Source organism: Narcine bancroftii, chromosome 5 (assembly GCF_036971445.1).
Source record: "Narcine bancroftii isolate sNarBan1 chromosome 5, sNarBan1.hap1, whole genome shotgun sequence".
Classification (NCBI taxonomy): Eukaryota; Metazoa; Chordata; class Chondrichthyes; order Torpediniformes; family Narcinidae; genus Narcine; species Narcine bancroftii.
Genome location: NC_091473.1, coordinates 45,698,583 through 45,756,591, shown reverse-complemented (window position 1 = coordinate 45,756,591; position 58,009 = coordinate 45,698,583). Strand labels below are relative to the sequence as shown.

General features: G+C 44.4%; 1 long non-coding RNA gene across 1 annotated transcript; it reads right to left on the bottom strand.

The window, feature by feature from the left end:
* Nucleotides 1–904: 904 nt before the first annotated feature.
* LOC138762670 (uncharacterized) lies at nt 905–32,429 on the bottom strand. Its single transcript, XR_011357037.1, has 4 exons — nt 32,376–32,429; nt 9,112–9,286; nt 8,795–8,934; nt 905–1,333 (listed from the first exon to the last, which is right to left on the bottom strand). It is a non-coding gene; the product is annotated as an uncharacterized lncRNA (long non-coding RNA).
* Nucleotides 32,430–58,009: the final 25,580 nt, after the last annotated feature.

Genomic DNA, 58,009 nt, shown 5'->3' with positions numbered 1-58,009 from the left:
CCCAGCAGGACCCATGGGCATTCATCCATCCATGATTTGAGAGCTGCTCTTAGATGGGGGTGAAAGTGCTCTACCAGCCTATTGGATTGGGGTTGGTAGGTGGTTGTATGGAGTAGCTGGCTGCGCAGAATATGGCTATCGTTGTCCAGAGGGAAAAAGTAAACTGGGCTCCCCGATCTGAAGTTATGTGGGAAGAGACACCAAAACAGGTGACTCACTGTGAGGTAAAGGCCCTTGCACGGGTCTCCGTGTCGCAGGCTGGCATGGCACCGCCTCTGGCCAGCATGTAAAGCAGTCAACCACAGTGAAAAGGTACCTCATCCCCTGGCTAATGGGAAGGGGCCCTACAATGTCCACATGCACGTGGTCGTACCTGTCCGCTGTGGGTGGAAAACGTTGCACTGGGCCTTTAGTATGCCGATGGACTTTGGTTCACTGGCATTGTACACAGGTATTTTCCCAAAATTAAACTTCACACAGAAGCCTGTGCCATACAAACTTGTCTGAAATGAGATGGACTGTTGACATTGAAGGATTGAAGGATGAGAGCATCCATGGATTTAACTGAATGCCCACTATCTCCAGGTTGTGGACAGGATTGGCCTGGGGTGGCCTGTAAATATATTGCACAGGAGTGTTGGGCCTCCTAGGTCCGGCTCAAACTCCTCAATTTGTAGGCTGGTGATGGCGGTGTGGTATGTCTGTGTGTTGGCATCTTCAGCCTAGTCCCTGATAAGCTGAGTTGTGTCAATGCCACCCGTTATCTCAGAGATTGTTGGCCTAGATAGTGTGTCAGCTACTTCGTTGTACTTCCCCACTATGTGGCTGATGTTTGTGGTATATTTGGAGATGTACGAAAGGTCCCGTTATTGCTTCGCCGACCAGGGCTCTGAGACTTTACCTAGCACCTGCACCAGTGGCTTGTGGTCCGTGTAGGCTGTGAATACTTGGCCTTTGAGGATGTACCGGATGTATATAGAACCTGTTTGGGGTCACCACTGTAGCACTGCTAAAGGCAGAGTTGCTGAAATAAATGCTGTCCACACCAAGCAAGAAAATCAGTAACTGCTGTTTATTCAAACCATGCACGTTCCTTTTTAGGGGAGGCGACAGGCTCACGGGAGTGATGTCATAATGCTGCTGTGACGCCTGGCTGTTCACCTGGCAACACGCTCCTGCAGTCTGGAACTTATGCGCGGTGGGGGAAAAGCTCCTATGCCCTACCGTACTGGGTGTTCGCTCCGACGATTCAGCCCATCGTGTGTAAGGTTGACCAGTCCCGCTACACCAGCTCATGTTTTTCCATTGTTTAAAAAAGGCTTCAAATGTAACCCTGGAAATTATAGACAGGTGAGCCTGTTATCAGTAGTAGGTAAGTTATTGGAAAGTGTTCTTAGGGATTGGGTTTACAAGAATTTGGTTAGCCAGGGATTGATTCGGGATAGTCAGTGTGGTTTTGTGCGTGGTAGGTCATGTTTAATCAATCTTATAGAGTTGTTCAATGAGGTTACCAGGAAAGTTGACGAAGGAAAGGCTATGGATGTTGTCTACATGGACTTTAGTACTTCAGTAAGGCCTTTGACAAGATCCCAAATGAAAAATTAGTCAGAAAGGTTCAGACACTAGGTATTCATGGAGATGTAGTCAACTAGATTCGACATTGGCTACACGGGAGAAGCCAGAGAGTGGTAGTGGATCATTGCTTCTCTTACTGGAGATCTGTGACTAGTGGTGTGCCTTAGGGATCAGTGCTGGGCCCTTGTTGTTTGTCATCTATATCAATGATCTGGATGATAATGTGATAAATTGGATCAGTAAATTTGCAGATTACACAAAGGTTGGTTGTGGAGAGCAAGGAAGGCTTTCAAAGCCTAAATATGGACCAGCTGGAAAAATGTCAAAAAATGGCAGATGGAATTTAATGCAGACAAATGCGAGGTGTTGCATTTTGGAAGGACAAACCAAGACATGACATAAATGGTAGGGCACAGAGGAGTGTGGTAGAATGGAGGGATCTGGGAGTGCAGATACATAATTCCCTGAAAGTGGTGTTAGAGGTAGATAGGGTTGTAAAGAGAGCTTTTTGCATATTGGCCTTCATAAATCAAAGTATTGAGGACTGGAGTTGGGATGTTATGGTACTATTGCATAAGGTATTGGTGATGGCAAATTTGGAGTATTGTGTGCAGTTTTGATCACTTAACTACAGGAAAGATATCAATAAGAGTGGAGAGAAGATTTACAAGGATGCTGCCTGGACTTCAGGAACTGAGTTACAGAGAAAAGTTAAACAGGTTAGGACTTTATTCCCTGGAGCGTAGGAGAATGAGGGGAGATTTGATAGAGGTATTTAAAATTATGACGTGTCTAGACGGAATAAATGTAGATAGGCTTTTTCCACTGAGGGTAGGTGAGATACAAACCAGAGGCTATGAGTTAAGGGTGAAAGGTGAAAAGTTTAGGGGGAACATGAGGGGGAACTTCTTCACACAGAGAGTGGTGGGAATGTGAAACAAGCTGCCAGCTGAAGTGGTGAATGTGGGCTCCATTTTAATTTTTAAGAAGAATTTGGACTGGTCTATGGATTGGAGGAGTATTAAGGGCTATGGATGGTGTGCAGGTCAGTGGGACAAGGGAGAATAATAGTTTGGCACAGACAAGAAGGACTGAAGGGCCTGTTTCTGTGTCATACTGTATTGTTCCATGGTTCTATGAATACATGAGAGTATATTGAACTGATTGGACCATGTTTGTGGAGAAAAGCGTGATCTGATTGTGTTTACTGTACACATTATGAAGAATGTATATTTTTGATGAACAAAATGAAGGTTTTTGTATGAATCACCATGTAAAGACTGGGTTGTAGCTGTCTGCAACATGTTCCAGTTGTTTGATCTGCTTCAATGCTTACATGAAAGTGATGAAGTCAGCTGTACTTGTTTCTGATGTGCTCGGATTCTCACACACCTCCTGTGAGGATGCCTTGTGGGAAAGATTTAGCTCTGTTCAGTAGAAAACCACAGCCTTTCCAATGAGTTTGTTTGAAGTCATTGCACACTTTTTGCAAATGTGCAATCTATCTGCAACCCTTGGAACACTCAAGCTTTTGAACAGAGTTTGGTTGGAGAGCGTAATCGCTGCCTGGTGCCTGATCTCCCCTCTGGCCAATCAGCTTCTTCATTGCCTTATGATGATTTACTGCAGGCTTTCAGGCTTGCCAAGAAAGGCAAGAGCAGAAGGTCCAGAGGAGGACACCGCTTCTGAGAACTGGTTTCAAACTTGGCCTTGTGCTAACTATGGGTCCCAAGGCTCGTGAATGGAATTTTAACTCTGGGGAAAAATTAGACAGGCTGATTCAAGATGACTCCCACGAATGTAATCAACTCCGTCTTGCCATAAAGCTGCTCAGCACAGAAGGAGGCCCTTCTGCCCATCATGTCCATGTTGTCTCTAGCACTAATGCTATTTATCTGCATTAGGTTGATAGCCTTTGAATACTTGTCCAGTTGATTCTTAATTATCATGAAAGCCTCTGCCTCATGTAATCCATTCCAGAATCCAATTTTCTGCCATGTGCAAAACAATTCACTCATTTGATCCCCTCTAAACTTCCTTCCCCTCTCACCTTATACCTACACTCAGCCAAACACAATCTGCTGGAGGAACTCCACAGTCGAGCAGCATGAGAGGGAGAAAAAGAATAGTAGTCATTTCGGGCTCAATGGCCCATTTCTATGCTAAATAGTTCCATGAGCCTCATCAAAATCAGAGACGGATCCAAGGGAACAGAAACTTGGCTGAGGGCCAAGTTGTGTTGAGCGACTTGGTGGCAATTTCTGAGCTTCAAAATTAGACCAACAAAGAATAATGACTGAGTTGGGAAAAGTTTCTACATGCTGCAGTACGTTCAAAAGGACCTTGTAATTACAGCGTTCAATCAAGGAGAGATCTAAAGAATGATACTTGAAGTATTAACAATTTGGTTCCAAACAGATAAAGTAACTTATTAAACTGCTGTGTGCCTCAAAGGATTCCTGGAATTAAACCATCAGTATTACAGTGTTCTTGGATTTAGGATAACCTATTTAAAAAAAATGTCAAAAATAAATGCTGGAATTTATTGGGTGGGTTGGTATTGTTCATGGAATGGTACAGCATTTCATGGACATGGATCAGATCTTGATAATTTCCAGTTGATTTGAGTTAAGAAAATAAAATCTGTATTTTATTTGTAGTAGTAAGGACTGATAAACTTATCTAAAACACCTTCTCCCAATTATATTGCCCTTTCGGATTTTGGTTTAAAATGCTCTTTTACAGGGAGATCCAAGATGGCGGTGAGGGCTCATAGAGTGACCCAAGAGCTCCCCAAGGAAAAGGATAGACACAAGAAGATCCCCCCCAAAAAAATACCCCAAAAAGAAGGATATGAATAGAAGAAAGAATGAGAAGGGAAAGAAAAAAAGATAGGTAAAAGAACAGAGACAGGATGGAGGAAGAGACTCTGGGTGGAGGTGGAGAGGCCGAAACTAGGGCCTAGCGGGATGTTGTCGGTAGTGGTAGCGACAACAGAGCCCCAAAGCTTCCCGAGGGAATGGGACTCACCCGAGAGAGAAAGACAGGATGGCCCCGATAAGTTTGGCTCTCGAGGGGGCTGGGGGAAGGATGTGACTGAAGCAACAAGAGTGCTCTTGGGCGTGGGAAACATGGAGGCCCGAGGTCGTGGAGGCCTAGTCGAGGATGAGCTGATGGCGATGTGGGCAACAATAGGAGCGCTGTTGGGTGCAGACGGTTTGGGGACCTGAGGTTGGGGGAATTGAACCAAGGAGAAGTGGACAGCAATGCGGGCAGCGACGGGAGTGCTGTTGGGCATGGGAGACTCAGGAACCCGAGGTTGGGGGAGTCAAGTAGAGGAGTGGACAGTGATGCGAGCAGTGATGGGAGCACTGTCGAGCACAGGAGATTCGGGGACCCAAGGATGGGGGAGCCAAGTCGAGGTGGAGTCGGCAGCGGAGAGAAAGACCCTGTGGGCTGGAAGAAAAAGCAAAGTTGAAGACAAGGATTTATCTGATAAGGCTGCTCTAACCGGCGGGTGCAAAGTAGTTGGATCCAAGGTGTTAGAGAGCATTCGAGGTGTCAGACCTGGAGGACTCCAGGAGCAGCATGGTCAGAGGGGATTTGGTGGGCCTAGAGTCGAAAAGCGAAGTGAAGGAGGAGGAAGAGGAAGAATGAGGGAGTAAAAGAAGGGCATTACAAGGAGGTGAAAGACAGATAGAGGGGGCAGGGGGCCTGATGCCTTTTTCCAGAGAGATACTGGAGGCTATTGGCCAGATAAAAAGACTTTGAAGACACTGGTGGCAGGCAAGGCCAATCAAAGAAAGGCTGGAAAACCTGACAGAAAGGGTATCTGAAACAGAAGAGAAAATTGATAGAAAGATTGGATAAGAGAGAAAATGAAATGGATGTATGGGAAAGAGTAAGGATGTGGGAGAAGATATGTATCTTAGTAAACATCAGCAGGAGGAATACAGTTAAAATTGTGGGGGTGAAGGATGGTAAAGAGGGGAGAGACATGATGGAGTTCCTGAAAAGTGGATCCCACATACATTGGAGAGGGAACAAATTGGAAGTAATCTAAAAATAGAATGGGCCCACCGGTCTCTCACCTCCCACCAGGGGGCCAAACCAATGGCCACATTCTCTCCTGTGAGGCTCCTTCACTACCAGGATAGAAAGAGAATTTTACAGGTGGCGGCAGTGGGTGTGAAGGCTTGAGGGTGGGGGCGTGTCCAGTGGAATATGAGGGGGAGAAGATTTTATTCGACCCAGACATAAGCATGGCGCTATTGAAACACAGGAGGGAATTTGATCTGGTTAAAAGGAACCTTAAACAAAAAGGAATCAAGTTTACCCTCCTTCTCCCAGCAACACTGAAGATAGCAAGGGGTCTATGTGTTTCTCTTTCATAATGTTAATGTTAAAGATGAATGTATATTAGAAGTAAGAATGAATACAGGGATCTCAAGGAAAGGGAGGGTGGTCCAAGTGATAGATGGGCGCATTGGGCACGTCTCAAAATGGTGAGCGGATTGGCACCAATAACTTGGTTTTGATGCCTGGGGTGGGGGTAAAGATAAATTGGGAGGAGGAAATGAGGAGGGGGTGAATTTATGGGTTGTTTTTTATTTTGCTTTCGAGGTAATTTAATTGATGGTACTTTCAGTTGTACGAGGGTGGGGGAGGGGTGGGGGATAAATACAGAATGTGTGTTACATGAATGTTAAAAATGATTATAATGTTTGTTTGACAAATCTATGAAAATTAAAATAAAATATTCAAAAAATGCTCTTGTACAGAGGTAGCACTTTTCACATAGTAAGACACATTTCAAGATGGTTACGTACACATATCCTTAACAGCAGGAAGTGGTACAGTTCAGGACAATGGAGGATTAATTGCTGGGCAAATTTCCAATGGTAACTGTTACTAATCTCCAAATGTGAGAAAGAGAAGTACAGGTCTTTATAGAGAGAGAATGAAGTCTTCTATTTAGCACAGCAGTTAGCGCAATGTTATTAGAGCACCAGCGGCCCGGGATCAAATTTGGCACAATCTATACAGAGTTTGAACATCTTCCCCCTGTCAGCATGGGTTTCTTCTGGGTTCTCCAGTTTTGCTCCCATCCACCAAAGACGTACAGAGTTTGTAGGTCAATTGGTATATTTGGGTGGCATATAATTGTGGGCCAGAAGGGCCTGTCATCATGCTGTACCTCGATATTAAAAATTACAGAATTACAGGGGACCTTGCATAATCAATTAATCACCACTGGGTGTGGACAGGCTCTTTATTTGTTCTCTCACATAGAATCATTATCATAAGGACAGAAAGAGGCCCTTCGACCCAACTCATCCTTGCTGACCATGGTGCCTTCCTGAGTGTTCCATTTGCCTGCATTTGGCCGGTATTGCTCTAAATCTTTCTTATCAATTTACCTGTCTAAATGCCTCTTAACTATAATTGTACCCACTTCTACCACTTCCTCTGGCAGCACTTTCCATATACCCACCACCCTCAGTGTGAAAAACCAACCTCTCAGTCCCCTTTGAAATCGCTTTTCTCTCAATTTCTCTCAAAAACATGCTGGAATAACTCAGACCTATGCCCTCTAGCTTGGACTCCCCTGGCCTGGGAAAGACATCCTCTTACCTGTGCTTCTCATAATATTCTAAACTTCATTAAGGTCACCCTGAGTGCTTTTGCTTCAAGGAAAAAAGTGACAACATACCCAGTCTCTCCTAATAACTCAAGTCTTCCAGTTTTGCTAACATCCTTGTGAATATTTTCTGCATCTTCCCTAACTTAAACACATTCTTCCAACAGCCTGGTGACTAGAACTGCACACAATATTCCAGGTGTGGTATCATCATCCTCTTGTATAGCTATTCAGTGTCCTGACAAATGAAGGTAAGTGTATTATATGCCTTCTTCACCACCATATCTGTCTGTGCTGCCATTTTAAAGGAACTATGTACTTGTACTGCTAGGGCCCTGCATTGGTTTTGCCTTCCTAAAATGCATCACTTTGAACGAAGTTTCATCTGCTGTTCCTTTCCCCAGTTTTCCAGTTGATCTAGATCCTGTCGTAAAGGTGAACAACCTTCTTCATCACATCACTAATTTTGGTGCCATCTGTAAAGTTATGCCATCTACACTTTCATCCTAGTAGTTAATATAGGTGACAAACAAAAGTGGCCAAGTACCAATCGCTTTGGCACACCACTGGTCACATGTCTCCAGTCAGTAAAACAACCCATCACTACAATCTCTAGCTCCTTCCATAATGGCAATTTTGCATCCAATTGTCCAGTTCACCTGGATGCCCTGTGATCTAACCTACTGGACCCATCTACCATGCATGCAGAACCCTGTCAAAAGTCTTCCTAAAGTCCTTGAAAACAACATTTACAATCTTGCCTTCATCAATCCTCTTGGTCACTTTTTCAAAAAAACTCATCATCTTTCGAGGCACAAAGAGATATACAGCACAGCAATTTGCTCTCTAGCACATTGTATTTGGACTGACCACCAAGTACATATTCATCCTAATACACAAACATGCTGGAATAACTCAGCAGGTCACTCAGCACCATAGGGAATACAGGGAACATGAGAGAGAGTGTGTGTGTGTGTGTGTGTGTGTGTGTGTGTGTGTGTGTGTGTGTGTGTGTGTGTGTGTGTGTGTGTGTGTGTGTGTGTGTGTGTGTGTGTGTGTGTGTGTGTGTGTGTGTGTGAGAGAGAGAGAGAGAGAGAGAGGGGAATTTTAGTGAGGAAATACTACTGCTTTGTGCCTGTTTTGTGGAAAAAGAGAATAAAAATAACCGGAGATACCAGGAATTCAAGGGGGTAGCGAGAATGGGGAATGGAAGGAAATAAAGCATTCACAAGAATATAGAATGTTCAAAGTTGAGGAGACTAACATGCAAGGTGCTGATTGATTTCCCAGAGTGAGCTTTGGAAGAATAGTGAATACTGTAATGTTCAATTTCCAATATTCTATGGATTCTGCATTTGTTCCCATGGACAGGAAATCAGTAAATGTAAGCCCAAGATTTAAGAAGGGAATGAGAAAGAGTACAGGGAATTACTGACATATTAGCCTAATGGCAGTAGAAAGGAAAATGCCAGAACCTGCAGTGTAATTCAGCAAGCAATACCAGAACCCTTTGGATAGAATGATAGGATTGAGTGGTGTCAACATGGATTTATGAAAGAAAATTCATGTTTGACTAACCTACTGGAACTCTTTAAGGAGATGGTCCTGTTCACAGTATTGACTCACAACTCCATCACCAGATCCAGCTCCAAAAGAGTCATCAAATTTGTAGATGATACAGCAGTAGTCAGCCTCATTAGCTACAATGATGAGTCGCGCTACAGAGAAGAAATGGAAAACCTGGTGAAACGGAGCAAGAGTAACAACCTGAGTCTCAGCGTGGACAAGACGAAGAAGATGATTGAGGACCTTAGGAACAACCATCTTAAACTACACATCAACAACTCTGTAGAAGAGAGTGGGAAGAGCAATAAGTTCCTTGGAGTTCACTTAACTAGTCATTGATGATGGACACCACAACATCTCCTCATTTGTCAGGAAGGCACAACAGCGATGGCACTTTCTGAGAAGACTGAAACAGGCAAGGCTACCGGGCACCTTTATGTCATCCCTCTATAGGAACTCTATTGAGAGCATCCTGGCTGGAAGCATCACAGTGTGGTACGGTTGCTGCAAAAAAAAGATTGGAGGTCAACCCACAAGACCATAAGAGAGGATCACTGGAGTCTCCCTCCCCCTCCCCATCAACATGATCTACTGGGATAGTTGTCTGAAGATGGTGAACAAAATTAGTGAGGACCCTTCCACCCTGCCCACAGCATCTTTCAGCTGCTCCCATCAGGGAAGAGATACAGGAGTATGAGAGCCAGCACCACCAGGTTGAGGAACAGCTTCATCCCACGGGCAGTAAGAATGACCAAAGGAATTGCTCACAGTAACCATCCAAGTCTAGCACATGTACAAAACAATATTTATTTATTGTATAGATGAAATATTTGTCCTGCATATGTATTGTTTGTCTGTATGTAGGTTATGTCTGGCTGTGTGGCAGCATGTTCTGCACCAATGACCAGAGAATGCTGTTTCGTTGGGTTGTAGAATCAGATGGCAATAAACTTGACTTGACTTGAGATGATTTGTAGCCCAGCTATAGAAGGGATGCAATTAATTTGGAAAGGGTGCATAAGAGGTTTGCCAGATGTTGCTGTGAAAAGAGGGCTTGAGTGATAAGGAAAGGCTGGAGAAGAATGGATTTCTCTTGTCTGCAACGTAGGAAGCTGAGGGGTGAGCTTAAAGCTTAAAGAAGCTTATAAGATCAAGAGGACCATGGTTAAGGTGAATGCTCTAAGATTTTTTTTAAAGATAGATGATGATTGAACTAGCAGACATAGGTTTAAGGTGAGAGATTTAGGAGGGACCCGAGGGGCAACCTTTTCACTCAGTGGCCTGTATCTGGAACAAACTGCCAGAGGAAATTGGAGAAGTGGTATGATTATAATGTTCAAAAGGATAGGAAAGATTTGGAAGGATATGGACAAAAATGCCTGCAAATGGGAGTAGCCCAGATTGCCAAATTAGTTTGCACAGGCAAGTTGATCCTTCGAATGCTGCATGACCTATTGAGTTCCTCCAGCACATTTGTGCATTGCCCCATTTTGTGTCCTTCACATTCCCATTAATTACCAGCACTGTTTCTCCCTCCCTCCCTCCCCCCTCTCCACTAGCCCATGAGCACCCAGAAGGCAATTTACAGCAGCCAGTTTAACCTAACCGCGTCTTTGGGGTGTGGAAGGAAACCAAAGCATCTGGAGGAAACCCTCAACATCACAGACAGAACATGCAAGCTCCACACAGACAGCAGTAGGTTCTATGATTCAATGGCAGCCATTTACATTGTTAAGAAGTTGCCATTACAGGAGATAGTATTTCTATGATCTGACCACAGGCAGATCATTTATGTATAAACTTGAGACATGCTCATTCTCGAGGAAGAGCAATAATTTAATTGTTCCAAAGGCATGTAGAGTGAGCTACCAGAGGCACTAGTAGAGGTGGATACAATTGTAATGTTTAATAGACATTCAGACAGGTACATAGATAGGGAAAGTTTAGAGGGTTATGGGATGAACGCAGACAAATTGGACAATGACAGGTCTGTTTCCATGCTGTAAAGCTATGATGTTTAAAGCGAACATTGCGGGAGCTGGGGAGAACTTCTTCATGCAGTGAGAGTGTCCAACGAGCTGCCGACTGAAGTGGTAAATGTGGGCTCAGTTCTGACATTTAATTAAACTTTGGACAGGTAGATGGATGGGAGGGTTATGGAGGACTCTGGTGTGGGCGGAGGACAATGGGACTAAGTGGAATAATAGTATAGCACAGACTAGATGAGCCGAATGGCCAGTTTCTTTGCTGTAGTGATCTATGGTTCTATGACTCTAAGTTCAAGTTCAAGTTTATTGTCATCTGACTGAACATATATGACTGGGTGAAACAATGTTTCCTCCAGACCTCGGTGCACACACAAAAGCACATACAATACACAGAACATAATCACAATTATCCATAAAAATATAATTTAAAATAAATGTATATAAATATATTGGGATGATTTACTTGGTTACAGGATACTGTTCATTAATCTCACATCCTGTGAGTAGAGGTTATTTCCAAGTCTGGCAGTCCTGATTTTGATTTTAGCAAGATAGAATGATTTTCAGCTGAGGTTTAGCAAGTACTGGCATCCCACAATTACATCTTTATTTTCTTTCCTAAAGCCATGTTTTTTTAAAAAATTCTAATCGCATTAAGCAAACAAACATCAAAAAAGTTTCTTGTTCATTTTCCTGGAAGGGAACTCCATGACCAGAGTTTTCCAGGAACGCTATCATTTCTGTAATATTTACAAAACTCCGCCTGCAGGGGATTTTTTTTTCTCTTCAGTTATTTTCACTGGTCTGTTGCCGTCATTCAAGGGAGCCACTCGTGTTGCAAACGGAGGGGTTGGCTGGGGAGATAGTGACTTCTACTGGAGGGGAGGGGAGGCAAAGTGGGAAGGACACTGAGGCACATTGCAGTGCAGAGCAGAGGGAGCATTATTCTGACCAAATTCTCACTGTACCTCAATAGATGATAACCCATTTCCTGTTGCCTAATTCATAGAATATAATGATAATGGGCTTAATGTCAATTAACACATGGCTAAAATTCTTTCCTGCTGCAGATGAACAGTAAAGGAAAGCTATTTAAAGAAAACAAATTGAATTAATTAAGATAGATAGATAGATAATAAATATTCAAAGTAATCATAAGTGAAAATATAATAATTCTGTTCTTCTTTCTCATCATGTGATCAGTATACTTTACAATTGTTTGTGGGAGCTTGCTGTGCACAAGTCGGTTGAGTGCTTTGGGATGTGGAGATAAATTTGAGGTAGTGGTGCATTCCATGAAATCCTTGCCTTTCTACTGAATGTGAACTTGAAGCTACCTGTTTACTGCTTCCCCGTAATAACATAGCACATAGAAATCTACAGCACAGTACAGGCCCTTTGGCCCAAAGTGTTGTGCTGATGTGTAATAACCTACTCTACCAACTGCCTAGAATTTCCCGACTTAATTTTCATCCCTTATTAGTAATTTAATATTTTTATTTAAAATTTTTTAAAATTAAATGTTGATGCCATCTCTTTCCCTTTTTCCTTTTTCTTTTTCTCTCCCTCTGCCCACTGCTTCTTTTTCTTTCTCTTAAGGTACGGAGGGGTTATTTCTCGGCTTAATCTGCATTTAAAGGATATCATTTTTTTGGTATATTTGTGTATAGATTCATTGAGTCCTTTTTGTGTATGTGTATATATATTTTATTTTCTTAAAAATTAAATAAAATATTAATAAAAAAACAATTACATTTATGAATCATCTTTTGTCACAATTTGATCCAAGATCTTTCACTAGAGGGGTAATCAAGCAACATTTAATAATAAGATGATATACCATATGGATTTTCATAAGATCACAAGATATAGGAGCAGAAGTAGGCCAACTAGCCTATCAAGTCTGCTCTCCTTTTTTAAACATGATCTGATCCATCCAACTATTCAGCCCCACTCTCCTGCTTTCACTCTGTAACCCTTGATGCACTGACTAATCAAATACCCGTTAATCTCTGCCTTAAATACACCCAATGACCCTGCTTCCACAGCTGCCTGTGGCAACAAGTTCCACAGAATCACAATCCTCCGACTAAAGAAAATTTTCCACTTCTCTGTTTTAAGTCAATGCCCTTCTAGTCTGAAATTATAGCTTCTTGCCCTAGAATCCCCTACCATGGGAAAATCCTCACTACATCTACTCTGTCCAGGCTTTTCAGCATTTGAAGTGCCTCTATGAGGTTGCCCCTCAATGTTCTGACAAGACCCGACAATCGTTCTTCATATGTTAACCCATTCATTCCTGGTATCATTCAAGTAAATCTTCTCTGAACCCTCTCCAATGCCAGCACATCTTTTCTCAAATATGATGCCGAAAACTGTACACAGTATTTCAAAAGTACTCCAAGTGGGGTCTCACCAATGCTTTATAGAGTCTCAATGTTACATCCCTGCTCTTAAATATTATTCTTCTAGAACTGAATGCCAACATTTGTCTTCTTAACCACCGACTCAACCTGGATGTCAGCCTTTAGGGTATCCTGGATGATGACTCCCAAATCCCTTTTCACCTTGGATTTTTGAATGTAAATAATAATCTGCCTATCTATTTCTTCTACCAAAGTGCATGACCATACACTTTCCAACATGGTATTTCATCTACCACCTCTTTGCTCATTCTCCTAAACTATCCAAGTTTCTCTGCAGCCTTTCCATATCCTCAATACCACCTCCCCTAGCACCTATTTTGGTGTCATCTACAAATTCAGGCACAAAGCCATCTATTCCATAATCCAAATCATTTATATGCAACCTAAAAATAACCGGCCCCAATGTTGACCCCTGCAGAACATCACTGGTAGCCAATAGCCAACTAGAACAGGATCCCTTTATTCCTACTCTCTGTTTTGTGCTCTAGCCATGCTAGTATCCTACCTGTAATTCCATGGGCTCTTATCTTATTTAGGAGCATCATGTGTGGCAGTAGGCCTTTTGAAAATCCAAATACACAACGCCCACTGTATCTCCCCCATCTATCCTATTTGTGAACTCTTTAAAAAATTGCAATGAGTTTATCAAGGGTGATTTTCCTTTAAGGAAACCATGCTGACTTGAGTCTATCTTTCATGCACCTCCACGTATTCTGTAATCTTATCTTTGACAATTGACTCCAACGGCTTGGTGTGCAGACTCCAACACTTCCTAACCATTGACATCAGGTTAATAGGTCTATAATTTTCTTTCTGCTGTCTTGCTCCCTTCTTAAAAAGTGGAGTGACATTTGCGATCCTCCTGTCTACTGGAACCAGGCCAGACTACATTGATTCCTGGAAGATTATTACCAATGACTCCAAAATCTCTACAGCTATCTCCTTCAGAACCTAAGGGTGCATTCCATCTGGTCCAGGAGACTTATCTACCCTCAGACCATTTAATTTTCCAAGTACCTCTCTCTCATGATCTTGACTGCACTCACTTCTCTTCTGAGAGAGCCATGAGAGTCTGGCAGGTTACCAATGTCTTTCACAGTGAAAACTGATCCAAAGTATTCATTCAGTTCATGTGCCACCTCCTTGTCTCCCATTACAATTTCTCTAGAATCATTTCCCATTGGTCCTGTGCCTACTTTGGTCACTCTGTTACATTATATATTTAAAAAAAACAACTCAACATCTTCTTTGCTATTATTTGCTAACCTCCTTTCATAACTCATCTTTTCTTTCTTAATCACTTTCTCAGCTATATTAAACATGCCCACCAAGATATTGGTCCCCTTTGGGTTCTGGTGTAACCCATGCTTTTTGAATAGGTCGTTCTTTCTCCAAAAGAGACCCCAATGATCCAAAAATCTGAAGTCCTTCCCCCTGCACCAGTTTCTCAGCCACATATTTTATCTGCCTGATTTCGCTATTTTTGCCCTTATTAGCATGTGGTACAAGCAGTAATCCTGAAATTACCACCCTGGAGGTTTTGCTTCTCAGCTTCCTCCCTAATTCACTGAATTCCCTCTTCAAGATTTGGTGCCAACATGTACCAAGACTTCCGGCTGTTCGTTTTCACCCCTCAAAATGTTCTGGACCTAATTTGAGATCCGTATCCTGGCACCAGGAAGGCTACTCGCCATCCAGGTGTCTTTATTGAGCTTACAGAATCTCCTGTCTGTTCTGCTCACAAAGGAATGTCCTACCACTACTGAATACCTCTTTTCCCTTTCCACTCCAGATTTGTGGGCTGTTGGGATGTGGTTTTAAGTTTTGTCAGAGAAGAAACTCTTGATTAAACTAACAGTAAGATCATTTGATGGTAAATTTGACAGCAACAGGTCCTTCACCTCATCAGTTCCTGCTGACCTTTTTGCTCACCTACACTAAACCCATTTGTCTGCATTAGGACTACATTCTTAAATGTTTTACCTATTGTACTTGAATGTCTCATAATCATAGCGACTGTATCTGATCCCCAATCACTCTCTGTGTTAAAAAAAAATTCTCATTGACCCTTTATAAATCTCTCCTCTCACCTCAGAACTATAGTCTCTTGTTTTGGTACTTCTCGCATGGGAAAAGAGATTCGATCTACTCTACCTATGCCTCTCACTATCTGATAGCAGATAATCCCTCAGCCTCCTTTGCTCGATATGAAATAAGCTCAGCTTGTCTGATCTCTCTCCATGAATAGTCCTTCAGTCCAGGCAACATCCTGGTGAATCACTTCAGCCTCTCTCCACTGCAAACACCTCCTTCCTCCAGTATGGCCACCAGAACTTCACTCAATGTGGCAGGAAGCATTGAGGTTTAGAGAGGGAATTCTGGTGCTTACATCCAAGGCTTCAGTAGGCCAGCAGACAGCCATATTCAGAATTGAGTGTGGCTGGAATTGGAAGGGTGCAGTGTCTCGTTGTAGGACTGGAGGAGATGACACATAGAGAAAGAGTGGTGAGTGCATGGAAGGATTTGAAAACAAGGATGGGAACTTCCAATGTGAGCTTAAATTATCCACATGCAGGCCAGTAAGTTGGATGAAAGGGCTGATGGGTTGATAGCTGGCTAGAATATATGAGCAAGGAAGTGATGTTAGATTTATACACAAGCTGCAACTTTTGGAACTTCTGCTTAATAACACCAGGGACTTGAGTTCAGTCCCTGCCACCAGGGCTATCAGTGTAAAGTTTACATGTACTCCTTGTGACTGTGCAAGTTTCCTTTGAGTGCTCCAATTTCTTCCCGTATCTTAAACTGTGCAGGTTGGTAGGTTGATTGGTTTCTGATTGTTGCCCCTGGAGTGCAGGTGAATGGTAGGATCTGGGGGAAGGTCATTGGAATGTGTGGAGAATTTAAAAAAAAGGCATTAGTGCAGGATTAGCAAAAAGAAGTGTTTGGTGGTAAGCATGGATTTGTGGGTCGATGAGCTGGCATCACTCTCAATGACTCCATGACTTCAAAATGCTGGAACGATCCGCCAGAGAAAACTGTGAAAGAGGGCATAATTTTGATGTTGAAAAGACATTGGAACAGATCTGTGGATAGGAAAGGCATAGAAAGACAGGAACCAAATGCAGGTAAATGGAACTAGCCCAGAATGCCAACTTGGTTGTCATGGACAAGTTGGGACGAAGGGCCTGTTCCATGGTGTATGACTCTACGACTGTGACGCACAAGTTAAACCACACCTGAATACGTTTCCGGTTTAAACATTGTGAGAGAGATGCAATTGCTTTGGAGTGGGTGCAGACAGATTGATGCGTTGTTGGTAGGATCGGGGATGAGCAACCAAGAGAAAAGAATAGATAGGTTGGGGTTGTTTTCTCTGGTGCAAGAAAAAGTTATGAATACAAAAGAGAGAAATTTAAACTAAGAAAGAAATGTGAACAGACTGGCTGTGCAATATAGAAAAAAATTAATATATTCAGTAATAAATAATGTGATAAGTAAGAATCCTTAAATGTGTCTCTGATTGAACCTGCTGTTTCGGAGTCCGATGGTGGAGGGGTAGCAGCTATTCCTGAACCTGGTAGTGTGAGTCTTGTAGTACCTATGCCTCTTTCCTAATGGTAGGAGGAAGAACAGAGCATGTGGTGGGTGATCCTTGATGATTCTTGCTGCTCTTTGATGGCAGCATTCCCTGTAGATGTTCTCAGTGGTGGGGAGATTTTTGCCTATGACGTCCACTACCTTTGCAGGGGTTTCTGCTCAGAGGTACTGCTGCTCCTATACCAGCCCATGATGCAGCCGGTCAGCACACTTCCACTACACTTGTGCAAGTGATACTGGGGGACATCATGGGAACAAGGTTAAGTGAAAGAGGTGAGCAGCAAATCAGCTTCAACTCCACCAAACAATACAAAGGCCTGAGAAAATGGACGGAAGGAATTATTTTTGTGCTTGTATTACCTGGGGCTATGCTCGGCTTTTGCTCAGTTATGAAAAATGGAAATAATTATCACCAGAGGGGTCAAACTGTCTGGCAGCTCACTGTCATCAACTTGTCCTTTCAAGCAAAGTCATAGGAGAGTGATATCAGAATCAGAATCAAGTTTATTGTCTTGAACAAGGGTGACAAGTCCGATGCGGGACGCGGTTGCAGCGGTTGCAAGAGAAAATTGGTTGGTTGGGGTTGAGTGTTGGGTTTTTCCTCCTTTGTCTTTTGTCAGTGAGGTGGGCTCTGCGGTCTTCTTCAAAGGAGGTTGCTGCCCGCCGAACTGTGAGGCGCCAAGATGCACGGTTTGAGGCGATATCAGCCCACTGGCGGTGGTCAATGTGGCAGGCACCAAGCGATTTCTTTAGGCAGTCCTTGTACCTCTTCTTTGGTGCACCTCTGTCTCGTTGGCCAGTGGAGAGGCTCGCCATATAACACGATCTTGGGAAGGCGATGGTTCTCCATTCTGGAGATGTGACCTACCCAGCGCAGTTGGATCTTCAGCAGCGTGGATTCGATGCTGTCGGCCTCTGCCATCTCGAATACTTCGATGTTGGTGATGAAGTTGCTCCAATGAATGCTCCCACAAAATTGGTGCGATTGTCAGATCGTAGTTCTTTCACTTGACCATGTCTAACTGTAAAATGTTGAAGGGCTTTGATGAAAGAGTCTGTGTCAAGTGATGATGCCACTTACAGATAAATAGGTGAAAATAAGGCCATAGCACTTCACAACACTCCTTCCACTCTTTACTCCAAAGGGTCCAAAATAATCGACTCCAACATAAGCGAAGGAGGTTCATCAGGAGAGACTCTACCTAGGGGAAAATCTGCCATCTGCGGTTGTTCAGGAGTAGCATGTCTTTCTTTGGCTAGGCTTCGCGGATGAGGATTAATGGAGGAGTAATGTCAGATGCAGGCTCGTTTGTGGCTGACAAGTCCGATGCGGGACAGGCAGACACGGTTGCAGCGGTTGCAAGAGATAATTGGTTGGTTGGGGTTGAGTGTTGGGTTTTTCCTCCTTTGTCTTTTGTCAGTGAGGTGGGCTCTGCGGTCTTCTTCAAAGGAGGTTGCTGCCCGCCGAACTGTGAGGCGCCAAGATGCACGGTTTGAGGCAATATCAGCCCACTGGCGGTGGTCAATGTGGCAGGCACCAAGAGATTTCTTTAGGCAGTCCTTGTACCTCTTCTTTGGTGCACCTCTGTCTCGGTGGCCAGTGGAGAGGCTCGCCATATAACACGATCTTGGGAAGGCGATGGTCCTCCATTCTGGAGACCTGACCTACCTAGCGCAGTTGGATCTTCAGCAGCGTGGATTCGATGCTGTCGGCCTATGCCATCTCGAGTACATTCCAGTAATTCTGCACAAAAAACCTACGCCTGATGTCCCTCCTAAACTTTGTACATATGTCACAAGATCACAAGAAAAAGGAACAGAAGCAGGCCATTTGGCCCATCGAGGTCTGCTCCATGAAACCTCCCTGAGCTAAACTGTGCTTGCATCTAGTTCTAAGTTTGAGCCTTGTCCCCATATCCCTTGATAGTCTGACTAATTAGATACCTATCAATTTCCTCTTTAAATTCCCCCAAAGATCCTTCCTCCATAGCTGCATGTGGCAATGAATTCCACAAATCCACTACCCTCTAGCTAAAGCCTCTGGTGTTTGATAGCAAACACCAGAGGTAGCAATGAGAAGAGAGCATGGCCAGGGTGGTGAGGGTCCTTGAGGATAGACGTTGCTTTCTTGATACACCGCCTCTTGTAGATCTGCTTAATGGAGTGAAGACTAATGACCACTATGGCACTGGCTGAGTTCATAACTCTGTAGTCTTTACACTAAGTTTGAAAGAGTGCAAAGAAAATTTACAAGAATGTTGCCAAAACTTGAGGAGCTGAGTAATGGAGATAGGTTAAACAGTTTATGATTTTCTTCCTTGGAGCATTGGAGAATGGAGGGAGATTTGATAGAGGTACATCAAATTGTGAGAGGTATAGATAGAGTAAATGCAAGCAGACTTTTTCCAGCAAGGTTGGGTGAGATAAGAATGAGAACAAATAGGTTAAGGGTGAAGAATGAAATGTTTAAACAGAATATTCAAGGAAACATTCACTCAGAGGATGGTGAGAGTGTGATATCTGTCTCTGAGGCCAACTTCAGAACACCATTCATGAGAGTGAACCCTCACGAGGTGTTAGGCCCTGACGGCGTACCAGGCAGGGGTACTGAAAATCTGTGCCAACTAACCAGCCGGAGTGTTCCCGGACATTTTCAACCTGTCATTACTGCAGTCAAAGATTCCCACCTGCTTCAAAAGGGCATCAAGAAGATCACAGTGGGCTGCCTCAATGACTACTGCCCAGAGGCACTGACTTCCACTGTGATGAAATGCTTTGAGATGTTGGTCGAGGCCAGAATTAAAACATACCTAAGTAGAGGCCTGGACCCACTGCAATTTGCCTATTGTCACAATCGCTCCTCAGCAGACGCAGTATCGCTGGCTCGTCATTCAGCTCTGGATCACCTCAAAAACAGCAATTATACATACTCAGCTCTTCATAGGCTACAGCTCAGGTGTACTCTGAGAGCATTTTGGCTGGTTGCATCACTGCCTGGTACAGAGGTGCCAACGCTCAGGACAAGAAAATAGTCCAGGGGGTGATTAACTCGGCCTGCAACGTCACAGACACCAGACTTCACTCATCGAGGACATCTACAAGAGGTGGTGTCTTAAGAAAGTAACCTCTATGCTCAAGGACCCCCACCATCCAGGCCATGCCCTCTTCACTCGAAGAAAAAGTACATGAGCCTAAAGACAAGCACTCAGTGGCACAAGGACAGCTTCTTCCCCTCTGCCATCAGATTCCTGTATAATCAATGAACCAAATACATTGCCTTACTTTGAGTTTTCATGAACTATTTTTATTTACTGCTATAAGGTGGTTTAGATGAATGTTTGCACTGCCACAAAACAATGAATTTTGTTCATGACAACAAATTCTGATTCTGAATGAGCTGCCAGTAGTGGTGGTGGATGTGGGTTTGAGTTCAACATTTAAGAGAAGATTGGAATGGTATATGAATGGGAGGGGTATAGGGGGTTATGGTCTGGGTGCAAGACGATGGGAGTAGGCGGGAATATAGTTCAGCCCAGTCTAGATGGGCCAAAGGGCCCTTTTCTGTGCTGTAGTGTTCTAAGGTTCCATGGAAGGGCATGAAAGCTAGCCTCTTTAAGGTTCAAAAGCTTTTGTTTTCAACTCCACAGGCAAAATATAATTCTACTTTCTCATCATGCAGTCTGCCAAACAATAAACTTGATGCCACAAATTCTGTATCATCACACATGCAATGGTGGTTTATGAAACAAAACATCTAAAATAATCAGCTCATCCTCAGTTGCACAAAGAACAGGCTGGTGAAACCTGATTGGAGGGGACGCTTGCTGATAGAAAATTCTGAGGAACCCGAGCTGTTGACGAACCCATTTTTCTGCGAATTAGAGATACAAAACATCAGGACAGTTTCCATGTAAACCAGACAGACAGGCAGTCCTTCTAGCCAATGAGAAGCTCTGGCTTTGGCTTCCCTGTTAGCTGTTAAGTTTTTACACCTGACAAACAAGCAATGATCTATCTGCCTTGTGATCATTTGATGACTCTTTCAATCCTTAATTTTATAATCATTGTGGTGACAAGTGGAGGCAAAGTTCCAGTCATCTGTGCTTTCACAGTTTAAATATGTCTTAGACTTATTTATCACCATTAAAGGATAACTTCTACAAGTTTTAAACACCAACATTTCATTCATAGAATGGCTAAAAGTTGTTCTCATGCATGCTTTAAATTACTTTAATAATGATTAATATTAATATATTTTCCTTCCAATGAATGAAGGGCACAGGCTGGTTAGAAAGGAGGAGAGACGAGAGAAAAGAATTTTACACTTTTTGGCAATCCCACCTCCATCCAGTTCCACTGTTCCAGAGAACAAACCATTTAAGAGAATAAATTGGCTTAAATGCACATAGTCCTTTGATCAAGGTAGGGCAATCAGTAACCAGAGGACATAGATTTAGAGTGAGGGGCAGGGGTGGGGGTGGGGAGATTCAACAGGAATCTGAGGATCAATTTTTTTTACACTGAGGGTCAACTTTTTTTTACACAGAAGATGGTGGGTTTATGGAGGAGCTGTCAGAGGAGGTAGATGAAGCAGTTACTATTGCAATGTTTAAGAAAAAAACTGGATAGGATAGTTTTAGAGGGATATGGGCCAAATGCAGGCAGGTGGAACTCGTGTAGTTGGGACATTTTGGTTGGCACGTTCAGGGGCCCTGGGAGGACAGCATCTATTGGAGGAACCAGCCTCCTGGTGGGGGAGAGTCCATCAGGATGATCAATGTCCAGGGGAGGGGAGGGTCTATTGGAGGAACCAGGGTCCTGGGGAAGGGGTAGGGAAGGGGTAGGGTATCAGGGGGACAGGGTCCTGAGGAAGGGGGAGGATCTATTAGGGGGAATGAGGATCCTGGGGGAGAGGAGAGGTGGTAGCAGTTACAAAGAGCAAGAGGAACAGCTTTGATGGGAAGAGTGAAAAGGAAGAGTTCGAGGACAGGAGAGAGGGGACCAGAGTGGGATAGATCCAGGCCCATGAATAGAGTGACATGGAGAGAGAGAACCAGACTGGAGTGACAGGGATAATGGGGACTGGACCGGGACAGTTACCAGACTGGAGCGACTGGGAGAATGGGGACCGGACCAGATTGGGGCCTGGTGTCAAGGAGCCTGTGTCAAGCTGAAATAAATGGGAATGAAAAAGAACATGCTTTTTCAGTTTGAGTTAAAGTGGGTGTTGATGGCATGGTCTGGATATTAATTAATTCGGCAAGAAAATTTAAGCTTTGGGATGAAGATATGGAACTGATCATGTCTGATGTACCAGATGCAGTGTGGAGTTCCATAGAATGAGGGAACAACAGAACATTACAGCACAGAAACGGGCCCTTCGTTCCATCTAGTCTGTGGCAAACTATTATTCTGCCTCGTCCCACTGATCTGCACCTGGACAAATCCCTCCATACCCTCCCATCCATGTACCTGTCCAAATTATTTTAAATGTTAAAATTGAGCTTCAATACTTCGACTGACAGCTCGTTCCACACCCCCACTACTCCCTATGTGAAGAAGTCTGTCCTCATGTTCCCCTTAAACATTTCCTCTTTCACCCTTAACCCATGTCCTCTGATTTGTATCTCATCTACTCTCAGTGGAAAAAGTTTGCTGGCATGCACTTTGTCTATTCCCCCCATATTTTTGTCTTCCTCCATCAAATCTCCCCTCATTCTTCTGTAGTCCAGGGAATAAAGTTCTAACCTGCTCAACCTTCCCTGTAACTCAGATCCTCATGTCTCCTTGTAAATATTCTCTGTTCTCTTTCAATCCTATTGATATCTTTCCTGTAGTGAGATGAAGAAAGCTGCACACAATATTCCGAATGTGTCCTCACCAATGTCACATACAACTTTACCTTATCATCCCAACTCCTTATATGCACATACAGGTTAGAAATTCTGAGGAAAGAGAGAAACGACCAATGTGGCAGGGATGGCAATGGAGGGTAGAAGATGGATATGGGAATGGACAAAGAGCAGTAAGACCAGGAGAATTGAATGGAGAGAGGGAGAGGTGTGAAAGATGGAGGTCAGTGTGGACTGAAGTGTTGAAACCTTTTCCACTTCAGCTGATTTATCACTAATGATACAAGCTTATAGCTAATTATAACCTTAAGAATGACAGCTTTCTATGTCACCACACCCAAAATAGTTGCAGTACTCAGTTATTTTTAAAAGGATATTTAAAAAATTACAATGCAGTAATATACTACAACAGTAACATAGCGTACGCTATTGCCCGGATGGGGACGCTGCCGCCTACCCTCTGCCCGGACCGGGGCCGGGGCTGCCGCTGCTTTCCCTGTGCCCGGACTGGGGCCGCCGATTCCTTCTTTCTGCCCGGACCGGGGCTTCCGCCTGCTTCGCTCTACCGAGGCCGGGGCCACCGCCTCCCCCTTGCTTTTGCCCGGACCAGGGTCTCCGCCTACCTCACTCTGCCGAGGCTGGGGCCACCGCCTCCCCCTTGTTTTTGCCCGGATCGGGGCCGCCGCTGCCTACCTTCTGCACGGACTGGGGCCGGGGCCGCCGCCGCCTTTCCTGTGCCCGGACCGGGGCCACCGCCTTCCCTGTGCCCGGACCAGGGCCGCCGCCTCCTTCTTTCTGCCCGGACCGGGGCCACCACCTGCTTCACTCTGCCGAAGCCGGGGCCACCGCCTCCCCCTCGCTTATGCCCGGACTGGGGCCTCCATCTGCCTCACTCTACCGAGGCCGTGGCTGCCGCCTCCCCCTCGCGTTTTACATTTTACACAGCAGTAAGAAAGGGTGTGACTCGGTCAATCCCGTCAGAATCCAACCGGGTCCCTGACCTACTTCAGAGGTAGTTAGAGAACCCAATTAAACTTACCTAGGCCATGTCCACAGGTGATTTGCGACCAGGTATGGTCCGACCTAGGAGGGAGGACCTAGGAGGGGAGGCAGGCCCCTCCAGCCCGGGTAAGAAACCTGCATAGGAGAAGGCCACTGATATAAAACCTACGACCCAAGGACCTTGCTGCCACATCCCAGCTTGCTTGGCCACAGCACACGAACCATGGGTGTAAAGGGTGGGGCCAGTACTACGCACACTGCACTCCGCCTAAAAGCTCCTTTGCGCAGGCCCGAGGACAGGTCCATGTCCTCCCCCTCCACGTCCTCCCCCTCAAAAGATGCTCACAAACTCAAGCTAGCATGCTGGAACATCAGAACCATACTAGACAAGGCTGACAGCCACACACCTGAACGTTGGTCTGCCCTCATTGCACATGAACTCCTCAGACTTGATATCGACATAGCCGCTCTCAGTGAAGTCCGCCTTGCAGATGTAGGCAGCCTCCAAGAATGCGGCGCGGGCTACACACTCTACTGGTCTGGAAAGCCTATGGTTGAACGACGCCTATCTGGTGTAGGCTTCATGGTCAAGAACTCCATTGCCTCCAAGCTCGAAAACCTCCTGACAGGCCACACGGACCGGATCATGTCGATGCGACTCCCCCTTCAAAACAAGTGTCGCATCACCCTCATCAGTGTCTATGCTCCAACCCTCCAGGTGGAACCAGCAGAAAAGGACAAGTTCTACACTGATCTGCTCAACCTCATTCAACGCACCCCTACAGCCGACAAGGTTGTCATCCTTGGCGACTTCAACGCTCGTGTCGGCAAAGATTCAGAAACCTGACCAGGAATCCTGGGCAAGCATGGTGTCAGCAAGTGCAACGACAATGGGCGCCTCCTGTTGGAGCTCTGCACAGAACAGCGGCTTGTCATTACAAACACCCTTTTTCAGCAGAGGGACAGCCTTATGACTACCTGGATGCATCCCCGATCCAAACACTGGCATCTCCTGGACTACGTCCTGGTGCGAGAAAGAGACAAACGAGATGTGCTCCACACCAGGGTCATGCCCAGGGCGGAATGCCACACTGACCACCGGCTGGTTCGCTGCAAGCTCAACCTTCACTTCAAGCCAAAGTCCAGGAACAGTAAAGCCCCCAGAAAGAGGTTCAATGTTGGAAACTTGCTGTCAGACGAAGTGAGAGGAAACTTCCAGGCAAACCTCAAAGCAAAGCTCGAGGATGCAATCTGCCTCATGGACTCGTCCCCTGAAACCCTCTGGGATCAGCTGAAGACTGCCATACTGCAATCCACTGAAGAGGTATTGGGCTTCTCCTCCAGGAAAAACAAAGGACTGGTTCGACGAAAACAACCAGGAAATCCAGGAGCTGCTGGCAAAGAAGCGAGCTGCCCACCAGGCTCACCTTGCAAAGCTGTCCTGGCCAGAGAAAAAATGAGCCTTCCGTCGCGCATGCAGCCATCTTCAGCGCAAACTCCGGGAGATCCAAAATGAGTGGTAGACTAGCCTCACCAAACGAACCCAGCTCAGCGCGGACATTGGCGACTTCAGGGGTTTTTATGAGGCTCTAAAGGCTGTGTACGGCCTCTCACTCCAAGTCCAAAGCCCACTGCGCAGCTCAGACGGCAAAGTCCTCCTCAGCGACAAGATCTCCATCCTCAACCGATGGTCAGAACACTTCCAATCTCTTTTCAGTGCCAACCGCTCAGTCCAAGAATCCGCCCTGCTCCAGCTCCCTCAACAGCCCTTAAGGCTAGAGTTGGAGACATATAAGGCAATTGAACAACTGAAAAGTGGCAAAGTAGCATGTATGGATGGAATCCCCCCCAGAGATCTGGAAGGCTGGCGGCAAAACTCTGCATGCCAAACTGCATGAGTTTTTCAAGCTCTGCTGGGACCAAGGAAAGCTGCCTCAGGACCTTTGTGATGCCATCATCATCACCCTGTACAAAAACAAAGGCGAGAAATCAGACTGCTCAAACTACAGGGGAATCACGCTGCTCTCCATTGCAAGCAAAATCTTCGCTAGGATTCTCCTAAATAGAATAATACCTAGTGTCGCCGAAAATGTTCTCCCAGAATCACAGTGCGGCTTTCGCGCAAACAGAGGAACTACTGAAATGGTCTTTGCCCTCAGACAGCTCCAAGAAAAGTGCAGAGAACAAAACAAAGGACTTTACATCACCTTTGTTGACCTCACCAAAGCTTTCGATACCATGAGTAGGAAAGGGCTTTGGCAAATACTAGAACGCCTTGGATGCCCCCCAAAGTTCCTCAACATGGTTATCCAACTGCACGAAAACCAACAAGGTCGGGTCAGATACAGCAATGAGCTCTCTGAACCCTTCTCCATTAACAATGGCGTGAAGCAAGGCTGCGTTCTCGCACCAACCCTCTTTTCAATCTTCTTCAGCATGATGCTGAAACAAACCATGAAAGACCTTAACAAGGAAGACGCTGTTTACATCCGGTACTGCACGGATGGCAGTCTCTTCAATCTGAGGCGCCTGCAAGCTCACACCAAGACACAAGAGCAACTTGTCCGTGAACTACTTTTTGCAGACGATGCCGCTTTAGTTGCCCATTCAGAGCCAGCTCTTCAGCGCTTGACGTCCTGTTTTGCGGAAACTGCCAAAATGTTTGGCCTGGAAGTCAGCCTGAAGAAAACTGAGGCCCTCCATCAGCCAGCTCCCCACCATGACTACCAGCCCCACCACATCTCCATCGGGCACACAAAACTCAAAACGGTCAACCAGTTTACCTATCTCGGCTGCACCATTTCATCGGATGCAAGGATCGACAACGAGATAGACAACAGACTCGCCAAGGCAAATAGCACCTTTGGAAGACTACACAAAAGAGTCTGGAAAAACAACCAACTGAAAAACCTCACAAAGATTAGTGTATACAGAGCCGTTGTCATACCCACACTCCTGTTCGGCTCCGAATCATGGGTCCTCTACCAGCATCACCTATGGCTCCTAGAAGGCTTCCACCAGTGTTGTCTCCGCTCCATCCTCAACATTCATTGGAGCGACTTCATCTCCAACATCGAAGTACTTGAGATGGCAGAGGCCGACAGCATCGAATCCACGCTGCTGATGATCAAACTGCGCTGGGTAGGTCACGTCTCCAGAATGGAGGACCATCGCCTTCCCAAGATCGTGTTATATGGCAAACTCTCCACTGGCCACCGAGACAGAGGTGCACCAAAGAAGAGGTACAAGGACTGCCTAAAGAAAGCTCTTGGTGCCTGCCACATTGACAACCGCCAGTGGGCTGATATCACCTCAAACCGTGCATCTTGACACCTCAAAGTTCGGCGGGCAGCAACCTCCTTTGAAGAAGACCGCAGAGCCCACCTCACTGTCAAAAGACAAAGGAGGAAAAACCTAACACCTAACCCCAACCAACCAATTTTCCCTTGCAACCGCTGCAATTGTGTCTACCTGTCCCGCATCGGACTTGTCAGCCACAAACGAGCCTGCAGCTGACGTGGACATTACCCCTCCATAAATCTTCGTCCGCGAAGCCAAGCCAAAGAACATAGCGTAAGAACACAAAAACATCTCAGGTGGGGGTGGATTTCTGCAGTCTTTCCTTCAACTCTCACTGTTGCCTCCATGAGGCATTCGAGATGGGATGGTGGCTGAGGAAGAGGGACAGAAGAATTAGAGATGGATGAGAGAAAATGATGGGACATGTTCCGGTAAAGCTGAACTTGGTTGGCATTAGATTGGCTGCTCAACACAGACCCTGAACATGGAACTCAAGCTATAGGACAGCACAGGAACAGACCCTTCAGCCTAAATGTCTGTGTTGAACATGCACTAAACTAAAACCGATGGTAAAGGAGAAGCTGGCATGAATGCCGTCTGGTTAGAGACCGCACAGATGGAATGTTGGTGTTTTTCCTCTAATTTGTGGGTAGCCTTCGTTTGGCAGTGCACAAGTCCATGATTTTATTCTTTGCTCATACCTTGGTGATGGGCTCAGGCCTGAAATGTCAGTTTCCCTTTACTTCCTATAGATGCTGCATGACTTCCTGAGTTTCTACAGCACATTTGTAATTTAAACTAAAACACTGCTGCGTGCACGTGATACATATTTCATGCATATTCATATCAGAATCTGATTCAGAATTGCTACATGTGCATGACTGCTCCCAAAGGGGCCAGCTCGAGTCTTTATTTGGGCCAGTGATTGACAGCCAGCAGGTGGAGCAGCCTCCCAGTTTGCCAACCTCCAGGTATAGTGGTTGCCCCTGCAGTAGGCTGGTAGTCGTGCGGCAGTGTAGTGGTTGTATCTCTACAGTTACACCACTGTCTGGTATGGAGGTGTCAACTCGCAGGACAAGAATAAACTCCAGAGGGTCGTTAACTCACCTGTGACATCACAGGCACCACCTCATGTAGAGGTCCAACAAGGACCTCTACATGAGGCGGTGTCTTAAAAAAGCAGCCTCTCTCCTCAAAGACTCCTACCACCCAGGCCATGCCCTCTTCACCCTGCTATCCTCGAGAAAAAGGTGCAGGAGCCTAAAGACTCGCACTCAACGATACAAGGACAGCTTCTTCCCCACTGCCATCAGATTCCTGAGTAATCAATGAACCAAAGACAGTGTCTTACTTTTCATCCACTATTCTTGCTATTATTATTTATTTTTTATAGTAATATGTTAAGATGGCTATAATACATATTTTTGCACCATGATATTGCAGCAAAACACCGAGTTTCATGACCTGTACATGACAATAAATCCCGATTCTTATTCTGATTCATAAGTTTAAAACATTCTCTTGGGTTTCACCTCAGCCTTCTGATACACCAGAAAAAAACAACCCAAGTTTATCCATCCACTCCCCATATCTCACACTCTTGAATCCAGACAGAATCCTGGTAAATCCCTTCTATATCCTTTCCAAAACCTCCACATTTTCCTGTAATGAGTTGACCATAACTGCATGCAACAATAACTGAGTGATATGGAACATAAATCATTTAACAGCCGAATAGTTTTACTGCCAAGTGAATTTTAACCCTAAGATCACTCAAAAAAAATTAGCTAGAAAGCTATCATTTCTCTTCCTTGAAATTGCTTAGTGAATGTTGAAATTATTTAATGGAACTATTTGAATGGATGTCAACCATGATTCAACCAAAATGTAATATTATGTTATTTCCTTTTCAAGTACATTCCTGACTTTGACAAATTTGACAATGTGAAGTGCCAATTGTGGATTCCCTTTTGTGCCAGAATCTTTAGACGTTTTGGCATTGGTTTCCAAGTCAAATTTACATGTCATATAGTCAATAAGTCACTTGGTACTTCAAGTTTCCTGAACAAGGGGAGCAGGCTTTCCCTGACTCCTGGCCCAGAATACCCAGCTGGCATACGTTAAAATAATCCACACTGATCATCTGTTTATTGCTGTTGAGCACAGAATGGAGAAGAGAGAGATGCTGGATTCTGGAGGGAAAGAAAAATTGCTGGATGAACTCAGCAGGCCAGGTATTGTTGGTGGAGACAGAGGAATGGTCAAGACTCTGCACCTGTTTTTATTTTGGTTTTGTATACTGATTCTCTAGTGAAGGACTGAGGGTGTCATGCACTTTCTTTTGATGCAAAACCTGTTCAAGATTTTGAAGCATGATGTAAAACCTTGGAAGGATGTTGATGTACCATCAGTAATCACAAAAGACTTGAGTTGTGAAACTATCAGGCTTTTATTAACTAAAGACTAGAACAACCATCAACCTCACTGACTGATCAAAGCAAAGAGAAAGGGGAGCAGGCAAGAGGCTATGCGTAGGATTGTTCTCGGGAGGTGTGTCCAGTCAGTAACGGCCAATTATGGCATAAGATTGGTTTACCACATTCACCCCTCCTTTTTAAAAAGAGTCATGCAGGGTGAGAAAAAAAAGAGAGGGTGAAACAACTATACATATATACATTTTACAGGTTGAGTCTATCAGGGGGTCTCCTCTGCTGCAGTGAGAGACGTGGCAATGGTTGGGTCGTTGTGTTAATGTCCTGAGCATCATGTGAGGTTGGCCTGTTAAGTTTGTCGAGGGGTGGGGACAGGTGGGGTAGTGGGGGAGTGTGAAGCTAGTACATCGTTGGCGACAACAGTGGCCAGGGGTAGGGGGTAGTCAGCTGCAGGTTCCAGAACCCCTAAGGTTGAAGTGGGGGGGGGGGGAGATGTCTGTTGAAAGTCATTGGTGTTCAAGGAAGCCCCCAATGGAGCAAGGTCCCAGATTGAGACCGCGTCTTTGAGCCCGTCAGGGAAGGCAACATAGGTATACTGAGGGTTTGCGTGAAGAATGCAGACCATTTCCACCGGCGGGTCAGTGTTAGATTGCCTGACGTGCTTCTGGAGCAGGCCTGGCCCTGGAGAGGTAAGCCAGGTGGGCAGCATAGTCCCTGATGTAGATTTCCTAGGGAAAGTAAACATCTGTTCATGAGGAGTGTTGTTGGTGGCTGTACATAAGAGTGACTGGACGGAATGGAGTGCATCTGAGAGGACTTCCTGCCATTAGGAGACAGGGAGAATCCATGATCTCAGTGCCAAGAGAATGGTCTTCCATACTGTGGCATTCTCCCTTTCCACTTGCTCATTACCCCTGGATTGTAGTCGGTGGTCCTGTTTGTGGCAATGCCCGTGGTCAGCAAGTACTGCCACAGCTCATCACTCATGAAAGATGACCTTCAGTCACTGTGGATGAAGCCAGGGTACTCAAAGAATGTGAAGATATTCCAGAGGGCCTTGATAACTGTGGCTGTGGTTATGTTGGGCAAGGTATAGCAAAGGGGAAATGGGAGTGTTCATCGATGATGGTAAGGAAATAGACATTCCGGTTGGAGGAGGGGAGGGGTCTCTTGAAATCGATAATGAGGCGCTCCAAGGGGCAGGTAGCCTTGATCAGATGCATTTTGTCCAGCCAGTAGAATTGGGGTTTGCATTTCACACAGACCTTACAGTTTTTAGTCATAGTCTGGACTTCCTCAACGAAGTATGGTAGATTCCAAGATTTGACAAAATGGAAAAACCTAATAATTCTGGGTGGCAAAGGTCACTGCGGAGAGACTGCAGTCTGTCCATTTGAACACTAGCGCAGGTTCCTCGAGAAAGAATGTCCAGGGCTTGTTAAATTTGTCGGGCCAGTAGAGAATGTCATAGTTGTAAGTGCATAGTTTGATTCTCCACCTAAGAATCTTCTCATTCTTGATTTTTCCCCTTTGCTTATTATTAAACATGAATGGTACCAATCGGTGATGTGATGAAGGGGAACCATGAGGTAGTGCCTCCAGGGGTATACAGCCTCATTGGAGGGTGCATGAGTAAAAGGCGACAGACAGGTCTGCCCGCTTGATTGAGTGAGGCAGCCAGGGCAAAATCAGACACATTGCTCTCCACGTGAAAGGTGTGGAATTGTCTATGGCATGCATGGTTGCCTTGGTGATGTATCCTTTAATATCGTTGAATACAGCTTGGGCTTCTGCTGGTAGGAGAAATGTGATGGCTTTGACCAATGGGTGATCTTGTCCGCAAAGTTGGGGACCCACTGAGAAAAGTATGAGAAGAACCCAATGCATCTCTTCAGAGGGTATGTGGGAGGGGTAGCTCCATCAGTCCAGGTCAGGGCCAATAATGCTGTTCTCAACCACGCAGCCAAGTCTGGCTAGTCATGCTGACTGGAACACACACTTATCCTCATTATATGTGAGGTTCTGTCTGGAGGAACTTGTGAAGGTTTACATCATGATCCTGCAGGTTGTGGTCACAGATAGTAACATTATTGAGATATGGGAAGGTGGTTTGTAGATTATAGTGGTCCACCATATGGTCCATCTCCTGCTGGAAGACAGAGTTTGTGATGCACAAAGGGACCCAGAGGAAGTGGTAGAGGTGGCCATCTGCCTCGGATGCACTGGTGGTCCTCTGGCAGATCAGGAGGGATTAAGTGCAGGGAAGATATAAAAGGTGAATTCTTCACACAGAAAGTGGTGGGTGCAGGGAATAATGAGCTGCTGGTAGAGGCAGGTACAATAGGATCTTTTAAGAGTTGATTAGGTGCATGGAACTGAGAAAAATGGAGGGTTATGTAGCAGAGAAATTCTAGGCAGTTGTCAATGTAGTTTTTAGGTCACCAAAAGGCCTGAACTGTGCTGTAGATTTCTATGTTCTATGTTCTATGGGTTCTAATTGGGGGATGGGCAATAAATGCTTGTTTTGACAGTGGCACCTACTTCTACTTAGCCCCGTGATGAATGAAATAAAAAATACAAATTAGTCAATTTGGTAGTGAGTTCAATCTTACTTAAGGTGGGCTTAAAGTCTTCCTTTGTAATATAAAGTCATTCAGAAAGGAATGGCTGAGACTCAGTTGTACTCACATGGTTGAAACATCATTCTAGATGACATTTCCCTGCCGAAAAGAAGGGATGTCATTCTACCAGAGATCTGGGGACTCCTAGTAATTCCAGCATTTATTGCCCATCTCCCATTGACTTTAAGACATTGGTGGTGAGTCACTGGTGCTTTCAAACTGCTGTGTAAAATGGGGTTAACTGGGCAATTTGCCCAGTTAGCGACCCACTCACAAGGCAGCTTGAAAGGGTCCTTCTCAGTCAGTGGGCTCCAAAATCAACTGGGTCCCTGCCCTACCTCGGAGGTAGTCAGGGAACCCAGTTAAACTTACCCAGGACACATCCACCAGCAGCTTGAACAGGAAAATGGCTGACCTGGTTACTCTTGTGACATCAGTGCTTACACATTGGTGTCACAGGGAAACCCCAGCTAAAGTGTCTGTGGTGATTGGGGAGAGAGAGGGGTTGCTGCCAGGGCGTGGGGTGGAGAAGTGGGGAGTGTGAGAGGTTGCTGCCACGAGGAGGAGAGACAAGGACCACAATTGTGGGGAGTTGCTGCCATGGGGGGGAGAGGTCAATATTGTGTGGGGGGTGCCACAATCAGCGGGAGAGAGGTCACTGTTGTGGGGGAGAGAGAAGAGGGGTTGCTGCCACAGGGGAGAGGAGAGGGGTCGCTGCTGCGGGGAGGAGAGGGGTTGCTGCTGCGGGGGGGGAAGAGAAAAGGGGTCGACTGCCATGGGGGTAGAGGAGTCGGCTGCTGCGGGGGCAGAGGGATTGGCTGCCGCGGGTTGGGGGGGAGCGTGATTGACGGTGGGGAGGAGACTGACAGCTGGTGGGGAGGACGGGGGAGACTAGTTTGCGTGACGTGTCACCTACCGTGTCATCGTGGGGGTGGAATCCCCCTTAAATCGCCGGGTTGGCGATTTACTGGGGATATCCCCTCTCAGCTTAAAAGGTGCTGGAAGCACATTTTCCCCACTAATCGCACCTGGGTCCCAAGAGGGCTACCCAGGTGCTGCAGCTTAAAAGCACCTACTGTTTCCAACCACGGTGATCAAATTGTTTGCACTTGCCATTCGGACACTGTCTGAATTATTTGCTCAAACTGTTTTTTACAAAAATAAATGAGTCACAATGAAATAATAAACCAAAGGAAGAATTTTCACATCCTTAGTGCCATATTCATACGTTCCATGACTGGACATTGTTACATTCATTCTCTAATTTACTATGTGGCACCATTGCCACTCCTTTCGGCCCTTTCTGTCTGCTGTTTGAGGGGATTCCACTCTGTTCTTAGCCCCTCAAGCTTGGTAGTGGAAGGACTCTCATCTGTGGTCCTTCCCCACAATGTGTTCACATTGGCTATGCCAAGCTTCAGTGCATTTCTCAGCACATACTCTTGCAGCCTGTAATGTGCCAGTCAGCATCATTCCCTCACCGATATCTCTGTGTGCCAAAACCTTTCACCAACCACCTTCGCAAGGGCAGTAAATGCTGGCACCTCGATAAATACATACAATACTGAACAACAATGTCTTTTGGAATATGCTAAACTATGTAACATATTTCAAAATATACGGTCAGACATTTGTAGAGTCATAGAGTCATACAGTGTGGAAACAGGCTCTTCAGCCCAACTTGCCCATTCCAATTAAATGTCCCACACACACTAATCCCACCTGCCTCCTTTGGCCCATATCCATTTAAACACATATGATCCAATTTTTTTCTTCAACCTTGCAATAGTATCTGTTTCAACCACCTCAATTTAGGCCAGAGATGGCCAGAATGGCCTGTGTGTGGAGGGTTGTGAATCGTTAGAAGACAATGGATACTTGGTATTTCCACTTGAGATACAGTTATCTGCCGTAGACTCAAAGGAAAGACACAAATCACTGTTCTGTTTCTCCACCATGACTATAGCCATTGAGATCCACAGGGTGAAGTTGAAGAGAGAATGTTTGCAACCTTGCTGTCTTGTATGATTAATGACCATAGATTAATCTAAAAAAATGGTGAAGAAAATTCTGAAAGAGTGAAAAGACTCGCAAAGGCATACTTGTCAGATGTAAAGAAGTAGTCAAGTAGTCTGATTCATTTTACATCTTGCAGGGCATTCTGAGTCTAAGGATCCCCAGTCCACAAGCCTGCTAATCAAGTTTTCACATCCTTGTCTTTTGATCAACATTGTCACTTGATGTAAGAGATATTACAGCAGAATTTTGAGAAGACGGAAATTTATCAGAATACTTCTTCCTTAGTCACATAGTGGGGAGAATTATCTTAGACAGATGGCCCTGGAGACAAAACCACTGGGGATATTTTAAGAGTAAATAGAAACAAACTATGAAAAATTAGTGGAAAAATAAACTGTGGGCTCTGGAGAACTGGCACAGAGGAGGAGACAATATCTGGGATATATTAGCCATGATCATATTGAATAGTGGATCGAGGGACTGAGTGCTCCATTCCTAATCTTACTTCCTTATATTCAATTATTGCCCCTAAATTAGATGACCTGATCATTACTGATTGGGGATAGCAGGGATGTTACATGAGGAGCAATTAATCAAACTAGGTCAGAATTGGAAAGAACGAGAGGTGATCTCATGAAATGTTCAAGATCAATCTGGGAAATGAATGGGTAAATGTGGGGATGACCTTTCCTTTAGCTGGGTTAATGGTCCCAAAATAAGAAGCCTGACATGCAGAAGAGGAATAAAAAGAAATTAATTTCCTTAGAGGGTGATGGGTCATGGAGGATCGGTCACTGAATACATTGAGTCATAAAGTCATGGAGCCACACTGCATGGAACCAGGTCCTTCAGCCCAACTCATCAATGCTGATCAAGTTGTCTACCCGTGCAAGCCCCATTTGCCTGCGTTTGGCCTGTATCCCTCTGAACCTTTCCTGTCCACAAAACTGTCTAAATGCCCTTTAATCGATATTATTGGCACTCGTCTCATCCACGTCTTCTGATGACTCGATCTGTCCACCCACCACCATCCATGTGAAAACATTGCCCCTCGGTCTCCTTTATCGAAGGGTCTTTGTAAATTGAGATAATCAAGGGGTATTTAATGGGGCTGGTGGTGGAGCAGGGAAATGAAGGCCTGAATGGCTACTCCTGCTTCAATACCTTATGCGCTCACGTTAATGTAATAGCTGTGTGTGTGAAAACAGGTTGGGCCAGTTTGATTACAATAAATCCTGTATCAGAACAGTGACAGCCCTTGAAGAATTATTTCTTTGATGTAGAGAAGTTATGAAATCGAACTCCGCCCTGCCCTAGAACTTGTGGTTGATGAATAAGCTTGTGACCCAATTCACATCATATTTGTATATTTCAGACTCCATATAATTCCCCCTCCTCCTCTACCTGCCTGTCTCTTGCTATCTGTCACCTTTCACCTCTCCTCCTCCCTCTTTCTCCCTTCTGCAGACCATCACACTTCCCCCTCCTCCTGCTTGTCCCCCGCTTTCCATCACCTTTCCCCCATCTGTTCCTTGCTGTACCTTTCCCCTCCCCGTATGTCTCCTTGTATCCATCAACCTCCCCCCCACCCACACTTGTCTCCTGCTGCCATGGGTCCTCTACCGGCACCACCTATGGCTCCTAGAACGCTTCCACCAGCGTTGTCTCCGCTCCATCCTCAACATCCATTGGAGCGCTTTCATCCCTAACGTCGAAGTACTCGAGATGGCAGAGGTCGACAGCATCGAGTCCACGCTGCTGAAGATCCAGCTGCGCTGGATGGGTCACGTCTCCAGAATGGAGGACCATCGCCTTCCCAAGATCGTGTTATATGGCGAGCTCTCCACTGGCCACCGTGACAGAGGTGCACCAAAGAAAAGGTACAAGGACTGCCTAAAGAAATCTCTTGGTGCCTGCCACATTGACCACCGCCAGTGGGCTGATAACGCCTCAAACCGTGCATCTTGGCGCCTCACAGTTTGGCGGGCAGCAACCTCCTTTGAAGAAGACCGCAGAGCCCACCTCACTGACAAAAGGCAAAGGAGGAAAAACCCAACACCCAACCCCAACCAACCAATTTTCCCCTGCAACCGCTGCAACCGTGTCTGCCTGTCCCGCATCGGACTTGTCAGCCACAAACGAGCCTGCAGCTGACGTGGACTTTTTACCCCCTCCATAAATCTTCGTCCGCGAAGCCAAGCCAAAGAAGATGTCTCCTTGTATCCATCAACCTCCCCCCCACCCACACTTGTCTCCTGCTGCCAATCAACCTTCACCCCCCTCCCCGCCTGACTCCTGCTGTCTGTCACCTTTCACCCTTCTATGGCTCCACCTATCTCCTGCTGTCATTCACCCTTCACTCCTCCTCAGTCAATGGCTTACCCCTTTCTCCATCCTGCCTCCCCTTCTCCTCTTTATACTGACACCCCATTCCAACACCACATTCAGTCTTGCTAAAGGGTCTTGATCTGAATTGTCAACTCTCCATTTCCTCTGCAGCTGCTGCCTGACCCTGTGAGTTTCTCCAGGAATTTGGTATTATTTTTGGCTCAGATTTCAGGATCTGCTGCCTCAATTGACTCCATTCCATGTTGTAGGACTTTAATCCTGATGAAGTATTTGAGAACTTGATTAAGCTGGCTTGTGTAGCTAGATCAATGACCACACACAGACATGAAGCACATGGCCAAAGGCTTTAATGTCCTGAAATCTTCAGCATATAACTACATGCCTCTGGCCCAGATCCAGATGTGGCGAGGGCTCTCAGCCTTTATTGGAAAACTGCAGGGAGGAGTTACCAGGTCAGAGATGGGCCAGCCAAAGCAGTCCAGTGAGGTCCCCCACCAGCATTACTGTGTACCACCATATTCACACCTTCCTTTTTGGTTAAAGCCTTGTGGGGTGAAATGGCATAGTGTCCATTGTCATTGTCTTTGGTCATGCAGGCTATACCAGTTCATAGATTCATTTGGTCCAGTGGCTTTATCTGCTGCTGTGATTGCCACAGTATTGGTGGTGTCGTCATTGGCTCCAGCAGTGCGGTGACCCGTTTGGCAGGCTGAATGTCTGAGGGCTGAGCTGTGGCAGTGTGAACCAGTTCTGAGGGGCCTGAGTGCTCGTGACGGTGATAGTGGTGGTTTTAAGAGATCCTTTACCTGAATGATATCTAGGGCCAGCTGATCATTAACAAGGGCTTCTGGGCACATTTCGCACTGGCCCAGGGGTTGTCAGCCAGATTGGCAGTGTGGTTCCTGTCGCCAACCTGCTAGGGAAGGAGAAGAGTTTCTCATGTGGGGTGGCATTCATGGCCGTACAGAGTAGGGACCTGGTAGTATGCAGCGCTTCTGGGAGGACCTCTTGCCACCGTGAGATGGACATTCCTTTTGACTCGAGGGCCAAAAGGATTGCCCTCCAGATAGGGTCATTCTTCCTTTCCACCTACCCGTTCCCACGGGGGTTGTAGCTGGTGGTTCTGCCTGCGGCTATCCCCTTGGACAAGAAGTACTGACAAAAATCCTCACTCATGAATGAGGACCTCCAATCACTGTGAACATAACTGGGGTATCCGAACAAGGTGAGGAGGTTGCAGAGGGCTTTAATGACCATGGACATGGTCATATCTGGGCAGGTGATTGCCAATGGGAAGCATGAGTACTTGTCCACAATATTCATGAAGTACACGTTCCGATACATGGTTGGGAGGGGACTTTTGAAGTCCATGCTGAGACATTTGAAGGGGCGAATACCAGAGGATATCTGTTTAGGTTGAGTGGAGGAACGTTTAAGGGAGAAGTCAGGGACAATTGTTTTTACTCATAGAGTGGTGGGTGCCTGAAGCGCATTGCCAGGGATGACGCCCAATGTTGGTACAAATGAGACATTCAAAAGACTCTTAAATAGACATAAGAATGTAAGAAAAATAGAGTGCTATTGATGTGAGGTTGGGAAAGTTTAGACTTGTGGAGGGGGTTTCCATAGGTTGGCATAAGATCATGGGCTGAGGGCCTGTACTGTGCTGTAGTGTTCTGTGTTCTATGTGGGAGAAACCAGAGTTTCCAAGGGGAAGTTCAAGCAGCCTTAGAGAGAATGTACAAGCTCCACACAGACAGTACCACAGGTCGGGATTGAACTTGGGTCGCTGAACTGTGAAGCACTTTCTGCACCACTGAGTGTCACAATTTGAAGCACCAGGAGTGTAACTCATAATCAGCCCTAGTGCCCCACTGATTTCTGCTAGCCTTTTTGCCCACACCACCTTCCACCATCTTTCTCTACCTTCACCCTCTTGCTCCACCTGTCCATTTTACTTTCCTCTCCTTCTTTGTCTGGCACCTAGCAACCACTGCCTCTGTTTTCCAATTCTGCCCTTCACTCACATTCAGCCACATGCACATAGATATAGTGGGACCAATGCCAGTGTCCTGGGGGGTGGGGGGGTGGGCACGATACTTACTCACAATAGTCGATCGCTACACAAGATGGCTGGAAGCTGTCCCACTGACAGATACAATTACAGAGGCCTGCGCCAGAGCCCTGATAAGCACTTGGGTGGCAAGATTCAGAATCCCAGAACACATGACCTCGGACAGAGTTCACCTCAAGCCTATGGACAACATTGGTAAATCTACTGGGGAGGCAGCTCAACCATATCACAGTATATCACCCCCAGATACCTAAAAGCGGCAATAATGGCTCGGCTCAAGGGACCCAACTGGACAGATGAACTTCCGTGGGTCCTGCTGGGGATCTGTACAGCCCCCCAAAGAAGACCTAAACACTTCAGCAGCAGAGCTCGTGTACAGTGCATCTTTGGTCATTCCTGGGGAATTTGTGCCCACTGCCATAGACCTGGACAAGCCAACCATAGCAACCATGGAGAAGCTCAGGAAAAGATTGGGTACCCTGGCCCCAGTGCCAGTCACACAGCATGGGCAAACAAAAACTATCGTCCCCAAGGCTTGAGGACCTGTAAGTATGTTTTTTCTGCAGGGGAGCACACCAGGCACCATTACAATGGCCTATGAAGGACTGCACAATGGGTCAATATGCATGCTGGACATAGGCAGGAAACAAGAGACATTCACTGTTGACCAGCACTCCTGGACACAAACCAACCAGTCAAAACACACCCACCACGTCACAGGGGCAGGCTGCCAAAGCAAAGGTGGACCACAACTGAAGATGACAGTGTCTGCATCGCCATTTCTGGGGGTGGGGGGGGGGGATGTCATGTAGCACCCTGCTACCTGGCAAGCAAATCGGCACTCAGAATGGTGGACTAACGTGGCGAGCGCAGAAAGCCCATGTACACTAATGGCCTTCACGGGCCAGGAGCCTGCATGGCAGAAACCATGGCCAATCGCTGGTGATGTCAGATTTGCCCGCAGTGGCAGGAATACCGGGCTCAGAGGCGGGAAGCTGGGTTGGGCTGGGGAGATCAATAAATCAGCCTTGACTTCACTTAGACCTGTGTGTGTGTCGTTCTTCTCGCTCTGCAGTAGTGCCTCACTACAAAATGCTTTTTCAGCATCTAACACCTCTGCTACACTCAGTTCTCCTCTTTTCTGTGCCCAATGTATTACACTCATCAATCAGGTCACATTGTCTGCTGACTTTCTTCTTTTAACAAATCCATTTTGATCCATATTAATTAACTTCAGTAGATATTTTGCCAGCTATTTGCTAATAGTTTTGCATTTATTTTGTAATTTGCGTTTTACTAAGACATTCCTTGATGAAGGGTTTCAACATGAAACATTGACAGTTCCTCCCCACAGAACTCAGTTTGGGAAACGCTGGTCTATTGTGTTGCCATAACTAGCATTTATTCCCCACTATAACTAATCACCTTGTTTTTGTTTGTGGGGTCATACTTCATGTGTCTTGGCTGAAGCAACTAACACTGACATCACTTAAGGAGAGAAAACATCAATACTATTTGTCATTAATTTTTATTTTTTGGCAAAGCAGCAGGTATGGATGGAATCCCCCCAGAGGTCTGGAAGGCTGGCGGCAAAACTCTGCATGTCAAACTGCATGAGTTTTTCAAGCTTTGTTGGGACCAAGGAAAACTGCCTCAGGACCTTCGTGATGCCACCATCATCACCCTGTACAAAACCAAGGCGAGAAATCAGACTGCTTAAACTACAGGGGAATCATGCTGCTCTCCATTGCAGGCAAAATCTTCGCTAGGATTCTCCTAAATAGAATAATACCTAGTGTCGCCGAGAATATTCTCCCAGAATCACAGTGCGGCTTTCGCGCAAACAGAGGACAGCTCAGACAGCTCCAAGAAAAGTGCAGAGAACAAAACAAAGGACTCTATATCACCTTTGTTGACCTCACCAAAGCCTTCAACACCTTGAGCAGGAAAGGGCTTTGGCAAATACTAGAGCGCATCGGATGCCCCCCAAAGTTCCTCAACATGGTTATCCAACTGCACGAAAACCAACAAGGTCGGGTCAGATACAGCAATGAGCTCTCTGAACCCTTCTCCGTTAACAATGGCGTGAAGCAAGGCTGTGTTCTCGCACCAACCCTCTTTTCAATCTTCTTCAGCATGATGCTGAACCAAGCCATGAAAGACCTCAACAATGAAGAGGCTGTTTACATCCGGTACCGCACGGATGGCAGTCTCTTCAATCTGAGGCACCTGCAAGCTCACACCAAGAAACAAGAGAAACTTGTCCGCGAACTACTCTTTGCAGACGATGCCGCTTTAGTTGCCCATTCAGAGCCAGCTCTTCAGCGCTTGACGTCCTGTTCTGCGGAAACTGCCAAAATGTTTGGCCTGGAAGTCAGCCTGAAGAAAACTGAGGTCCTCCATCAGCCAGCTCCCCACCATGACTACCAGCCCCCCCACATCTCCATCGGGCACACAAAACCCAAAACGGTCAACCAGTTTACCTATCTCGGCTGCAGCATTTCATCAGATGCAAGGATCGACAACGAGATAGACAACAGACTCGCCAAGGCAAATAGCGCCTTTGGAAGACTACACAAAAGAGTCTGGAAAAACAACCAACTGAAAAACCTCACAAAGATAAGCGAATACAGAGCCATTGTCATACCCACACTCCTGTTCAGCTCCGAATCATGGGTCCTCTACCGGCATCACCTACGGCTCCTAGAATGCTTCCACCAGCATTGTCTCCGCTCCATCCTCAACATTCATTGGAGCGCCTTCATCCCTAACGTCGAAGTACTCGAGATGGCAGAGGTTGACAGCATCGAGTCCACGCTGCTGAAGATCCAGCTGCGCTGGGTGGGTCACGTCTCCAGAATGGAGGACCATCGCCTTCCCAAGATCGTGTTATATGGCGAGCTCTCCACTGGCCACCGTGACAGAGGTGCTCCAAAGAAGAGGTACAAGGACTGCTTAAAGAAATACCTTGGTGCCTGCCACATTGACCACCGCCAGTGGGCTGATATCGCCTCAAACCGTGCATCTTGGCGCCTCACAGTTTGGCGGGCAGCAACCTCCTTTGAAGTAGACCGCAGAGCCCACCTCACTGACAAAAGACAAAGGAGGAAAAACCCAACACCCAACTCCAACCAACCAATTTTCTCCTGCAACCGCTGCAACCGTGTCTGCCTGTCCCGCATTGGACTTGTCAGCCACAAACGAGCCTGTAGCTGACGTGGACATTTACCCCCTCCATAAATCTTCGTCCGCGAAGCCAAGCCAAATAAAAAAAAATATAATATTTGTCATAACGTTGTAAGAAACCTCAAAGCACATGACAGATGCATGATTAAGGCAAGATTATCTAGTGAAATAACTCAAGTGAACTTATCTATTAGTTTGTTAAGCCTGCCGCCTCCTAAATTAATAATTAACACCACATGGCACAGATATTTGGAAATGAATTAATGAATTTCATGGTGTTTATAGTGAGCAGGAATTAAATGGAACTGTAGTTTAATGTAAATATTTATTGGCAGGGTCTCTACATGTTGTCCCACTGAACTGCAATTATGTTTGACATTTAAAGTTTGCATATCCCAGAAGCCAGAAATCCATTCAGTGATGTCCTCTTTGGGAACGGATGCTTTTGTTTCTTTTTTAAAGCTGAAACCGTGTTCATCATTGTTTGCCTTGGAGGGACCCTTTATTGAGACTAAAAAAGGTGATATTTCATATATAAAGGGAGAAAGAAGCTGGGGCAGGAGCCAAAATATGATGTAGGACTGATGGTATGACATCTGGAGAGACAGGAAAAGGGAGATACCACAAGGAAGGGGGGAATAAGGTAGAGAAAAGTTAGAGATATAAGAAAGTCCAAGAAAAGGAGAGATGGACACAATGGAACCAAATGGGGGTTGGGTTACCTTTGTGTGGAAAGATTGATGTTTATGCTGTGGTAATCCAATGTTATGAGGTTGATGGTTGTTAATAAGAGATAGAGTTGATAAGAGCCTGATAGTTTCACAACTCCAGCCTTTTGTGATTATTGATGGTGCATCAATTTTATTAACTACATTTTTCAAAAAGAAGCATGAAACAGTAGCTGAAACCTGAGAACCTCAACATTGGCCCTTGATCGACAGACGTCCTGAATATATTTGGCCTCTGGCTACATTGTTTTGAAGACTTTCTGGCAGCGACCGCAGACGTTATCACCACAAATGCTAACCGACTGAGATTATTCTTCTTGCGAGTTGGGCCCCAATGATCAGTGACGGCAGCCTGTGCCTGGCAGCTATGGAGATCCTGAAGGCCTAGTATCATAATAAGGTAAATGAGGCCTATGCCAAGCACCTCCTAGCCATCAGAAAGCAGCGAGCCGGGTAATCAAGCATCGAGTACCTGTGGGCCTATGCAGAGTGTACAACTGTAAAGCCATGATGGCCGCCCAGAATGCTGAAGACTTCAACCAGGAAGCTTACGTGGCTGGTGTCCGCTCCAGATACATAAGACAGAGACTCATGGAACAAAAGGTACTTGATCTACAGAGGACAGTGAGCTGACAGAGACACTGGAGGTGGCCCTCCAAAATTCGGATGATTACTCAGCTGCCACTTGGTCGCCATGGGCACTGCTATCCTGGGATGGGGAATTGTCCCGTGTCATGAGCGACTGGTCTCCCATACTGTCTCACCTCTCTAGTGACCACAGCTGCCATTGTGGGTGATCACCCCAAATGCTACTTCTGCAGGCAGGATAAGCACCTGAGGAAATGCTGCCCTGACAAAGATGCTGGTGCAGGAAAAAGGTACATTTTGCCAAAGTTTGCCAGTCCAAACAATCTGTGAAACCTAGCACCACCATGTGCGGACAGTCGGCACTCCAGACAGTGTGGTTGACGCCATCTCCTCTACAAACCAGAGACACCATGGAGGCTGCCATTTTAGACCGCAAATACCATCTTCCCAGGCATACAATGCCATGAGGGAACAGCGAAGGCGGCCATCTGGGGGTTAAGGCTGGCCATCTCGGGATCGTGAGCATCCATCGGACTCAGACAGCGAGTCTATACTGGCCTCCATCACCCTGAACCAAGAGGCACCAGATGAACTCGCCAGATTCATGATGGACATCCAGGTAAACAGACGCATTAACAACTGCTTATTCGATAGCGGGAGCACAGAAAGTTTTATTCAACCTGATACTGTTAAGCACCTATCCCTTAAAGTATGGCTCACCAAACACAAGATATCACTTGTGTCCAAATTACACACGGCAGCTATCCATGGATCCTGTGTAGTGACCTTGACCATTGGAGGCATAGTTTACAAACACTTCAGACTACTTGTCATGCCACAACTCTGTGCCCCCTTGCTACTGGGGCTGGACTTACAGTGCCAACTTCAGAAAGTGACATTGCAATTTGATAGGTCCCATTCCCCCCTCACTGTTTGCAATGAACAATTCACAGACAGCTCTCTGCGTGCAACCTGTGGCCTCTCGGCCCTCAAGGTTGACACACTCACCACTGTTCACCAATCTCACCCCCAAATGCAAGCCGGTGGCCACCAGGAATAGAGGGTACTGTGCTGCAGAAAAGGCGTTAATAAAGTCAGAGATTCAGCGCTTGTTGGGTGAGGGCATTATCGAGGCCAGCAATAGCTCTTGGAGGGCCCAGGTTGTTGTGGTCAAGAATGGGGAAAAGAATGGGATGGTCATAGACTGAAGCCAGACCATCAACTGACACATGCAGCTCGACGCCTATCCCCTTCCCCGCATATCTGATATGGTCAACTAGATTGCACAATATCGGGCATTCTCCACGATCGGTCTGAAGTCGGCATATCACCAACTCCCGGTCCACCCAGAGGTCTGCATTTGAGGCAGATGGCCGTCTCTAGTATTTCCTCCGAGTCCCTCTCGGCATCACAAGCAGGGTCTCCATTTTCCAGCGGTGGACTGCATGGTGGACCACTATAATCTGCAGGCCACCTTTCTACACCTAGATAATGTAACCATCTGCAGCCATGACCTGCAAGATCATGATGCAAATTTCCACAAGTTCTATCCGGCAGAAAAATGCCTGAACCTTACTTATAACGAGGACAAATGTGTGTTCCAGACAGCATGATCAGTCTTCTTCGACTGTGTGGTCAGGAATGGCATCATTGGCATGCATCTATTGCTGGAGCTACCTCTCCCACATACCCTCAAAGCACTGAAGAGATGCCTTGGGTTCTTCTCATATTACACTCAATGGGTCCCCAACTATGCGGATAAGATTTGCCCATTGGTCAAAGCCACCACATTTTCCCTGCTGACAGAAGTCCAAGCTGCATTCAACTGTATCAAAGACAACATCACCAAGGCAACTATGCATGCCAAAGTCAAGTCCACAGATTTCCACTAGGAGAGCAATGTGTCTGACTTTGCCCTGGCTGCCATACTCAACCAAGCAGACAGATCTGTCTTCTTCTCATGCATCCCTCCAAGGCCATGAAATTAACTGCTCCTCTGTCGATAAGGAGTGCCAGGCCATCGTGGAGGCTGTACACCACTGGAGGCACTACCTCACAGGGAAATGGTTCACCCTCCTCAAATCAGTGAGCAGTTGTATTCATGCTTAATAATAAGCAAAGGGGCAAAATCAAGAAAGATAAGATCCTCAGGTGGAGAATCAAACTGTCCACTTACGACTATGACATTCTCTACTGGCCTAGAAAACTTAACGAGTTCATATGGACAGACTGCAAGCTCTCTACAATAACATTTGTCACCCAGGAGTAACTAAGTTTTTCCATTTTTATTAAAGCTCGGAACCTACCATACTCCAGTGAGGAAGACAAGACAATTACTAAAACTGGCAGGACTGCGGTGAATGGAAAAAGTAATTCTACAGGGCAGTCAAGGTGCACCTGATCAATACTACCCATCACTTCGAATGCCTGAGCGTTGATTTCAAGGGGCCTCTCCCCTCCTCCAATGGGAATGTCTACTTCCTTACAATCATCGTTGAATACTCTCATTTCCCTTTCACCATCCCATGCCCAGGCATGACCACAGCCACAGTTATCAAGGCCCTCCACAATATCTTCACGTTGTTTGGGTACCTTGGCTTTATCCACAGCGACCATGGGACCTCATTCATGAGTGATGAGCTGCGACAATACCTGTTGGCCAGGGCATCGCCATGAGTAGGACCACCAACTACAACCCTAGGAGAAATCCACAAATGGAAAGGGAGAATGCCATGGTCTGGAAAACCATCCTCCTGGCACTGAGGTCACAGGGCCTCCCCATCTCCCAATGGCAAGAAGACCTCCCAGACGCACTCCACTCCGTCCAGTCACTTTTATGTATGGCTACCAATAACACGCCTCATGAACAGATGTTTGCTTTCCTGAGGAAGTTTGCATCAGGGACTAACAGGTCCTGCTTTGGAAGCACGTCAGGCAATCTAAGACTGATCCACTGGTCGAGATGGTCCTCCTCCTCCATGCTAACCCCTAGTATGCCTACATTGTCTTCACTGACGGGCGCAAGGGCATGGTCTCGATCTGGGATCTGGCACCATCAAGTGCCTCCCTGACCACAACTGACCACCAACAGACACTTCACCCACATCTATCATACGGGTCGTTGAGCCTATAATGGACCATTCTCCATCCCTGGCCACCATTGTCATCAATGATGTACCAACTCCACACTCTCTTACCCTCTCACCTGCCCCTCCAAACTGTAACCAGCGATGACAGGCCAACCCCACAAGCTGCCCAGGATGCTACAGCAGTGCCCCAACCAACTAATTCGCTGTGGCAGATGAGAACCCCTGACAGATTTAATCTGTGAAATATATATATATATGTATACGTTTCCTTTTTTGCTCACCCTGCAGGACACTTCTTAAAAAGGAGGGGTGATTGTGGTAAACGACTGTTATGCAATAATTGGCTGCTGCCAGCTGGACACATCTCCTAAGACCAATCCTACCCACAGACCTTTGCATGGTCCCCATTCCACTCTGCCTTGATCAGTCAATGAGGTAGATGGTTGTTCCAGTCTATAATTAATAAAAGCCTGATAGTTTCACAACTTAAATCTTTTGTGATTATTTAGGGTTCATCATATGCATTAGGTTTTAGGTTATCTGGGAAAATATGCTGTGCTTTTCTACAAGTTTACATAAACTTGGGGAAAAGGCCAAACAGACCATTCACCTTCTTTACCATCCTATCTGGTTGCATGTCCACTTCCAAGGACGTATGGACTTGGACCCACAGACTTGGACCTGCTCATTGATATGTTTGAGAGTCCAGCCAATTACTGTATATGTTCCCCTGTCATTTGGCCTCTCAATGTGAAACACCTCACACTTGTTCAGATTAAACTTCCTCTTTCACTGCTGTCATTTAGCAAACAAAGCTGATGCTGCCTGACTTGTTGAGTATTTCCATTGTTTTCTATTTGAGACTTCCAAGTTTCTGCTTTTCAGCTCAGAGTCATGTTTTCTTAACATTCCTCAGGGAAGGGAGTGTTATCTGACCTTCAGGTGATTCAAGATAAAGCAATGTATCTCTTATGGAACGCCCATCAGAGATAGAGAACAGATGCTGATGCCCACACATTACCAATGAATTTTCAGAAAATGAGTTGTTGGTTATTGTGGAGCACTGTCACATAGTAGTGAAGAAATGATAAAATATCACTGGAAGTGCAAACAGCTTCAGTGAAAGCTGAACTTTTCTGATGATCTCAGCGGATGAGATATATTGAAATGCTGATTATCCCAGTATTGAAGTTTCATCGCAATGGACTTGAAGATGTGAAGGATATTTTTTTTTAAATTTAGAGATGCAGCACAGTAGCAGGCCCTTCTGCTCCACAAGCCCGTTCTGCCCAAATACACCTATGTGACCAATGAACGTGGCAGGTCTTTGGAATGTGGGAGGAAACTGGAGCACCTGGATGATACTCACACAGACAGAGGGAGAATGTACAAGCTAGATTTGAACCCGGGTTATAAGTGCTGTGATAGTGTTCTGCCCACCACTACACAAACTATGCTGTATAGACCAGCATCTGTTGTCTATCTTTGAATTGTTTCATTTTTAAGGAAATTGTGACTGGATTTGGAAAGAATGCACTGCCTATGTTCTTTTCTGGGAACATCAGTTCCAAGGAGGTTTGTCTTTCCAGCTACATTAATCAGTGCAGAGTTTGGCTCTCTACATTTTTAATCATTTGCCAAAGCCACAACTTCCTCCATTTGAATGGAGGAGACTGGACAGACCGAATGGCCTCATGGACTAACATGTTTAGGTGATCCCTCTACAAGTCCTAGATCATCCTAACTTGGAAATATATCACCACCACTGGGGCAGCACAGATAGCATAGCAGCACGACACTATTACAGGGCCAGCAACCTCGGTTCGAATCCTGCAATGTCTGTAAGAAGTTTGCATGTTCTCCCCCTGTCTACGTGGGTTTTCTCTGGGTGCTTTAGTTTCATCCCATCTTTCAAAAGTGTACTGGATTTGTAGGTCAATTGGTGTATTTGGGCAACATGGGTTCATGGGCTGGAAGAGCCTGTTACCGTGCTGTATATCTGAAATTCAAATTATATAATGCATCTCTGGGTCTAAATCCTGAGACTACCCATCCAGTAGCACTACAGGCAAATCTTCTCCAGAATGTAGATGGCTGAGAGGGGATTTGATAGAGGTATTTAAAATTATAAAGGGAATAGATACACTAGTCGTGAGTAGACTCTTTCCCCTGAGGGCAGGGGAGGTTGGAACAAGAAGGGATGTTAAGAGTAAGGGGGAAAAACTTTAGGAGAAATGTTAGAGGATGCTTTTTCACTCAGAGAGTGGTGGCAGAATGGAATGATCTTCCAGAAAAGATAGTTGCGGCAGGGTCCCTTCTGTCATGTGTACATGGATGTGAGGGGGTTGGAGGGTTTTGGGCAGAGAGCAGGAGGGGGAGCTAGTCGAGTTGTTCAAGTGAACCGGCACGGACTCAAAGGGCCAACATGGCCTGTTTCTGCGCTGTAAACAGTTATGTATGGTTATAATGGACTGCAGCAGATGAAGAAGCAGTTCACTCTCAATAAATGCACAACAGTCAATAAATGATGACATAGGCAAGTTCAAGTCTGAACGGAAAAAAACCAAAAAAAAAACCCTCAGCCTAACCAACCTCTTCCTATAGCTCAGGCCCATGAGTTCCAGTAATATCCTCATAAATCTTCTCTCCACCTTCTCCTGCTAGACATCTTTCTTATATCACATTTACCAAAATTGAACTTCTCTACTCAATACTCTGATCGATGAAGACCAGATTTTCAGATTTCAGATTAATTGTCAGAGTACAGACATCACATCACACACAACCCTGAGATTCTTTCTTCCTGAAGATGAGGCAGAATTAGCAGTTATTGGTAGTGCAAATAAAAACTGTACACGGAGCATACATGTAAACAAATAAAGAACTGTAAACAGAAAATGAATGTAAACAAACTAACTATGCAATATAGAGAGGATAAAAAAAATCAATGAAGTGCACAAGTAAGAGTCATTAAATTTGTCCCTGACTGAGTTTGTTGTTGAGGAGTCTGATGGTGGAGGGGGAGCAGCTGTTCCTGAATCTGGTGGTGCGAGTCTTGTTGCATGTATACCTCTTTCCTGATGCAGCAGCGAGTACAGAATGTGTTGGGTGGTGTGGATCCTTGACAATTGCAGCATTCCTCGTAGATGTTCTCAATAGTGTGGGAGGGTTTGGCCTGTGATGTCCCAAGCTGTGTCCACTACCTTTTGGAGGGCTTCATGCTCAGGGGTATTGGTGTCCCAGACTGTGATGCAGCCAGTTAGCACATTTTCCACCAAGCATCTGTTGAAATTTTCCAGGGTTTCTGGTGTTATACCAAACCTCCACAAACTCATGAGGAAGCAGAGGTGCTGGTTTGATTTGGGGAAGGTGGGAGTTGTTCCGAAAGGATGGTTTGCAGCTGAACTGGAGGGGGACTAATATCTTGTGGGTAGGTTTGCTAATGCTGCTCTGGGTGGGGTGGGGGGGGGGGTTTAAACTACATTGACAGGGGAATGGGAACCAGAGTGTTAGAGAAGATAGTATGGTGGAGAAGGATAAATGTCATTTGAGGACTGCATATGTTGATAGAAATCAAAGGTTTGTATATGATAGAAATGTTCTCAGTTGTATTTATTTCAATGTAGGGAGTATTGTTGGAAAGGCAGATGAGCTTAAGGTGTGGATTTGCATGTGGGATTACAATATTATTGTTATTAGTGAGACTTGGTTGCAGGAGGAGCAGGACTGGCAGCTCAAAGTTCCGGGGTTTCATATTTTCAGGTGTGATAGAGGTGGAGGGATGAAAGGGGGAGGAGTGGCATTGCTAGTCAGGGTAAGTATCACAGCTGTGCTTAGACAGATAGCCCAGAGGGCTCATCTACAGAGGCCATATGGGTGGAGCTGAGGAATGAGAAAGGTGTGATCACATTGTTAGGGTTGTATTATAGACTGCCCAATAGTCAGGGAGAATTAGAGGAGCAAATCTATAGAGAAATAACAGAAAGTTGTGATAGTAGGAGATTTTATCTTTCTACATATTGACTGGGACTCCCATATTGTAAAAGGACTAGATGGCTTGGAGTTGTCAAATGTGTTGAGGAATGTTTTCTAAACCAATCCATGCATTCTAGATCCTTTCTCATCTCCTCAGAATTGGCCTTTCTCCAAATTAGAATCTCAACCTGAGGCCCAGACTGATCCTTCTCCATAATTAACTTGAAATTAATTACTGGACCCAAAAAGTTCCCCTTCACAAACTTCTGTCACCTGTCCTATCTTGTTCCATAACAGATCAGGTTGGTACATTTGATGAATTCCAAGCCATCCAGACCTTTTACAATATGGGACTCCCAGTCAATAGGTGGAAAGTTAAAATCACTAATGTTACGGTCCCAGAGGACCACAAAACCCAGCAGCAATAGAATTCACCAAGACAAATGGTTACTTAAACAAAAGTCATTTTTAATTTTCTTTAAACATAAAAACAGGATGAAACTTTAACTTATTACTATTAACTGGGGAGGAGTCACGTGATGGAGTAGTGGCTGGTAGGGTAATACCACCCCTCTCCAGAAAAGAAGAAAAAAGTCTAGAAAAGACAAAGTTCAACAAATATAAAATATAAGAAATAAAAGATAAAGTTGCAGAAGATGGCACCTAAGAAGGAAAAAGTAAAAACAATGGGGAAAAAAAGAAGAAAAGACACCAGAAAAAGGAGAAAGCCTTACCTGCTTGAAGGAACAGGGAGCCGTGGTGGCGAAGAGCGCCTGATCTCCGAGGTTGGTGTCGGCCCTGCTGAGTCGCGACCCCCCGTCCGATGGATTGCAAAAATGGCTCTCTGAGCCGAACAAAAGTGCGCAACTGCACATGCGTGAGGAGTCACGCATGAGCAGTGCGCAATCTAAGGTAAAGGAAAACACAGATGGGATGGGGACTCAGCCGAGGAGCGGGCAATCACAGCGTGACCAGCTGAGGGATGCCCGACACCAGGGTTCTCAGCTGGAAGATGAGGAAAGCAGCAGGAGAAGGAGTGAAGTACCAGGTGAGAAAGAAAGTTGACAGGGTGAAAGGAAAGAGGAGCAGCAGCAGGAGGCTCGACAGATGAGCAGCTCAGAAGAAGAGGACCAACAGCAAGAGGCCAAACAAGAAGACACCCAACAAAGTGGGACAAGCTACTCATCAGAAAAATCAGAACTGACACAGATAAAAAGAAGAGAGGAAGAAGACACAAACAGAGGTACAGACACAGAAGAAGAGGAAGAAGAAGACCAAGATCTTCACAGAGAAATAGAAGGTAAAACAGATGGACAGAATATAGATAAAGTTTTTTTTGAAGAACAAATGAGAGCATTAAAAGGATGGTTGTCATTAGAATTTAGTGCAATTAAAAGAAAAATGAAAAGAACAGAAGATAAAATGCAAAGATTAGAACTGGTCATGACAGAAATAGGGAAAAGAGTAGAAGAACGAGAAACGGCTGAGAAATAGAAGTAAACGACGAGGAAAATTGGAGGAAAGTGATTAAAAAATTAAAGAGACACAAGAGTTGTTAGCTCAGAAAATTGATATGTTGGAAAATTATAGTAGGCGAAACAACATAAAAATAGTGGGCCTGAAGGAAGATGAAGAAGACACAGATATGAAGGAATTTATAAAAGAATGGAACCTGAAGGTTCTGGGAATGACAGAAATGCAGGAAGAAATGGAAATAGAAAGGGCACATAGAACACTAGCTCTGAAACCGCAGATACATCAAAAACCAAGATTCATCTTAGTAAAATTTTTGAGATATACGACAAGAGAAAATATACTGGAGCGGGCAAGGAATAAAATTAGAGAAGATAATAAGCCATTGGAATACAAGGGTTAAAAAACATATTTTTATGCAGACACAAGTTTTGAACTCTTAAAGAAGAGGAAGGAGTTTAATACTGCAAAATCGATCCTATGGAAAAAAGGTTATAAATTCAAGTTAAGACATTCAGCTGTGCTTAAAATATTTATCCCCAGGGAGAAAACAGACTGTTCTTGGATCCGGAGGTAGCACAAGAATTTGCAGAACGCTTGCAGGACAGAAGAAGAGATGAAGAGATGTAATAAGAATGAAGAATAGAGATAAAATATATATATATGAAGATGTAAAAACAATGTATATGTAAAGAACTAAAGAGGGAAAAGAGAAGGGAAGGAAGGAAATAAGGGGGAAAAGAAGGAGAACTTTGTTATATGTGTAAACGTAAAGTGTTTTATGGGGGGGGGTTTGGGGGGGGAGAGAATAACCGTCACTGCAAAATCAGTTGATGCTTGCGAACAGGATTGCATTCCAAATGGAAAGGGGAGTTGTGGTTGCCTGGGAAGGGATAAGGGGCAACTCAGAGAGGTGGGGGGGGTGGAATTTGGGGTATATTGGATGTGGGAGTTGCTGGAGTATTTTATGTTTTAAATGTGTTGTCATACATTGATTTTAAAAAGGGAAAACTGAGAGATGAAAATGGGGAAAAGGGGAATGGTGGTGGTGAGGAAGCGGAAATGAGGTGTAAACAGGATATGAGATGGCCACATTGAACTATATGATATAAACATTAATGGAATACATAACCAAATTAAAAGGAAGAGGCTATTAAATTTACTGAAAAAATTAAAAATAGATATAGCATTTGTGCAGGAAACGCATCTAACTGAAGTGGAATATAACAAATTAAAGAGAGACTGGGTAGGACATGTAGCGGCAGCTACATTAATTAATAAAAATGTACCAATCAAGATAGAGGAGGAAATAATAGATCCAGCAGGGAGGTATGTAATGATAAAGTGTCAGATATATTCAGAATTTTGGAATTGGATCAATATATATGCGCCTAATGAGAAGGATCAAAAGTTTATGCAGGATATTTTTTTGAAGATTGTAGATACACAAGGAAATATATTGATAGGAGGGGATTTTAACCTTAATTTGGATCCAATGTTGGATAAAACTGGACAAAAGACAAGCAAAAAGAATAAAGTAGCCAAATTATAGTTAAATCAATGCAGGAAATGAAACTTATGGATATATGGAGGATGCAACACCCAAGAGAGAAGGAATACTCATATTATTCAAGTAGGCATAAAATATACTCAAGGATTGATATGTTTTTGTTGTCGGCCCATATTCAAGGGAGAGTTAGAAAAACTGAATATAAAGCTAGATTACTATCTGATCATTCACCCCTGTTATTAGCAATAGAACTGGAGGACATCCCACCAAGAACATTACTGGTGCACCAAGAGGTTAAACTCCATGCGACTTAAAATCCAGGAACTTGGAGAGTTTATTGAATGCCAAATTAAAACATATTTTGAAATAAACACGGAATCAGTGAAAGACAAATTTATATTATGGGATGCAATGAAAGCCTTCATTAGAGGGCAGATAATAAGTTATGTGACTAAAATGAAAAAGGATTACAATCGGGAAATACAGCAGTTGGAAAAGGAGATAGTAAGTACAGAAAAGCAATTAGTAAAAAGGGATGATATAACGAAAAGGAGAGAATTGGCAGACAAAAAAATAAAATACGAAACACTACAAATGTACAAGGTGGAGAAGAACATAAAGAAAATAAAGCAAAAGTATTACAAACTGGGAGAAAAAAACACATAAAATATTAGCCTGGCAACTTAAAACAGAACAAGCTAAAAGAACTGTATTGGCATCAGGGAAAAAGGACAAACAAATTACATATAATCCAATGGAGATTAATGAGAACTTTAAGGAATTCTATGAACAATTATACCAAACTGAGAACAAGGGGAAAGATGATAAAATAGAAGAGTTTTTTTTAGCTAAAATTGAACTGCCGAAATTGCAAGAAGAGGAACAAAACAAACTGATAAAACCATTTGAAATAGAGGAAGTACAGGATATATTAAAAAAGCTGCCGAACAATAAAATGCCAGAAGAGGATGGATTCCCATAGAATTCTATAAAATATTTAAAGAGTTATTAATTCCTCCTCTCCTGGAAGTAATGAACCAGATAAATTCTTGCCAGATTCATGTAAGACAGCAATAATTACAGTAATACCAAAGACGGGGAAGGATCCATTAATACCAGCATCATATAGACCAATATCTCTACTTAACTCAGACTATAAGATAATAGCAAAATTATTAGCATACAGATTGGTCAATTGTGTACGAAAAAAAGTAAAACAAGATCAAACTGGATTTATTAAGAAAGATGAACAGCGGATAATGTCTGTAAACTTATTAATCTAATTCAAGGAGTTCAAGGAAATAAGAAGCCAATAGCGGCTGTTGCTTTAGATGCAGAAAAAGCCTTTGACAGAGTAAAATGGAACTATTTATTTAAAGTATTACAGAGGTTCAATCTACCAGAAAAATATATTAATTGGATTAAAGCATTATATAATGGACCATTGGCGAAGGTAACAGTAAATGGATATGTATCGAACCAATTTAATTAAGTAGGTCAACTAGACAGGGATGTCCATTATCCCTCTCATTGTTTGCTTTAGCAATAGAACCATTGGCAGAACTGATAAGAACAGAAAATAAAATAAAAGGAATAAAAATAAAGGAGAAGGAGTATAAAATCAGTTTATTTGCAGATGACATCATAGTATGCTTAACAGAACCAGAAATATCAATAAAAGAATTACATAAGAAATTGAAGGAGTATGGAGAAATATTGGGGTACAAGATCAACACAAATAAAAGCGAAGTGATGCCAATGAGTAACGCGGATTATAAGGAATTTAAAAAAGAATCACTATTTAAATGACAAACACAAGCAATCCGATACCTAAGGATCAGGTTAGATAATAACTTAAGCCACTTGTACAATCTAAATTATCACCCACTAATAAAGAAATTGCAGGAAGATTTAGAACATTGGAAAGAATTACCGCTAACGTTGATAGGGAGGGTAAATTGCATTAAAATGAATGTCTTCCCAAGGATACAATACTTATTTCAATCATTACCAATTCCCTTAACAGAGAAATTTTTTAATGAACTAAAGAAAATAATAAGGAAATTCTTGTGGAAAGGGAGGGTAGCATTAGATAAAAGTTTGGTTTGCAGTTACCAAACTTTAAAAATTATTATAGAGCAGCACAATTAAGGTATTTATCTGATTTTTACCAGACAAGGGAAAAACCAGACTGGACTAAGATAGAACTAGATAAAATAGGGGAGAAGGTACCGGAACATATACTTTATAAGTGGGATGAAAAGCTGGTGCAATATAAAAGCTCACCAGTATTGCATCATTTCTTTAGAAAGGAAAAAACGAATGACCAAATATCAAAATTGTTATTGACACAAAACCCACTAATCCCTTTTACAATAGTTAACCTTAGAGAATGGGAGAGAAAAGGAATCAAAAGAAAATAAAATTGTATTTTGGGAAATAATTTATTAACATTTGAACAGTTGAAGTACAATTATGGAATAACTCATGGTATAATGTTTGCATATCATCAACTGAAAGCTTATTTAAAGGATAAATTGGGAAACAGACTGAGATTACCAGAAGGAAGCAGCTTTGAATATGTGATTACAGACACAATGATAATTAAAAGATTTATAACGAACATGTACATTAAGTTGCAAGATAAGGAAAATGATGAAATAAGCTATAAACCTAAACAAAAGTGGGAAAAGGATTTAAACATAAAGATAAAAAATGAAGCATGGGAAAAGTTATGTTCTGGAACTATGAAGAATATAATAAACACAAGGTTACGCATGATACAGTATAATTGGTTATAGAGGTTTTATATCACACCCCAAAAGTTAAAAGAATGGGATCCAACATTATCAGATAGATGTTTTCGCTGTAAGAAAGTGAAAATGTTTTGAGAAGATCTAAATCAGATAGTAAATAAAATCACAAAAAATAACATATCAAAAAGTCCAGAGATCTTTCTTCTAAGTAATATAAGGAATTTGGCCTCAAACTGGTTAAAGCGCAAAAAAGATTTATTATGATAGCCTTAGCAGTAGCAAAAAAAAATGTATAATGTCAACTTAGAAAATGGAAGAGAGCCTGAGAATACAGCAATGGTACATGGAAATGAATAAATGTATCCCAATGGAAAAAAATAACATATAATTAAAAAAAATAAAGTCACATTATTTGAACAAATTTGGGAAATATACATGGAACATAACAGAGAAGGCTTGCCTCAGACCTCCACCCTCTAAAATGATAAGAAGACAAAACGACTTGATCCAGTGTGTAAAAGTATTGACCTACTTAATTATGATGACATTGTTTAATGGTTTTATTGTATTGTATATGTTTAATATTTATTGGTTTTGGAGGGGGGTGGGAAGGGGGGAGGGAGGGTAGGGGGGAAAAGGGAGAAAATGTCACCGAGTATATTTAATGAGAAATGTTTGTATATATTTTGGTTGATATGGTTCATAGTGTGAAAAATTAAAAAATTTTAAGAAAAAAACTTATTACTATTAACTTAACCTAACTTAACCCCCTTCTAATTCTAAGTTAATTGCATGTAATGTGCATATAAGTTCAGAAAAGCTCTTTGATTCATAGTCAAATCTCACTTCTCACTCCTCCAAGTTCACCGGTATTAGGCAATTCTTATACTGTGCACAGAATTTAACATTTATGAATTTTCACCAAGCACTGGTGCTTAAAGGTAATTGGTTCTTGTTGGTTTCAGAGAGATATTTGTTGCTCGTTGGACACACATAAACTGATTCCTTCTGATCAGCCACTTCAGTGTCTTGCCGAAGAAACTTGCCCCATCAGAGTTTTCCAAATGATAACCTCTTATTCTACAAGTCACCACAGAGTTCCTTTTGTTTTCCTTATCTCAGGTGAAATATTCTCGCCAACCATTTCCTCTTGTATGGAACACAAGGGTTTTCAACAGGCTGAACTCAGAACTCACAACCCATCTTCAAAATGAGATTTCAACAAGCTGCCAGCTTGCCATGACTGCAGAAACCAGTTCTCTCTCTCTTAGAGAAAGCCTGTTTGGTCTCTTCTCTCTCTCCCACTCTCTCTCTCTGCTTGCAAAACCACACGACCTTCATAGAACAGCAAACTGCAACCATCCAGATTGCAGAACCGGACCTAAACTTCTGAGCCCAATTATCTGTTGCTTTCAAAACAATAATCCATTACCCCTCAGCATGTTCAATTAACACATACTCGTGAAGTCTCTTGAGCTTGGGTTCTTCTATTTGCACCTCCTTATGAAAAACAGTTTTTATTATCTTTACAAAAGCCCTGGACCTGGAGTGTCTGCTTTGAGCAAAGCTCTTGCATTTTAAATGAGATCAGTTTTGTGAAGTGTTTGAGTTTGTTTGTGACCTACACTACTCCAACAACCTATCTCCTTCAAATCCATATCTATATTTCTTTCTTTTTCTTTGGCTTGGCTTCGCGGATGAAGACTTATGGAGGGGTATGTCCACGTCTGCTGCAGGCTCGTTGGTGACTGACAAGTCTGATGCGGGACAGGCAGGCACGGTTGCAGCGGTTGCAAGGGAAAATTGGTTGGTTGGGGTTGGGTGTTGAGTTTTTCCTTTGTCTTTTGTCAGTGAGGTGGGCTCTGCGGTCTTCTTCAAAGGAGGTTGCAGCCCGCCGAACTGTGAAACGCCAAGATGCACGGATGGAGGCGATATCAGCCCACTGGCGGTGGTCAATAACTATATACAATATAAACTATGATATAATCCGTCACACTACTATCACAACTTTATGTTTCCTGAAGCTGACTGCTATCTCTCTACAGATTTACTTCTCCAATTCTCGCTGACTATTGGGCGGTCTATAATACAACCCTATAAGCGTGGGCATACCCTTCCTGTTCCTCAGCTTCACCCATATAGAACTCAGTGGACGAGCTCTGTGGTCTGTCCTGCCTGAGCACAGCTGGGATATTTTCCTTAACAAGCAATGCCACTCCTCTCCCTTTTAATCCCCCTCCCCATTCTATTGCAACAGAA